At 40.3% G+C, this 72,089-nt stretch overlaps 1 protein-coding gene and 1 non-coding gene across 2 annotated transcripts; one reads left to right on the top strand and one right to left on the bottom strand.

Moving 5' to 3' along the window:
* Positions 1-30,267: 30,267 nt before the first annotated feature.
* Positions 30,268-31,214, bottom strand: LOC141643861 (uncharacterized). Its single transcript, XM_074453187.1, has 3 exons — positions 31,010-31,214; positions 30,669-30,754; positions 30,268-30,588 (listed from the first exon to the last, which is right to left on the bottom strand). The coding sequence occupies exons 1-3, from the start codon at positions 31,212-31,214 to the stop codon at positions 30,268-30,270; spliced, it is 612 nt and encodes a 203-aa protein (XP_074309288.1).
* A 24,051-nt stretch (positions 31,215-55,265) lies between these two features.
* LOC141620870 (small nucleolar RNA R71) lies at positions 55,266-55,372 on the top strand. Its single transcript, XR_012532055.1, has one exon. It is a non-coding gene; the product is annotated as a small nucleolar RNA R71 (small nucleolar RNA).
* The last annotated feature ends 16,717 nt before the right edge of the window (positions 55,373-72,089 follow it).

Raw genomic sequence — 72,089 nt, 5'->3', positions numbered from 1 at the left:
GTGTTGGAATGGGAAATTGATCCTCTCCATTTCCTCTCACAATCTCTTTAAATAATAATTTTATTTTTCACTTCTATTTTTCCTTTATTTTTTTTACGTAAATTTAAAACCGTTAGATGTTGTCAAAATATAATCCAAACTATTTATAAAACAAAGCGTCTTGCTTGTGACGGGCTAATCCCGTCACAAGCTGAAAACCTCTCACAAAAAGGGAGAGGGGACAAGGTGGGGCACCCCTCATGTGCTTCCCCACTCACCTCTCATGGATATTTTGTGAAAGGAAATAGTATCCGTCACAAGCTTGTGACGGATATCGCCGTCTTCAATGAGATTTTGTGTTTATAAAAACTTGCCACTCTATTCTTTTTAGAAAATGGAGAGATAGACTAAATCTATACGTGTGCGGTGACGTTTAGCCGTTTAGGTACTGAAATAGCTCAACTGAGGTTTTTGGTCCACGTAGTTGAGTCAAGCACATGAATTTATGAAGGCCTAACGAAACAAACATAAATTCTCATTATAGACGGACACTATCCGTCTATACGTATAGACGGATATTATTTCCTCTCACAAAATACCCATTTGCTATAAAGTGGGAAGCATATGGGGGTGCCCCACCTTATCCCCCCTACCCATTTTATTAGAGGTCTTTATCCGTCTGTTCGCCCCACCCGTCTATACCAAGACCTATTGCGAAACAAACTACGGACTATTATGCATTCATATTTCAAAGAGTCATACACATCAATCAATCGCGTCATTTTTATGTTTTAATATGGAAGCGATATATATTTACATGTGATCTTGTTTGATTCTAAGTTTGGAAAATATCAAAATTTATATTTTTAAATAATATTTTTTGTTTTTTTATATATGACTTTCTTACCTTTCGAAACACTTTCTTCTCTCTTCAATATCTCTTAAAATGTAAGACTAAATATTATTATATGTATATTCATATAAAAGAGTTTTTCGTAAGGAATTTAATAATACCATTTTTATATTTTTTGAACAAATATATTTTTGTAAATATTAAAGTCAAATGTCTACCTCGTAAATGCAAAACGTCATTTACGCTATATAATGTCACTATAAAATATAAAATGGTCATCTTTGACCCCCTACATAGGCTAGGTAGCACCAAAACGGACACGAATACGGACACGCGACACGGCATCCCATGAAATTTAGGACACGGGACACAGCATTTAAATTTAATAAAATATATATTTTATAATTATTTATGTGTGATTTTATTTTTGAAAAAGTATTGAATATTAAATTTAAATAAGTGAAGATAAAACTTAACGTTAATTATAACCCATTCTTATTTCCAAAACTAAAAACCAACTTATAATCAATCTATTTCGACATCTCATTACTAGTCAAAAGAACATCATTTGCCCCAATTCAACTTATTTCCCCACCAAATCCAAACATATAACAATTCACGCCATTTACCTTAAATTCAACTTGATTTCGTTTGAAGGTGTGTCCAAATACCATAGACACGTGTCGGACATGTGCCCAAATAAAAGATGAAAGTTAGACACAACTTTACTAGTGTCGTGTCCGACACGAATGTCCAACACGGAAAGGTCGATTAGGAGGAGTGTCCGTGTTACATAAGATACGATGCTCGAACGCCTAACCACCGCTTTAATTTGCTCATTTACTCATTTACGTAGTGGATAAGAGCTACACTATGCGTGTATGATGACGTATGTAAAGGGAAATTGCACGTAGGAATTTTGGATCAATAAATTATGTACGAGAATGAGCTTTGTTATTGATTAAGAGCTACACTTAATTGAAATCAAAAGAACATAAAGCAGTATAAGTAAACATCTATAAATCTTATCTTTATTAATTCAGAAGACAATGTTGAATAGAGAAAGTGCCACTCCATTTGTACAACCTTTTTTTTTTGGAAATTCAGGTTATGGTGGGTCCCGTTGGTGTGCAAAGAATTTATTTCTTTAAATCGTCTGCCAATACAACCATGCGACAATTATGTCTTAAAAAATAATTTATGAAATAATTACATACAATCGCAATAAATGAAATTAATTGCATATAATCGGAATGAATTACAAATCGGAATAAATAAAATAAATTACATATAATCGGAATGAATTACATAATTAATAATAAAATTACATAATTAATAATAAAATTACATAGTTACGAGAATAAATTACATTTAACTACGGGAATGAATTACATATAATGGTGATGGGGCATATTCTGCACCCGCTGACCAGTCAACATATTGAGCAGGGTCAAAGATATCCACAGCAAGTCAACGGCTTAGACAGCCTAACCGACGCAGCCTGTCGGCCTGTCTCTTGTACCTCGGCTAGGACAACTAGCCAGCCGGGGCACACATCCGCGAACTCATATCCAAGACCCCTCGGCGGTGAGTCAACAGGGCCCGCCGGCCTGCCATGGGTCCCTCGGCCGAGGGGTAGATCAGTCTTTCCACCTGCTAGCCACTTGGCCACATGGCCACTACATGACAAAAGGTGAAAGTCTATAAATACTCCTCAACTCTCATTGAGGAGGAGATCGATAATATAACCTAAGAATCACTATTCATCTGGTAATATCTTCCTTATCTCTCTACAATATATACTTCACCAAGTAACAACAACTTCTCTCTAAGTTTACTGACTTGAGCGTCGGAGTGAGTTCGCTCGGTCCAAAGCCGAGCCCTCAGTTTGTTCATCGTTTCAGGAGACCGCAAGGAGGATTCAACCAAAGACGTCATTCTACAAGCACGGGTGGTAACAAATAACTGCTCTGGAATTACACCCGGAACAATTGGCGCCGTCTGTGGGAAAGGATACTAGAAGCTAGTCACATTCATTCCCAAACAAAACAAAAACCCACCCAAAAAGCTAAGAAGATGTCAAAACAACAAGAGGTATTCGTAACTGACGGTGATAACCGGAGTCGAGCTAGCTAGGGCCGCAGGGGCGGAGCACATCATTTTGAAAACAGATTCACTTTTGGTGGCTAATCAAATCAGAGGAGAGTACGAGACTCGAGACGACGGAATGGTAAGATACCTGGAAAGGGTAAAAGCTGACACCTCAAAGTTGAAATCTTTTGGATGCAATGCATTCCAGTGTCCGAGAACAACCGAGCCGACGCTCTCTCAAAACTTGCCGGTTCAACCATCAAGAATGTCACCCCGAACCGTCTTTGGTGGACATCGGGAATGCCAAGAGCATTGCGAGGCCGTCGGCATGGTGGGTAACATAGAGACCGAGACAACGTGGATGACTCCGATAATGAAATACAAATTGACAAGTGAACTACGGAGGACCGCATGGTCTCTCGCGAGAAAATAAAGAGGATCGCAAAGAAGGTACTTGGTGTTTGAAGGGGAATTGTACAGAGGTCCGTGACGAGGCCACTCTTAAAGTGCGTCGGTCCAGCCGACGCGGAGCTAATCTTGAGAGATTCACGAAGGCGTCTGCGGCCATCACATGGGGGCAAGAACGCTAGCCCACAAAGCTCTCCGAGCCGGCTACTTATGGCCCACCATGCTTGCGGATTCCAGAGCCAAAACCAAAAAGTGCAACAATTGTCAAATGCATGCTCCGGTGATACATGCGCCATCCCGAGACTGCGGCGGTACTTAATCCCCTTCCTTTCGCACGGTGGGGGATGGATCTACTAGGGCCATTTCCAACGGCATCCGGCGGAAGAAAGTTCTTGATTGTCGCCGTTGACTAATTCACCAAATGGGTTGAAGCGTAGCGATGCACTGCAAAGACGACGGCAACCGTAAGAAAGGTAATCCGGGAAAATGTCATAACTCGTTTTGGGTTACCCCAAGTCATGGTATTCGACCACGGCCGAGAGTTTTGGAGTGACACAATAATGAGCCGGGCCGGAAGAACTCGGTATCAAATTTGCATACTCCTCCGTCTGTCACCCACAGAGCAATGGACAAAGCGGAGGCGGCAATAAAACAATCCTCAACGGTTTGAAGAAGACGTTGAAGACCTAAAGGGAAGATGGGCCGATGAACTACCCGGCGTCTTGTGGTCCCTGCGAACCACGGAGAAAGAAGCAACGGGGTACAGTCCGTTCCACTTAGTCTACGGGTCCGGCGTTACGCAATTGAAGCAACGGTGCCGACATTCGAACGGCCACCTTTAACCCGGTTGAAAATGAGGAAGGCTTAAGAACCTCCCTAGACCTAGTTGAAGAAAGCCGAGATACAAAGACGCCTCAACTTGGCGGTATACCAAAACCGAATGAGAAGAGCTTACAACCGAAGAGTCCACAAAAGAGACTTGAAAGTAGGGGATCTAGTCCTAAGAAAGTCGGCCGCCACCAACAAAGGAAACATTCATGGTAAACTAACGGCCAACTGGGAGGGTCCCTACAAAGTGGTTGAAGAAATGAGGCCGGGTACATACCGGCTGACCGACATGGAGGGTGTGCCTCTGATGAGCCATTGGAACACTGACAATCTCAGGAAATACTTTGTGTAGCGGCGGAGGTGTCCAAAACAAGTGTTGGCACCCCAACGCATGTTTACATCTAATGAAGAATCACCCAATTTTATCATCAAAGTGTTTATCCCCTCCGCAGTCATATCGAGGTAGACGCCACGGCCCAAGCCGTGCAGTCACCCCAAGAACGCTGTCGCGCCGTAACTCCTAGTCGCCTCGGCCCGCCGAAGGCCTGGCAGGGGACACAACGGTCGATACGCCAAAGAATGCTATCGCGCCGTAACCCCTAGTCGCCTCGGCCCGCCGAAGGCCTGGCAGGGGACACAACGGTCGATACGCGAAAAGAATCTTTGTCGCGCCGTAACCCCTAGTCGCCTCGGCCCGCCGAAGGCCTGGCAGGGGACACAACGGTCGATACGCCAAAGAACGCTGTCGCGCCGTAACCCCTAGTCGCCTCGGTCAACCGAAGGCCTGGCAGGGGACACAACGGTCGACACGCTAACATGTTCACAACGGCGGTTGGGAAACGCAAATCCGACGCCTCGGCTAGACCGAGAGTGAAAGAGGAAGCGACCAACACGCTAACATGTTCGAGAAAAAGACGTTAAACGCAGTTGAGATACGCATTCTAGCTGCCTCGGCTAAGCTGAAGGTAAAAATGAAAAAGCGCTCAATTAATAACGCAAGAAGACAAGAAAAGACCTCGGCCAAGCCAGAGGCAAAACAAGCAAACTTTCATTAACGATAACAGATTACAAACAAGAAGAATGCAGACGACGGCCGTCCCCATAGGGATAAGCCAAAATGCAACCTACCAAAGTTTTACATAAACAGGGAAAAGAAAAGCAAAATGTTACAGACATGATAATTTGAAGCGCCAAAAGATGGCAGGGAGGAAAGGCTCAATAGTTAGCCCCCGAACAGCTACAGCTATCCGAGATGCCGGGTGAGTCTGGTGACGACCGCCCGTCTCCCTATGCTAGTTCTTTGCCCTCCATCGGTAGCAGCAAAGATCATCATCGCCAGCTAAAGATCGTCTTCGGTGGCGGCCCAGGAGGAAGGCTCGTCATGTTCACGTGCCTTTAGCCTCTCAGCCTCCTCATGGGCCTCCTTCACCTTTGCATCATAGGCCGCCTTGGCCTCGGCTATCTGAGCCGCCTTCGCCGCCTCCGCCTTTTCCGCAGCCGCTTTTTCCGCGGCTTCGGCCATCTCATCCGAAGTGTTCAAATTTTGCCCACGGGAAGGAGCCTTCAGAATGAGCTTCTTGATTGCCTCCCTAGTCGCTTCCTCGGCCTGATCCCGGAATTGAGCGCACATGTTAGGCATGATCTCGGTTTGAAGCACCTCAATATCTTTCTCCCTTTGGGCAAGGATATCCCTTGTATCCCTATGTGCCTCCGACTGGGACAAATACAGATCTTTCCATTCGTCCCTCTTGGCAACAACGGCGTCGTAGCCACCCTTATACCTGTCCCGCTCCTCCAGCAACTAGGCAGAGGTGGCATCAGCAGCCTCAACTTTGGCCCTCTCGGCCGAGGCGCTTCTCGGCTTCCTCCGCACGCTCCGAGCAGCTAGGAGGTCAAGCTTAGCCTTCCGCTTCTCCCTTTGCAGCAGAAAGATCAAGCTTAAGCCGTTGGATCGGTGGCCCGGCTGGGCCATGGCATTCTTGCTCCATAATGTAGGAGCGGCCGGTTGAGTCCACTTCGCCAGCCTCTTGGATATTCTTGTACCCTCTGCCACAAGCTCGGCGAGGGGAACCTTCTGGAGTACGGAGTCAACGGTGACATTCCTATCACCCGCCTTCTCAGGCTGCTTCTCTAATTGCCGCTCAGTTAGAACGGCGGCTGCCGACGGCGGATCTACAAAAAATTCACACAGCGCATCCATGTCAACATTCATTGACACACCAGAGAGTCTGTCATCGGGAATGCATAACAAACCAGCTAAGTCTAAACCACAGGTTAGGTCCGTACCAGTCCGGACCCTCTTAGACGGAGGACCGGGTGAATCTTTCTTTTCCCCGGCAACGGTAGAAGCCGGCAGTGGCTCTCTTCTCTTCTTCGGAGGAGGAGGGCCCTTCGCAACGGTCACCACCTCCTCGGAGATATCGATGACCTCCACATGCTCCTTCTGGGCCGTTGGGGTCGAAGAAGGAGTTGGGATTGACGCCGCCGCCAACCACGGACGCGCCTTTGGTTTTCTTCGCACGCCTCCGAGAACCCGTGCTTGAGCCGCCGCCGGATCCCAAAGTGCCTTCACCGCTTATCCATAAGTTCGTTGGGAGCGGTCTACGATCACGCGCGTCACCTGAGGGTGCCGCTCAACGACGTTCCCGTCCTTATCAAGCCCTAATCTCTTCAAGGTCCTCTCGATGATCCTGGCCAAACCGGTGCAAGAAACCAGACAAGAGTTAAATAAAAGAAGTAAAACAAAGCTCTAAAAACAGGAGCGTAACAGGCAAAGATGGGCCTCACACCGACCCTACTCACCCTGGTTGAGGGCCGGTATGAGGCCGACGCGGCAAAGCAGCTCATCCTGAAGAATAACCGAGTCGGGGCACCCATCCCTTCTCGGCATCAAACAGTGCACGCCGCTCCTCGTCCGCACCAAGAGGAACCCTACTGGCATCCATCTTGAGCTTACTCTGGGAGACCCAATTTTCACGCTCCCTCTTACTCTCACACCGTAAGTTGACTTGGTGCTGGAAGGACCGGGGCAGCGGATAGTCATCCGGCATTTCGACATACACCCACCGCCCCTTCCAGTCCTTGCAGGAAGAAAGCTTATCAACAGAGAGGACGCCCGGCTCCATCTGCACGCTGTACTACCCCACCTTACCGGGGGTCGATGTCCGAAGATGATGAAGCCGGCGGAATAAGTTAACTGTAGGTACCTCCCCCTTGAAAAGACAGAGCCACACGAAGCCAACTATCGTCCTAATGGCCAACGGATGCAGTTGAGCCACGGCGACGTTCATAGCTTTGATGATGGCCGTGACGTATTTATTCAAAGGAAACTGGAGCCCATACTCCAGATGCCTGATATATACGCCAATATGACCCGGAGGAGGGCAACATACCGCCTGACCCTCCCCAGGGATAACAATTTTGTACCCCTCACCGAAGTAGAAATGACCCTCGAAAAGAGTTCCACCGGAACAACTGGCGAATTTATTGGTCCAGGCACGGTCAGGACCAGTCATGCACGCCTCGCCGTGATCCAAGATATGCGGCCTCTCTTCACCAGAAGGAATCCTTTCCTCACAGTCATCATCAACATTATCGTTCTCCCAATCCTCCAAAGCTTTTGGATCGACTTCGGGAGACGGAGACCTAGGGCCCCCAGACCTTATCGGGATGGCATCTAGCATCTCCTCCTCATCAAGACGCGGCGGGGAACCCCCCGGCGCACGGTTACTAGGACCGGCATCAGCAGAAGACATGATTCACAACGAAAACTTAATGAAAAAAAATTAAAAATTTGATTGTTTACCTTTAAGAAAAATGCTACGCCGGAGTAACAAGTCTGAAAGCTAGAGAGAAGTTTCGTCAAAGAAGGCTAGAAAGAAGAAAATTTTATAGAAAATGAAATTGGTGGCCAATTTCAGGGACTAACTGCCCTATTTATAGGGAAAAGCCCATGAAGAAGGACCAATCAGGGCACAGCCCATGAAACGTCAGCCAATCAGCAAACAGACACGTGTCAGGCATGCAGCCACGGAATGTCAATCGTTGCAACAGTTGAACGTCAATCAATGCAACAGTGACCATGCGTCTTCAACACGCCCCTTCAAATCTCTCTGCCTATTCATCTTCCTCAACAAATTCTTAAGTATCATTCTCCAGGCCACATGATCAACCAAGCTTGTCGACCGGCCGGGGGGGCAATCGAAACAACCAAGCACTCTCCACCCTGGTCTCAGCCAGCGTCATTGCATTTTCCACATCGGATGTCCATTACACAACCATGTGGAGGGGGGATATGGTACGGCCTAAGCAGAGCCACGCCGAGGTAGAAGAAGCCGGGGCAGAAAATTTTTGTCCAAAGCAGAATATACGCTCAACATACATCGGAGCCCATACCACGGCATAGACTACGCTGGGGGCAAATTGATGGGGCATATTCTGCACCCGCTGACCAGTCAACATATTGAGCAGGGTCAAAGATATCCACAGCAAGTCAACGGCTTAGACAGCCTAACCGACGCAGCCTGTCGGCCTGTCTCTTGTACCTCGGCTAGGACAACTAGCCAGCCGGGGCACACATCCGCGAACTCATATCCAAGACCCCTCGGCGGTGAGTCAACAGGGTCCGCCGGCCTGCCATGGGTCCCTCGGCCGAGGAGTAGATCAGTCTTTCCACCTGCTAGCCACTTGGCCACTACGTGACAAAAGGTGAAAGTCTATAAATACTCCTCAACTCTCATTGAGGAGGAGATCGATAATATAACCTAAGAATCACTATTCATCTGGTAATATCTTCCTTATCTCTCTACAATATATATTTCACCAAGTAACAACAACTTCTCTCTAAGTTTACTGACTTGAGCGTCGGAGTGAGTTCGCTCGGTCCAAAGCCGAGCCCTCAGTTTGTTCATCGTTTCAGGAGACCGCAAGGAGGATTCAACCAAAGACGTCATTCTACAAGCACGGGTGGTAACAAATAACTGCTCTGGAATTACACCCGGAACAAATGGGAATATATTATAAAAATTAATGAAATTAATTATTACAAACAATGCGAATAAATTAAATTAAATAACTTAAATAATTTTTAAAACTAGATAGTACGATATTGTTGAGCGCTTAATGAGAGATTTATGTGCCGAATATGGTGAAACTCTTACTGATGTTAATCCGTCTGTAACTGGAAATAAACATTCACCCGGTAGTTGTGGTTTTAACGAATCCTATTTACGTGGAGAATGTTCATTTCCAGTTAGATCAATGATCTACATTAAACATGTAGATCACTGATATAGAACTATTAGATAATTACAATAGAAATGTAAAAATAAAATATTCATAAAAAAACATTCATACCGTCCTAAATACAAACCCGTGCAATTCTGCACGGGTTTAAAACTAGTATTATTAAAAGGGTAAACCTTAAAAATCACGTAGACAATGTCACCTCGCATTACCAAAATTCCACGTCATCAATCCTCCATGTAGTATGACGTGTTTACTTAAGAGGGTAATTCATATTCGTATAATGATCCATTTAAAATGATACCTAAATTAAAAAATATTTACATAAAAAATAAATTAGCATAACAAACATTAAATTTTGGCCTTTTTAATTTGTAGATAAATTAAAAAAACAATTAAAAATCAAAATTCATACTAAATTTTAAATTTCGACGTTTATTGTTAGAGTATTTTAAGCAACAAATAAATGTCACATAATATCTATAAATATTATTAGAAGGGTAAACCTTAAAAGACACGTAGACAATGTCACCTCGCATTACCAAAATTCCACGTCACCAATCCTCCATGTAGTATGACGTGTTTAATTAAGAGGGTAATTCATGTTCGTATAATGATCCATTTAAAATGATACCTAAATTAAAAATTATTTACATAAAAAATAAATTAGCATAACAAACATTAAATTTTGGCCTTTTAAATTTCTAGATAAATTAAAAAACAATTAAAAATCAAAATTCATACTAAATTTTAAATTTCGACATTTATTGTTAGAGTATTTTAAGCAACAAATAAATGTCACACAATACTTTTTGTTATTAATTATTGATTAATTTCAAAAATTTATTCGAGGGAAGAGGAGTGATTTTGTGAATTAAAAGGGAGATACAAAAAATTATGATAACTACAAATTATAATGATGGTGAGAGAAACCCAAAAAACTATCCTATTAAATAAAAAAAAATTAAAGGTTAAATAAATAAGTAGATTAATAACCAAATTTATGAGAGGAAAATAAAGAGTTTGTATTAATTTATTTTTTGTGTTTGCAATTAATATTTTTTTTAATTTTTAAAAATAGAATAGGTTAAACGACAAATAAAAATTTACATCATGTACTCTAATTTTAAACTGTTTATGTGTGCAATTCCCTCTTAAGTCTCACTGTTATAAATTTGCTCGATTATATTATATTATATATATATATATATATATATGTATATATATATGTATATATATATATATATATATATATATATATATATAGGAATGAGATCATGTGAGGATACACTATCTTTTTGAGGATTGAGGATTTCGTTACAATATCACAGGTTGTTCAATACAATATCACAGGTTATTCAATACAATATCACGAAAAAAAAAAACACCTGTGCAAAAAAAAAAATTATAATTTTTTTTTTCAAAAAAAAAAAAAAATTTTTGGCAAAGGTCAAATTTTTCGTGATATTGTATTGAAGAACATGTGATATTGTATTCACTAATCCTCAATCCTCAAATATTTAGGAGTTCTCATAGGATATATATATATATATATATATATATATATATATATATATATATATATATATATATATATATATATATATATATATATATATATATATATATATATATATATATATATATATATATATATATATATATATATATATATAAAGAGAGAGAGAGAGAGAGAGAGAGAGAGAGAGAGAGCGAGAGAGAGAGAGAGAGAGAGAGAGAGAGAGAGAGAGAGAGAGAGAGAGAGAGAGAGGAGATCTAGTGAGTCCACCTTTTTTCATTGAATCCATAAGTCCTCTTTAAGACCATTGAAAAGATGGGATGAAGGGTTGAAATTGAAAGGAAAAAAGGGAGGATTAATGCTAATTAAAAACTAATTCACTATATATCAATTTTTTCCCCATCCACTTCTCTCTCATCTCACAAATATCATTACTCTCCCCTCTCTAAAAAACACAAATAATTCAAAACCCCAAATAATTCAAAACCCCAAAACATAAAATTTTTTACCCTATCTCAATATCACCGTCACCACCCACCGCCACCTCCCTTTCCAGATCCACCACAACCACCCCACATGCCGCCACCACCAACTCGCACTACTGCCGCCACCACCATTCTACTGCCGCCGCCACCACCCACCAACTAGCAACACTGCCACCACCATCATCACCAACAATCCAAAAAAAAAACGCAACCCCCTTTTCAGATCCACCACAACCACCACCACTGCCTCACGACCACCCCACCAGAACCACCTCACGACAACCACCACTACCTCACGACCATCCCACGACAACCACAACTGCCTCTCTTTCTCCCTGTTTGTCCAGATCCGAGCCCCACACCTCCACCAGCCCAACCACCTCCCTTCCTTTAACCAACCGACCACCCCTACCCACCATTCTCGCAAGTCACAACCCGACACCACCATATCTCCACTCTTTTTTGCAGATCTGGGCCGCACTCACCATGCACCACCACGCCGCACTCACCACACTCCCTCACGCCGCCCTTACGCCTGCCGAGTGCCGCCTCCCTCCTCCTCATCTCTCTCTCTTTTTTTTTTTTTTTTTTTTTTTTTTTTTTTTTTTTTTTGTGCAGATTTATCATTTTGTTTGTTTTGAGTTTCGTGTTTTTGTTTGTTTTGAGCAATATCGTTTGTTTCCTCTGATTTTTTTTATTTATATTTCGTTTTTTTTTTTTAAAAAAAAATTGTTGTTTGTTGTTTTTATTTTTTCACAAATCCCGTGTAAATCTAAAAAAAACACTTTATTTTATTAAAGTTATATTCATTTTTCAGATTTACACTCGTGTTTTATTAAATTTACATTCGTAGATCTAATAAATATATAGTAGATTTTTGAAAAAAAATCGTATTATCATGATTTTTAATCTTAGATCTAATAAATTTATTTATTATACTCATATTTCTTTACATTTACACTCGTATTTCTTTAAAGTTACACTCGTATTTCTTTACATTTACACTCATATTTTTTACATTTACACACATATTTCTTTACATTTAAACTCGTATATCAGTACATTTACACTCGCTAAAATTATATAGATTTGCACTCATATTTTTTGTGGATATGAGTTGGTGGTGGAGGACGACGGTGGTGGTGTTTTTTGGTAGTTGGACCAAAGTTTTACTCGTAAAGGAACAAAGTTACACTTATAAAGGACAAAAGTCACACTCAAAGGACCAAATTTACACTCGCAGATCTTCAAATTTACACTCGCAGACCTTCAAATTTACACTCGCAGACCTTCAAATTTACACTTAAAATACTGCATTTACACTCGTAAAACACCACATTTACACTCGGTAACATGTTAAGATTTTATAAATTCAAATTGCCTAAAAAATCAAATCTACACTCGTAAAATGTTAAAATTATATAAATTCAAAATTTTCGTCACAAAAAATCAAATTTACACTCTTAAAATATTACATTTACACTCGTAAAACATCAAATTTACACTCGTTAAATGTTAAAATTATAAAAATTCAAAATTTCCGTAAAAAAAAAAATCAAATTTACACTTTTAAAATATTAGATTTACACTCGTAAAACATCAAAGTTACACTCGTAAAATGTTCAAACTATATAAATTCAAAATTTCCGTCACAAAAAATTTAAAATTACACTCTTAAAATATTATATTTACACTCGTAAAACATCAAATTTATACTTGTAAAATGTTAAAATTATATAAATTCAAAATTTCCGTTACAAAAAATCAAATTTACACTCTTAAAATATTACATTTACACCCGTAAAACATCAAATTTACACTTGTAAAATGTTAAAATTATATAAATTCAAAATTTCCGTCACAAAAAATCAAATTTACACTCTTAAAATATTACATTTATACTCGTAAAATGTTAGAGTTACAATTGTAAAACTCATACAACATTACATTTACACTCCTGAAATCTGAAACTCAAAACTGATTAATTAGGGCTAGAGAGAGAATGAAAAATTAATTAGTGTATAGAAATTTGATTAGTGATAATTTTTTTTGGTTATTTTCAATCTCAATACAACCATCCACATTTTTTTCCTTTTCTTTTTAATAGCCCTTAATCAATATCATCTCAACCATCCATTGAGTCCGTCCAATGGCTCTTAGAGGGACTTAGGGACTCAATGGCATATGGTAGACTCAATAGAACTCCACTATATATATATATATAATCTATAAATAAAAGGCAAGGCAAAGTATGTACCATCTTTTAGTTTCGTAAGATAACTACATAAACAACTCTCATGCAAAGTGAATTTTGTAAAAAAAAAAAAGAGAACTAATAGGAAAAAAAATTAAAACAAACCTTTTACATTTCATTTCTCCTTATTCTATATTTATGTCTATAATAAATTTGCTAATAAATAAAAAAGATGCTTAAAAGTCATAAAATTTTGCTACATATTTATGAATATATTAAATTTGATTATAATTAAAAAAAAAGACGTTCAAAAGTCATACAACGCATCCTTAACTGGCTATAAATATTTAATGGAAGACAACATTTGTGAGCCAAAATTCAAGTCAATATTTTTTTTCCTTCATCACCAAGAGAATTGTATGCGTCAATAATCTTTCTTATCATTGTGTCAAGGTAAATGTATTAATGTTTTAAATTAATAATTTATTTAATTATTTTTAAGTTCCATTGGTTATGAAGTACTCATCACACATTTAGACTTCACATATATGTTGTTTTGCTCTTATTTAGGGGCTATTAAGATTTGTTGAGTTGTGTTATTCAAAGGTAAATATACTTACATCTTTATGATTCAATGCCCTCTTTCTTTCGTTATTTAAAGGAGAACTTAAATTAATAACGATAAGGTTAATATTACATAAATCAAATTCCACCATTTTGTTTGTTATTAATCACTCAATGGATTTTTTTTGTAGGGTTGGTTCATTGGAGAAAGAAAACTATATGAAGAAGGAAAATACTAGAATTGTTCTCTTGTATTATTTTATTTTTTTTCTTACCCCTTGGTGGATGAATAAAAAGGATCATGAATTTCTTGCAAAAAAAATACTAGAATTGCTTAAATAAATACTCCCTCCATTCCATTCAATACAATATTATAAACTAACTATAAGATTGACAACATGAATGTAAATGACTAATTGTTTTTAATTTCATAAAAAAATTTAGTATTTCAGAAACTTTCAAATGTAATTTTTATTTTGGTCTGTGTTGTTTTTTTTATTCATCATTTTCCCTTTGAAATAGCTCTAATAGTGTGATATTTGAGTTGCAAGGATCTCAATCTTATTAACAAGTTGGACAACGTAAATTCTATTGACATGGATAATGACTAAATGTATATTATGATCTAATATTGATGCGCACGTGTCATATTATCTAATGTATATGTCTTATAACACATAATGATATTGCAATGAGATTTGTAGTAGACTACTACTCAATTTATCATTTTTGCAAAAAATTAAAACTTAGAATTTTTGACAAATTGATATAAATGATATATTAAGACTAGCATTTACTAAACTTTGTAACTATGCTACTATAAAAAAAATATGATTTATGAGAATTAAAATATTGGGAAGATAAAAAAAACTCTAATCCTATATGTTTTATGCTCCTTATATTGAGAAATTTATCATTCTCAAAAAAAAAAAAAAAAAAAAAAATTCAGCATAATGCATTAATTTGTCCTTTCGTCTTCACTAACTTCATTTACCTAGATAAAAAAGGGACGTTCAAACTTTTACATAGAAAATTTAGTATACAATCTATCTATACAATCTACTTAAAAGGCAACCTTAAACATTTTTTTTGCCACATGACAACTACTTTAAATTATTAAAAAACTACATTACAATACTTATTAATAATTAATTTTGTTCATGTTCATGGACCCATGTTGCTGAGGATTTTGAAGCCGAATAATTATAATTGTAGGATCAATAATGTAAAGTTTCAATGGCTATTGACACGTTCTTATTCAAGCCAAGTTAAAATAACTTTCATCTCAAACGCGTTTCAATATAAATAGTTTATAAGAGAGAAAGCAAAATAATTAAAAGATGAGATGTGATGGCCAAGTACAATATGTGTAGTTTCAGCAATTTTAGTAACATAAACATCATTTGAACCAACTTTAACATCTTATTTAATTTACAATATCTATTTGATTAGGGCATGTTGCTCGGATGTTGATCAATTGGTTGGGTTACTCATGAATTTGTTGAATGTGTTTTCACATGAGTGTCACGAATTACTGGACTCATTGAAGGTATTTTTTTTTAAAACACATGCTATTAGTATATTAATCAAAATAGTAACTAAAGTAGAACATATAGCTTTCAAAATAAACCAAAGTAGTCAAAGAAATAAGGCATTAACTAACTAACTTTTATGTATTTTAAGACTATATCTTTTTAAACGGATCAACTAATTGCTCAGACAAATCTTAACAATACGATAAAATAATAAAGGTAAAACGGATAAACCCGTGAATTTCACGCGTCACAAACCTAGTCACTTTATTTCTAAAAGGTCGTTGGATTCACTCTCTATTAATGATACGTGTTTACCAACGGAAAACGAAAAAGGGATATATCCGACAAACTAGACCTATAGCTTGACGAATTACGAGACCAAGCCAAGACCTATTGACTCGAACTCAAAGAATTATGTTAGAGTCGCGTCCAACAATAACTCGAAAATTCTGAAATTGCACGCAACAATTACGAGAAGTTTGATGTGATTTTTTTGTGAAAACTTTTGATGATTTTCATTCCAACGAAATTGACTTAAATAGCCCTAAAGAGACGACCGAAGAGTCCCTTATAATCCTATAGTTATTAGCTAATTTAAGAATGTTAATTAGCTAAATTACTCCAACCATTACGACCATTTATTTTACCACATAACTATAGCTAATAAACTGCCTCCACCTAATTAATAAACTTACGTCACTTTATTCTACCCATGACATCATGCAAACACAACGAGAAAACGAACCCATGAACGCGTCCCTTCCTTCATTAGAAATGACCAACAAGCTACGACCATCGATGTCCGCATCATCTCCCCCTCCTTTAAAAGGAATTGACCTCAATTCGGTGAGGCCGTCGTCATCAAGGTAAGGTGATAAGTCCCCTACATTAAAAGTAGCGTGAACTCCATAATCCACGGGAAGCTCGATTTTATAAGCGTTATCATTGATACGCTTGATCACCTTATATGGTCCCTCGGCTCGCGGCATTAATTTATTCTTCCGTTTGCTCGGGAATCGTTCCTTGCGTAAATTGACCCACACCAAATCACCTTCTTTAAATATTCGAGGATGACGATGCTTGTTCGTTTTCCTTTTATAGGCTGCATTGATCGTTTCGATGCGCTCGCGTATTTGTTGATGGAGTTTGACCATGGACTTTAACTTAACTTCATCATCCTTATGAACGAGATCCTCCTTGGGAAGCGGAATTAAGTCTAGTGGCAGATAAGGATTAACTCCATACACGGCTTCAACGGAGTTCGTCCAGTGGCGTATGTTGGGGACCGATTGAATGCAAATTCAGCATGCCCGAGCTTGAGGTCCCAATCTTTTTGGGTACGACCGACCAACCCACGTAATAATGCTCCCAAAGTCCGATTCGTCACTTCTGTCTGACCATCCGTTTGGGAGTGGTGTGATGTACTAAAAAGCAATTTGGGTCCCACCTTCCTCCATAGCGTATTCCAAAAGTAACTGAGAAACTTGGAGTCACGATCCGACACAATGGTTTTGAGAATCTTATGAAGACGGACTATTTCACGGTGATACAAGTCAGCCACATGACTCGCATCGTCGGCCTTGCTACATGCCACAAAATGAGCCATTTTTGAAAACCTATCCATGACCACCATTATGGCATCCTTTCCTCGCTGGGTCCGAGGTAGAGCTACAGTAAAATCGATGGAGACATCCTCCCATGGGCGCATCAGAACGGGTAGAGGAGAATATAAACCGGGCTTGAATGCACTCTTGACCATTCGACAAGTTACACACTTTCCAAGAAGGTTTGTTACGTCACTCAACATTTTGGGCCAAAAGAAATGTTCGCGTAATACCTCCAACATTTTAGTTACACCGAAATGACCTGCCAATCCCCCACTGTAAGCTTCTCGGACCAAGAATTCTTGAATGGGATGCTTCGGGACGCAAAGTCGATTTCCCTTGAAGAGGAAACCATTCTGAACCATATACTCTCCAAACGCACCAGTGGAGCATTTTTTGAATAACTCACTGAAGTCCCCATCATCTTTATAATAGTCTTTAAGAGTCTCGAATCCCAGAAGTCAAATTTCTAAAGTAGTAAGCAAAGCATACCTGCGTGAAAGTGCATCTGCAACGATGTTACTGCTGCCATTTTTGTATCGCGCCGAAAAATTAAACGACTGCAGAAATTCGACCCATTTGGCGTGCCTTGGGCTCAATTTTTGTGGACCATTAATGTACTTGAGCGACTCAAGATCGGAATGCAACACGAAATGGTTGGGACGGAGGTAGTGGCTCCAATGCCATAATGCCCGAACAATTGCGTAAAATTCCTTGTCGTAAGTACAATAGTTCAAGCGTGCCCTATTTAATTTCTCGGAGAAGTATGCTATTGGCCTCTTCCCTTGTATTAACACCGCGCCAATCCCGACACCACTAGAATCACACTCAACTTCAAAAGCTTGAGAAAAATCGGGTAGAGCCAAAATAGGTGTAGAACATAATTTCTCCTTTATTAGCTCAAAAGCAGCTTCAGCCTCTTTACTCCACACAAACACCCCCTTTTTCATACAATTAGTAATAGGGCTCACAATGGAACTGAAATTACAAATGAAACGCCGGTAAAATGAAGCCAAACCGTGAAAAGAGCGAACTTCACTAACCGTTTTCGGAGTGGGCCAAGTCTTAATTGCTTCGATCTTAGCCGGGTCGACGGAGACTCCTTCTTTCGAGACTATATTTCCCAAGAATACCACACTGTCCACGAGGAAAGCACACTTCTCCTTTTTTCCGTATAATTTTTAGGCACGTAAGAATTCGAAAACCTCTTTTAAATGCCGAACATGATCCTCCTCTATTTTGCTATAAACCAAAATATCATCTAGATAAACACTACTACAAACCGGCCCAAAAATGGTTTAAGTACCTCATTCATCAAGCGCATAAAAGTACTCAGAGCATTTGTAAGTCCGAAAGGCACCACAATCCATTCATAAAGGCCGTGCTTCATCTTAAAAGCCGTCTTCCACTCATCTCCTTCCCTCATCCGAATTTGATGGTAACCACTCCATAAATCAATTTTTGAAAATACAACCGAGCCGTGAAGTTCATCCAACATATCGTCTAACCTTGGGATGGGAAAACGATATTTAATAGTGATGTTATTTACAGCCCTACTGTCGACACACATCCGCCACGAACCATCTTTTTTTGGGACAAGTATTACGGGCACAGCGCAAGGACTTATGCTTTCCCGAACGAAACCACGGGCTACTAACTCATCAATTTGCCTCTGTAGCTCTTTGGTTTCTTTCGGGTTATAACGATATGCAGCCTTATTGGGTAAAGGGGCACCCGGAATAAGGTCAATTTGATGTTCAATACCTCGAATAGGAGGTAGTCCAGGCGGTAAATCATCTGGGAAAACGTCTTGAAATTCGCGCAGCAAATTGTCTATGGGACTATACGTTAAATCCCTCTGATTATGCCTTATTTCTTCCTGAGCCACAAACAAATAAACCTGCTCACCATTGTTAATTGCATACTTGATTTCCGGTTCCTTGATCAACATGGTTGTCTTCCTCCTTTTGGTGCTCATAGCTCGAATTTCCTTCGCTGACATGGGTTTTAGCACAATTTTCTTCCCCTTATCCCAAAACTCGTACTCATTACTTCGTCTATGGTCCACTACGTCCTTATCAAATTGCCAAGGACGGCCTAATAAGATGTGAAAAGCATCCATTGGGATTACGTCACACAAAATCTCGTCATGATAGGAACCCATAGCCAACCTGACAAGCACCTGTTTCGACACCTTCATGTTATAACCATCATCGAGCCAATGTAATGAATATGGTTTAGGATGAGCTGTGGTGGTTAACCCGAGCTTGGACACTACTTCACTAGATGCCACATTGGTGCAACTACCGCCGTCGATTATCACACTGCACCATTTATCTCCGACTTGGCATTTGGTGTGAAATAATTGGTCTCGTTGTTTTGTAACTTCCGGGACTGATTGAGTTTGTAGAGTACGCAGTACTAGGACCGTGTCATAATTCGGAGCGATGTAATCCTCTACCTCCCCTTCTTCACTGTCTCCTTCATCAAAATTAAAAATATCACCCAACCGATCCCTCTCCTCCTCGTCCAACAATTCATCCCGAACAGCCACGGCTTCCCTCAAAGTCACCACTCGTTTATTGGACATGAGCTTTGATAGTGTCCAAACCCCTGACATTTGAAACACCTCACCTTGGCAAGACTGGTCTCTTTAGACGAACTAGGAGATTTTGAGGTCGTCATATTTTCATTGGAATTAGCATTTTTGGCTGGAATGCTACTGGTTGTGGGGGTAGAAAATTTCAGGGGTGATTCGGTTTTGGACCACGTTTTAGGCTTCGCATAATCGGTTCTCGGCCCATCCCCGTATTTTGCTTTACCCTGGGACTCAAGTTTCAAGCAAAGCCCGCAAAGGGTGTCGAAGTCAAAATAGGGATACAATTCCACGGTTTTAGCAAAATATTAAAATTCAATCCCCGCAAAAACCTAGCTATCTTTTGCTCCTCTATTTCCTCTAGTTCCCCCATTAAAGCCACTCAATCCCCGTATTTTGCTTTACCCTGCGCTTCAAAGATTCCCACGATGCAATTTTGTCCTTCCCAGCCCGTGTTCTCTTAGCGTTCAGCCCCTCGAACCATAAAGATGCTCCTTTGCTCAATCGCAAAATCGCATACCGACATCTCTTCTTGTCATTGATGTCTTTGAAATCGAAGAACCGCTCGATCTTTCGTTCCCAATCCAAATAGTTTTTGGGATCAGTACCCCCTGTAAATTCTGGAAGTTCGGAGATTTTGAACTCGTCTTGCTTCGCCTTCCCACCGGTTCGACTCCCGATAGGTCTATTACGCAACAAGTCTTGAAGCTTGTCATAAAGCTCGTCGTCGAATCGTTCAACAGCCATTTCTTTTCTAGTGAGTTTTTTTTTTTTTTTTTTTTTTTTTTTTTTTTTTTTTTTTTTTTAATTTCAATCGAACGAAAAATAGGATCGTCTCGATTAATGGAAATCAAGAGCCGAAGCTCTGATACCACTTATGATACGTGTTTAGCAACGAAAAACGAAAAAGGGATATATCCGACAAACTAGACCTATAGCTTGACGAATTACGAGACCAAGCCAAGACCCATTGAATCGAACTCAAAGAATTATGTTAGAGTCGCGTCCAACAATAACTCGAAAATTCTGAAATTGCACGCAACAATTACGAGAAGTTTGATGTGATTTTTTTGTGAAAACTTTTAATGATTTTCATTCCAACGAAATTGGCTTAAATAGCCCTAAAGAGAGGACCGAAGAGTCCCTTATAATCCTAGAGTTATTAGCTAATTTAAGAATGTTAATTAGCTAAATTACTCCAACCATTACAACCATTTATTTTACCACATAACTATAGCTAATAAACTGCCTCCACCTAATTAATAAACTTACGTCACTTTATTCTACCCATGACACCATGCAAACACAACGAGAAACCGAACCCATGAACGGGTTGTAACACCTCCATACTCCAAGTGCCTTACCAGGACCACCCAGGTATAAGGATGCTACCATCTCGGTTACCCGAGGCAATGATAATCAAATAAACAATAATGAAACAACGTTTAAATATAAATACTTTAGCGAAAGGTTACAATCTCAAAACCAAAACCAAAAGTACGAATACATGTCTCAAACCAACTATCTAACCAGCTAACTGAAATGTTTATTAAACTACTAGCTACAGCGGAAGACTTCTATCATCAGATTGTGGCACATCCCAGCTATCCCAGTAACTCGACTCATACCTGCTCAATAACTGCTCACCATCTCCGAATGGATCACCACAGTTTTTAAAACATTAACCGGGGTTAGTACTAATCACAAAATTTATATAATCAACATTACAGTAAACAACACAGCTCAAACAGTCATACACAATCACCCACTCCAATCAATCTCCGTCACCGACTGTCCATCTGGACACCCGCCGATGGGGGACCGCACCGTACCCACCAAATCCCCGCTCATCATACCGAGCGATAACCCTGTCCCCATTAATGTGCACATCCCCTTCCGTGGCGGGTTCCACGAAGGGCGAAACTAGGGCGTGAAGCCACTCCTGCAAGTGACTCCACTCAGCCGAGAACGCATCTCGAGAACCAGAGACAAACAATCAGCAATCACAATACAATATCAACAACCGTCTGAATCAATCAACAATCACTAACTACAGCACAATCACCACACATTATGTAATTAATACTGAGTAGGGAAACCCTACCTGGAAAGCACAACACAATCAGACGATCTCACAGCTGATATCAAAACGCTTCCTCTACGAATCCTCCTCCTAACATACAAACATATAATCACTACCAATCATACACAACAACACAACCCCCAAATCCCCAAATTAGGGTTTAACCAACTTTAATGAAATGCTATAAGGTCTTACCCTCGACGCAAGGATCACAACGGTATAAAGAAAGGTAAAATCCGACCTTCCAAGCTCCGGGATTTGCCAACAATGCGATTAAAGCGAATGACGTAGTTTGATTTCTCTTCTCACAGTGATTAGGTTTTAAAAAGTGTTTTAAGAACAATGACGGAAGTAATATATACTCTAATCGCATTATTAACAAAACCCGAGAAATCATCCCCCGTAAACCGGCTACTCGATCGAGTAGCTAAGGTACTCGATCGAGTGCCCCCTTACACGATCGAGTATCCACGTTACTCGATCGAGTACCCAACAGGTCAGAAACTATTTTAAACTGCAACTCACCCTTACTCAACAGAGTAAGGCCTACTCGATAGAGTACCCAGAGACTCATAAATACGTAGTATTACAGTCTTCCCTCCTTAAAAAGAACTTCGTCCCCGAAGTTCAAACCACAATAAAACAAAGACTCACACTACGACACTTCCGACTCAACAACCAAAGCAAACTCAACGTAAAACATGTTACTAACCCAAACTCAACTCGACTCAACGACAACAACTATACCGACATAACATAAAAAGGGTATAAAAACTCTTAAAAACTCTTTACGATCATCTCCTACTCCCTAAAAGAAACAAGGTTACGTCCCCGTAACCATACATACCTGATAAAAAAGGAAAGGGTAACGCTCTCTCATGGCATCCTCTGCCTCCTATGTAGCTTCCTCAGTCTCGTGGTTAGACCAAAGGATCTTAAGCAAAACTGTCTCACCACTCATAGTCTTCCTAACCTTCCGGTCAAGAATCTGCTTAGGTACCTCAAGATATGATAAGGACTCATCTAGCTCTAAGCTCTCTGCCTCTAACACATGTGACGGGTCACTCACATACTTCCGCAGCTGCGATACATGAAACACATTATGCACTCTCTCTAACGCAATTTGGTAAAGCCAGGCGATATGCAACCTCCCCAACTCGCTCTAAGATCTCATAAGGCCCGATGAACTTCTGACTCAGCTTGCCTTTCTTCCCAAACCTCATAACCCCACGCATAGGAGACACTTTCAGAAGAACCTTGTCCCCAACCTGAAACTCTATATCCCGGCGATGTAGATCCGCATAAATCTTTTGCCTATCCCGTTTGCTCTCATCCGTTCCCTCGATCATCTTTATCTGTTCAACCATCTCATGTACCATCTCTGGTCCTAGAACCACTTTGCCTCAAAGATCGTCATCCCAACAAATCGGACTCCTACATCTCCTCCCATATAAAGCCTCAAACGGTGCCATGCCAATACTAGTGTGATAGCTGTTGTTGTAAGAAAACTCTATCAAATCCAACCTCTGTTCCCAGCTACCACCAAAGTCCATCACACAAGCTCGTAACATATCCTCAAGAGTTTTGATTGTTCTCTCATCCGACTGTCTGTCGCAGGATGAAAAGTCGTACTCATCTTCAAAGTTGTTCCCAAAGATTCCTGCAACTCTTTCCAAAACCTTGAGATAAATCTCGCATCTCTGTCAGACACTATGTCCTTAGGGACTCCATGTAACTTTAGCACATTCTTCCGATAAGCCATAGCTAATTGTGCTTTAGTCCATATATCTTTCATTGGCACAAAGTGAGCTGACTTGGTCAGTCGATCCACTATCACCCATATCATGTTGTTACCCTGTTGACCTTTGGCAAACCCACGATAAAATCCATAGAAATGGATTCCCACTTCCACTCAGGTACCTCTAAAGACTGAATCTTACCTTGTGGTCGTCGCTGTTCCCCTTTAACTCTCTGGCATGTCAAACAACGGGCCACAAACTCAGCTGTTTCTTTCTTCATCCCAGGCCACCAAAACATGTTCTTCAAATCCTTGTATAGCTTTTCACCACCTAGATGTACTGAATACGGTGTACAATGTGCCTCTGTCATGATTGTCTTTTTCAGCTCCTCATCATTAGGGACACACCACCTACCATCGAACCTCAAACTACCATCTGTATGAAGAGAAAAACGAGACATTGTCCCTTTCTCCACTCCAGCTCTCCACTCAACCATCTTAGGATCTAAAGCCTGTTTACCTCGAATATCATCATAAAGATCAGGCTGTACTGTCAAAACTCCCACAACATCCCCTCTTTGCATCATATGTATCCCAAACTTCCCCACCTCATCTCTCAACCTCATCAAAGACAAGGCTGTACACAGGGAATGCACACTCTTCCTACTCAAAGCATCTGCAACAACATTGGCTTTCCCTTCATGGTAGATAATATCCATGTCATAATCGCCAATCAGCTCCATCCACTTCCTCTGTCTCATGTTCAACTCCTTTTGAGTGAAGATGTACTTGAGACTCTTGTGATCCGAAAATACCTTAAAGGTCGCCCCATAAAGGTAATGTCTCCAAATATTGAGAGCAAACACCACTGCACCCAACTCTAGATCATGTGTAGGGTAGTTCTCCTCATACGACTTCAATTGCCTAGAAGCATAGGCAATCACCTTACCGTTCTGCATCAACACACATCCCAACCCATTCTTTGAGGCATCTGTATAAACCTCAAAGTTCTCGATCCTTTCAGGCAATGCTAAGATAGGAGCTGTGGTCAAACGCTCCTTTAATGTTTGGAACGCCTTCTCACAACTCTCATCCCAGCGAAACCTGTTCTCTTTCCTCATCAAAGCTGTCATAGGTCTAGCTATCTTGGAGAAATCTTTCACGAACCGTCTGTAGTATCCAGCTAAACCCAAGAAACTCCTGATCTCAACAACATTCTTTGGTGCTTCCCACTTTGTCACTGCCTCAATCTTTGCCGGATCCACAACTACTCCCTCCTTAGAGATCACATGCCCTTAAAAGCAACTTTCTCTAACCGAACTCACACTTGGACAGCTTAGCATATAACTCATGCTCCCTCAAGGTCTGCAACACAATCCTCAGATGCTCCTCATGCTCCTCCTTAGTCTTAGAGTAGACTAAGATGTCATCGATAAACACCACCATAAACTTGTCTAAAAACTGCCTGAAGATTCTGTTCATCAAGTCCATAAACACAGCCGGTGAATTAGATAACCCAAACGGCATCACCACATACTCATAATGGCCATACCTCGACGTGAAAGTTGTCTTCGGTATGTCCACCTCTCTAATCTTCACCTGATGGTACCCCGATCTCAAATCAATCTTAGAAAAGACTGATGCACCACTCAACTGATCAAATAGGTCATCTATCCTTGGCAAAGGATACTTGTTCTTCACCGTCACTCGGTTCAGCTCCCTGTAATCTATGCACAACCTCAAACTCCCATCTTTCTTCTTCGCGAAAAGAACTGGTGCTCCCCACGGCGATACACTAGGTCTAATGTATCCCTTCTCTATCAGATCATCTAACTGTTTCCCGAGCTCCTCCATTTCCTTAGGACCCATCCGGTACGGTGCCCCCGTCCTCGGTTTCAACTCAACGGTGAAATCTATCTCCCTCTTCGGTGGCAACCCCGGAATCTCCTCTGGAAAAACATCTGCAAACTCTCCCACCACTGGTATCTGATCAACTGTCGGACTCTCTATCCGGTCATCTCTCACATGGCACAAGATCAAAGGACATCCCTTCCTCAGATAAGACTTTAAGGTGACGGCTGCAATCAACTTAACTTTGGGTTTGACTAGAAACCCACGATAAGACACACTAACACCCCTAGGCCCTCTCAAAGACACTTTCTTTTGATGACAGTCTATCTTAGCTTTATACTTTCCCAACCAATCCATCCCAACTATCATCTCAAAACCGTCAAAAGGAAAATCTAGCAAGTCTAGAGGTAGATCAACTTGCCCAACTATCATGGACACATCTATAAACAACCTCCCACATGATACAGACTCACCCGAAGGTATAAAAACTTTCTCACTTACAGACTCATATACCCTCAAACCCAACCGTTTAACATGACTCGAAGATACAAACGACTGAGACGCCCCCGAATCAAACAAAACAAAGGTATGAACACCGTTAACAAGAAAAGTACCAGTGATAACATGTGCATCCTCCTCAGTTGCTTTCTTGTCCATCATGAACAGCTTTCCACTTGTCTTCTGTCCACCTCCCTGGATAGTACTGGCTGATGTGGTCGGCTTAGCACCCGACCCCTGGTTGTTGTTGTTGTTGTTGTTGTTGTTGTTGTTGTTGTTGTTGTTGTTGTTGTTGTTATTCGTAGCTGGTTTCTGATAAGAATTACTGCCATTGCGGTTACCTCCACCCTGATAGCTCTGACTTCCCCGGTTAGACCATGACCCACACGGTCTATTGCTCGCATAACTCTGTGCAGGTCCCTGAGAATAGCTCCCCCGAGCTGATCCCTGAAAAGCTCCAGGCATACTAGTGCACTCATGTCTCTTGTGGCCTACACCGCCACAACCATAGCAGGTCATCCCCCAACTACCACTACCACTCACACGGCCACGCCCAAAGGAAGCCCCAGCACTGAACCCTGGCCCAGAAGAAAACTCTCTAGCTTGGGTGTGGTTGCCTTTCTTATGACTAGATTGGCCACCACCCTCACTCTCAGCCTTTCTTTTCTCACTCACTCTCTCCCGAGCCATCTCCACCAACCTCTCGCCTCTCCCGGCCCCTCTCATAAGCTTCCTTAACATCGGTAAGGACTCCCACGGGTAACTTATCCATAATCTTGGGTGTTAACCCTCTCTCAAACCTCAGCGCCAGGTTCTCCTCACTCAAACCCATATCCTCAGCATACCCAGACTTCTCATTAAACTGCTTGTAGTACTCAAAGAATCGACATATCGATGTCATCTTAAACCCATCAAACTCCTCTCTCAGCTTACTCCTCACATGCTCCGGTACAAACTCTTTCCTCATAGCCCTCCGAAACTCTTCCCAAGGTATAGCAGGTAAGCCCTGGTTCGCATACATCTCCCTAGCACCCACCTTCACCGTATCCCACCACTTGCCAGCTGCTTCCCTCAGGTAGAACGCAGCTTGTTCTACTCTCATCTCATCAGGACAAAGTGGACCAGGTCTAGTATGTTCTCCATCTCACGATGCCAGTTGTCAAGAAGGTTTGGTTCCCCGGTTCCCGTGTACTCTTTTGGGTTGAACCTCGCTATGTAGAGGCTGATCTTAGAGTGATCAACCTCCTTTTCCTTTCCCACTTTATTTAAGGCCTCTGAAAGAGCATCTTGATGCTCCAACATCTTAACGACATCATCTATGTTCATGGTCTCAGCTCTCGCATAATAAGCGTTTCTTTTGGGCGGCATCTTGAAACTATATAAGAAAGGGTAGACATAAACATACGCACTAAAACCTCAAAACACGAAAGCGGACTGCCCAGAACACACTCGATCGAGTGCCTAAACCTACTCGATCGAGTAAGAGGCTACTCGATCGAGTGCCCACATACTCGATCGAGTGCCTCGACATCAGACCCCAAACAAACCTTCTGATCTCTAACATACTCGACCGAGTAGCCAGGCTACTCGATCGAGTGACCCCCTACTCGATCGAGTGCCCAAGGTACTCGATCGAGTGCCCAAAAACACGATTCTGGTTTCAAAAACGTCAAATACCCACTCGATCGAGTCAGACCCACTCGATCGAGTCATGCTAACTCGAATATGCTACCCGCATGTTATATCATATCCCAACATATTCTATGCAACTTTATAACTCGACATATAAATAGCTAAGCATGCATTTCTACCAAGCTTTTCATACGATCAACAAAACGATTATATCATGTTATCAAACGCCACATAGTAAACATCCAACATGCTTCATGTCCAACAACAGTTCTATATACTTCATCAACCTTTCATTCACAAACTCAACCTCCTACTCCAAACATCCAACAATTACAACATACTTCATCACATCCACACACAAGCTAACAAACAACACATACGACCTTGACATACACCCCCCATGTGACCGGTTCAAAATTGTAGGGCGATTTCGCGACTTTAGGACGTCTCCCAAGCCTTTGCATTAGCTCCTACAACCTTTACCCCGGGTTCATTTTAATTGACTCCCTATATTCATTGGATTCATTGGTTACAGGTTTCAGGATCGTCGCTTTGATACCATTTTGTAACACCCCCATATTCCAAGTGCCTTACCAGGACCACCCAGGTATAAGGATGCTACCATCTCGGTTACCCGAGGCAATGATAATCAAATAAACAATAATGAAACAACATTTAAATATAAATACTTTAGCGAAAGGTTACAATCTCAAAACCAAAACCAAAAGTACGAATACATGTCTCAAACCAACTATCTAATCAGCTAACTGAAATGTTTATTAAACTACTAGCTACAGTGGAAGACTTCTATCATCAGATTGTGGCACATCCCAGCTATCCCAAAGAACTCGACTCATACCGCTCAATAATCGCTCACCATCCCCGAATGGATCACCACGATTTTTAAAACATTAACCGGGGTTAGTACTAATCACACAATTTATATAATCAACAAGACAAGAAAACAACACACTCAAACAAATCACACACAATCACCCACTCCAATCAATCTCCGTCACCCATCGTCCCGGACTGGACCCCGCCCGATGGGGGACCGCACCGTACCCACCAAATCCTCGCTCATCATACCGAGCGATAACCCTGTCCCATTAATGTGCACATCCCCTTCCGTGGCGGGTTCCACGAAGGGTGAAACTAGGGCGTGAAGCCACTCCCGCAAGTGACTCCACTCAGCCGAGAACGCATCTCGAGAACCAGAGACAAACAATCAGCTATCACAATACAACATCAACAACCGTCTGAATCAATCAACAATCACTAACTACAGCACAATCACCACATATTATGTAATTAATACTGAGTAGGGAAACCCTACATGGAAAGCACAACACAATCAGACGATCTCACAGCTGATATCAAAACGCTTCCTCTACGAATCCTCCTCCTAACATACAAACATATAATCACTACCAATCATACACAACAACACAACCCCCAAATCCCCAAATTAGGGTTTAACCAACTTTAATGAAATGCTATAAAAACGGTATATAGGTCTTACCCTCGACGCAAGGATCACAACGGTATAAAGAAAGGTAAAATCCGACCTTCCAAGCTCCGGGATTTGCCAACAATGCGATTAAAGCGAATGACGTAGTTTGATTTCTCATCTCACAATGATTAGGTTTTAAAAAGTGTTTTAAGAACAATGACGGAAGTAATATATACTCTAATCGCATTATTAACAAAACCCGAGAAATCATCCCCCGTAAACCGGCTACTCGATCGAGTAGCTAAGGTACTTGATCGAGTGCCCCCTTACTCGATCGAGTATCCACGTTACTCGATCGAGTACCCAACAGGTCAGAAACTATTTTAAACTGCAACTCACCCTTACTCGACAAAGTAAGGCCTACTCGATAGAGTAGCCAGAGACTCATAAATACGTAGTATTACACGGGTCCCTTCTTTCATTAGAAATGACCAACAAGTTACGACCATCGATGTCCGCATCAATTAAGACCACCCCTAAGCAAATGTCACCTTAACTAGGTCACTACTCCATTTTACTCTTAATCTCACCTTATTTATCTTGACCTACTTTTACACTCCCAAGCAGAAAGTCGCGACCTAGGTCACCCATCCAATCATTTTCCACTTTCCAACATTTTCAATCATTTCCCACTTTTCACCATTTCCAATCATTTCCCACATTCTCTACCCCACCAAAACATCTCTCTTACTTTTCCTATTATTAATTTTTACCAAACAAATTATAAAAATGTTAATGTTAATTTTGTATTTTTGTTAAATATGTTAATTAATTATTTATTATTCCAATATTATAAGTATTTTAGTTATATTTAGTACACTTGGAAAAAAAATAACACCGTTAAAAATAAAAGCAAGTAAGATAATTTTATTACCATAAATAAAGTTAATTGAAAACATAATATAACATATTAAAAATCCGCATACATAAGAAAAAAAATTAAGAACCATGAAAATAAAATACATTCCAAAGTAGTACTAGTTACGGAAGTTTTGCAAAATATGCTCAACGAGATCATTTCTCAAAGCGATATGAGTGGCACGTTCACGAATCTAACCATAAATTTCTACGACATTATCTTTAGTTGGCCTTCTACGACGATGATATTCATACTGATCGGCATCAGTACCTAAAGTCGGATTATCTTCTATGAACTCCGCTATTATGTGTTCATAGTTAAGATAAGTTTCTCGTTCATCTTCCACTATCATATTATGCATAATAATACAAGCCATAAGAACCTTCCCCATCATAGTTCGATTATCCCAAAGAAGACAAGGGTGTTTGATAAACGCAAATCGATTTTGTAAGACGCCGAAAACATGCTCAACATCTTTTCGACAAGTCTCTTGTTGAGCTGCAAATAACTTATGCTTTTGAATTTGAGGCGCATTAATTGTTTTAACAAATGTTGCCAAAGATAATATCCCATGTTATATTCCGTGCCATTTACCGTGTAATTAACGGTTGGGGCGGATTCTTCTAAAACTTCATTAAATAGTGGAGAACGTTGAAGAACGTTAATATCATTAAGCGACCCTGAAGTACCAAAGAAGGCATGCCATATCCATAAATCGTACGATGCGACAGCTTCCAAAACGACTGTTGGCTTTCCACTTCTCCAGGAATATTGTCCTGCCCATCCCGATGGACAGTTTTTCCACTCCTAGTGCATGCAGTCAATGCTACCCAACATGACGAGAAGTCCACGAACCTCCCCCATATGAAGTAACCTTGCTAAATCTTAATGATTGGGTTTACGTAGATACTAGTTCCCAAAGTTTAGTATCACACCTTCGACGAACGATTTAAGAGAGTCTCTTATGAATGTATCGCTCATACATAAATATTCATCTACTGAATCAGTAGACGTACCATATGCTAGAACTCTTAAAGCCGTTGTGAAACTCTGCAATGTTGAGAAACTAAGTCTTCTATTACCCCCAGGTCGTTGTTGAAAAAAGTGATCGTTAGCGGATAGAGCATTAACTATACGCATGAATAAATGCTTGTGCATGCGAAATCTTCAGCGGAAAAGCTCCTCGGGATAGACCTGATCCATAAAGTAGTTGTTATATAATTTGTTATGACGCTCTTCACGGTTCCTCTCAATGTTTCTCCTACAACGTCTAGGAGGAGGAATTGGTCGTTGTATATTTCTATTGACACGCTCACGAATACATTGGACTACAAGGTTTTGTAGAGCCTCAGATATTTCATCCATTTTGGCTTCCCATTCGTAATCGGAAGGCTTATGTTGATCAATAATATTATCGTTGAAAGAGTTTGAACAGGAACTTGACTCAGACATTTTTTTTGGTAATAATATTTCATTTTATAATTTTCTTTTTGTAATTTTTTTATAGAATGAAAGAAGAAATATGTGAGAATGATTTTTTCTTACAACTATACGAGGTATATATAAGTGATTTTCTCCAACGGCTATATTCAATCTAACGGCTATATTTAATCCAACGACTATATATTAATCTAACGGCTATAATTGTTCCAACGACTATATTGTGATGTAACAGCTATATTCCAATCTAACGGCTATATTCCGATGTAACGGCTATATTCCGATGTAACGGCTATATTCCAATCTCAATTTCCATGTCCTAAAAATTCCGTCTTCATTTCCGTATTAATAAAAAACTCCGTGTCTAGCTAACTCTGTCTTTATTTTGAATAAAAAAAAAACAAAAAGTTTCAGTCTTAATTTCTCTAGAACTTACCAAACTCATTCATTTTTTCACTTTTCAATTACATAGATTTTCAATTACACAGATCTTCAAAAAAACAAACTATTCTCTAGAAATTACACAGATCTTCAATTACGCAGCATATATTGGAATTTTTTTTCCAAACTCGAACAACAATGGCTATCAACTACTCCCATCCCCAATTCCGATTCCAAAAAACTAAAATCCTCACTATCGACGGCGGCGATACCTCCGCCTTAATCGCCGGCTCATTCTTAGTCCACCTCGAACATACTCTCCAAATCAAAACTAACGACTCCACCGCTCGTATTGCCGACTTTTTTTTACCTTATCTCTGGTACCGGCGTCGGCGACGTCCTCGCCATCCTACTCTCCGCTGCTGACTCGTTTAATAAGCAATTTATTTATTTATTTAATGTAGGTGGTCGTGTTGGATGATTCATGGCGGTCGCAGCATATATTGGAGATGATTCTGGTAATTCTTTGTTCATCTTCAATTTTTAATCCGTAAATTATCCTGGATAAGTTATTTTTTTTAATCCGTAAAAATGATTCATCTTCAATTTTTAATTCGTAAAAATGATTCTGGTCGCAGCATATACTCCCTGCTGCTGACTCGTTTAACAAACTCATTTTTTTATCCGAAAATTATTCTGTTGCTGTTGGATGATTCATGCCGATGTTGCTGTTTATGGATCTGATTTTGCTCTTATTTTTTAATACGAATTTGTGGGACAAATTGCTAACAATAAAACATAATATTATTAATTAGTTTAAGTCGATGTATTAAAGATCAGACATATATTTTTGGATAAGTTTATTCTTCATCTCTTCATCATCTGGAATTAGATGTTGTTTTGCTAGCAATGTGTTTAAAATCTTCATCTCCGACTTCATCTTTATGTCTCCTCTTGTCATTTCTGCTATTTGTAAATCTGTTTCTATTCGCCTTTGCCGTAACTGAATTTGTGCTTTGTTATCGTTACTAATTCCGTTAAGAAGCGATTTATCTTCTTCGTTGAACGTACTCTCTGTTGTCGTCGTCGTTGTCTTTGTTTTGCCCTTACGCCTCTTCGCTGCTTCGCGTCCCTCGGGAGGATTGTTAATGTCTTCAACACTAGTTGGAGTGTCGACATTAACACTAGAAGTGGTCGGGATGTTAACACTATAAGGACTAGAATCCACATCCGACCTCGTCCTTTTAGAACTTGATCCACTTACTTCAGTGATTACACCCTTTTTTTTTTTTTTTTGGTAAAGACCATTTAGGGTGCTTACTCATAATATTATGATAAAACATTGAAATTAACAAAAGTATTACCATTGTTTTCAAGGCGATACAATTTTTGAGCCGCCTCAATGTCGTCTTCTATATTTGCCCCGCTTACGGGTGGTCGACTAATGACTTTGCTATAACAACCGACCCATTTGTTGACATTTAAATTTAGTCGTTTCCAATGACTTTTCATACCTTCAATAGTCCTTGGATGAAATTCGTAGTGACTTTTATTTTCTAGCCGAGCTTGTTCGTATAATTCTAATACATTTGACCATCTTACTATATTGATTTTATTTTTTCCAAGGATTGAATCTTCGCTACAAATACACCAAGCGGACATAAGAGCTTCATCTTCCTTCTCATTCCATTTGTCAATTTTATTTGTGTTGGATTTATTTTTTATGGAAGATGATGGTTTATATGTTTTGGTTGCACAATAATTTTCAATATTTGTTGTGTTGGATTGATTTTTTTCGGAAGATGATGGTATATTTGTTTTACTCGCACATTAAAGGGAGGCATTTTGAACAAATTCTTGTGTCGGGAGTTGAGATAACCACATTGGATTGCCAAAAATATCTAGTTTTTGAGAAAATTGGGTACCCGATAATAATTCCGAAAAGTAGGAATATAATTATTTTGAGTAGTTTTATTTAAATCGAAAATTGGATCTTCTTCGGAGGAAATATCGTTTATATTGTAACTTGAAAAATCAATATTATTTAAATCCATTTTGTTATTTTTGTAGTAATGTGAAGATATTATTTGAAGCAAGATTTTGGTGACTTCATGTTAATTTTGAGTTCCTTTAATAGACCATTAAAAAAAATTAACTTTTTTTTATTATCAGTTTTTTAATAATTATAAATCAAAAAATAAATGTTACATTTAATTGTTTTACTAACTAAGTATTTATTTTGGTTTATTTGGCATGTGAGACTTGGGAGTTCCAAAAGAAATGAAGAAGCAAAGTGGATGGTTGTTGGTAGTTGGATGATGCGTGAAGTGAAGAAGAAAGTTGTCTAACATTCATTTCATTTTTTTCTCTTCATTTGTGTTGTCGATATTTGTGCCCAACAAATACTTCATTGACATGTGGAAGGTCACAAGGCAACCCGCCCAAGTCATGGAATGACCTTTTTACATATAAGGTCTTCTTAATTTTTTCATTAATCCATGATTAAGGAGACCCACCCCCCAAGTAGTGACATAGTTGGTGACCTTGCTTGGGGGTGGTCTAAGAGTTCGGTACCAAAGTCGGAAAAAGGGGACGAGTATTCTTAAACAGGTACAACAATTTGGGTTTAGTAAAAGTATATAGGAATCATAATGGATGGAGGTTTTAATTCCCGATCTATTTAGGGGATGTTTGGTTCAAGCATTGTAGGTATAAGGTATGAGTTTGGAATGAGTTAAACTCATACCTTGTGTTTGGTTCACTGTTTTTATAATTTGATACTCATACATCAAACCCATGAGGGATGGGTTTCTCATACCCAAGGGGGAGGTGGGTATGAGAATGATACCTTGGTATCATATCAAAGAAGAGTATTGGACAAAATTAACATTAAGAAAATTTATTTTTTCCTCACAAAACTAAATATATCCATATAATTATTTTTTTTTCCTGAATTCTTTCTTTTCTATGAAAAATATAAACGATGATTTTTCTTGAACATTTTTAATAATATTGAATAAAAGTATTAAGATATCAAAAAAAGATTAAAATATGTATAAAAAACTATATTCAAGTTTTTAACTAATTAATTTATGAAAATTTAAAGGAGAAAATTAATACATAAGTAAATGGTACAATCAATACTATAGATATACAAAAAAAGTTCATTCTTCATTCTGGAGTTGAACCAAACACAAGGTATCAGGAATGGAGTTCCAAACCCATACCACCCTAGTTTAATTCCTGATTCTACATAAATGTCTCACTTTATGCGAACCAAACGTCCCCTTACTGTATCCACTATTTATTTTACTATATGTCCATTTGATAATTATAATGTACTCCCTCCCATTCTACATAAATGTCTCACTTTCCATAATTGTCTATTCATAATAGTGTTTCACTTTCCTTTTTAGTAATGTTTTATACTTATTTTAATTACCTCACCCACAACAATACCCCACCTCACCCCACAACAATAGTTATTTTAATCATCTCACCTCACAACAATACTTATTTTAATCACCCCACGCACCCACAATAATACCCCACAATACCTTCACTCTCTTCAATTACCTTACCCCACAACAATCCTTTACCTTATTTAATTTCATTCCTTAATTCTTGTGTCAACTCCCAATAGTGACAATTATCGGGAGAAAAAAAAATACTTGTGTCCTCCAGGAGTATCGTCCTCCTTACACCTAAAATTAATCCACCAAATAAAATATTATAAAAGGTTAGGTGTAACTTGTAAGGAGTACGGTTGATAGAGTCAAACTTGTCGATTCAATAAGGCATTCTTCGGCATAATTTGGTTTTATTTAAGGGTCTTTTGTCGGTATAATGAACAAGTTATCCCGTTCCATTGGTTGTTGTATTTAACGTGTTTTGATGCATATATGGAGCATGGTTTTGAGAAGAGAGTTCGGAGTCCCGAGCAAGTACCTCTAACAACACCCCGGAACAAGCAATCAAATGAAGACGGACTCCAAACGAGCTAGCATAGAAGTTGTCACTCCTTGATGAACGAGTACGAAGGACAAGTGGTGAAAGAAGCTAAATGAGAAGAAGAATTTTGGAGCGGAGACCAGCCTAGGACGCAGCCTACGACTGTTGACGCAACCTGCGCCGTTTGACGCAGGCCTGCGGTATGTGACGCAACTTGCGTTCTCCTCAGCCTTCGAAAGTTGATCACCCGTCTTAAGCCATCCCGTGGAAGCCCAAATGAGGTTTAACCTAGAAGGGAGTACATCCATATATATAGTTTCATTGTTTGAAGACCTAGTTTATGATATCATTATTGAATAATCACAAACTTGTATGTTGAGTAAGAACTTGGTATTTGGAGAGCAAAGTTGTAATCTTTTGATTGGTTTTATGTCAATCTTTCCAACAATCTTAGATTCATCTATGGTTATGGAAGGCTAGACCTTTTGCTTGGTATAATTTGGTAGACACTACTTTCCTTAAGCTTTGTAAGAATCTCTCAATCTTTCCTCAATAATTATTGCATATTCCTTGAAATTCATGTTTTATGTTGGATGTTATTATGTTAGGTGATGAGTCATAACGATATACATATTTATGCATCACCTTAATTACATTTGATACGATTTTCGTGCTATCTAGTTTATATTAATTACATGCCTTTTATGTTAAAATGTCGATACTTCCGCTGTTTGATGTTTAATGCAGGAAAGATGCATTTGAGGAGCAAATGAATGAAATGGACATCGCGGAGTGGGCATGAAGGAATACACGAAGTATGGCACGGGAATTCATAAGAATGAAAGAAGAGAAGTTAAGAAGACAACACGAAGAAAAGAGTTGAACCAGGATGGTTCTCGATCAACTACACCTAGGCTCGATCGAGGAAGTTGGTTACTCGATCGAGTGCACATAGGCTCGATCGAGGAACCACTTGTTTCCAGCATTTTCCGCAATATCCTTAAGTCAGTTATGTTTTACTATAAATACCCAATTCGTACCCTAAATTTATTTACGTCTTATTTTACATAGCTACGCTTTATATTACCCTAGAAACTCTCAAATACTCTTAATTTTAGTTTTATTATTGTTCGGATCTTCTTAGCTTGTTCTTCATTATTATTATGGTATTGTTTATAATCCTTCCTCAATTATTAATAATTCAATTGCTTGTTCATCTTTTATGCTTTTAATTATGTTTTCCTTTATAATTATTATTTTTGTTCCCTCTATTATGCGTAACTAAACCTCTTATCTAGGGAGAATGAGGATTTAGGTTATTAGAAGGGGGTTATATTGATGAATTGATAGTTAAATTGCTCTTTGTTGTTGTTCAGTTTGTTGGTTTGAATATAGTTTATTAGCTTCTGCAAGGTAATTAATTAGTATTGCATAAACTAGGATTTTTACTGATCGAGTTAAGACTAGTAAAGGCTACAGTAAATGAATAGAATTAACTAATGATAGCAATCACATGTTAAGTTAGATCTAAAGGACATATTAGAACGACTGATCATATGACCTTAAACAACATAATTAGCTCTATCAATGAATTAAACCTTACCCCGTATAACTACCTAGTGAACCTAATCCCTAGACTCTTCATTATTTTGAATTTGTCTTTATTTACATCGCAATTAGTTATTAGAAATCAAACAATCAACCCCATAAAATTGTTACCTTTAAGACGAACTTAAAAATATAAACAAACTAGATTAATTAACTCGCTGATGAGTAGTATTTTAGTCAATTCTTACCCCTAATTTATACCTTATTCCAACTCGATTTTTTATACTTGAATGATTCAAAAGCTCGTTTTACTAGCTAATTAATAATAATTAGTCTTTTTAGCTAGACTTGATAAGTAGTCGGTTGTTAGTATAATAATGTTAGTATCACTATTATTTTATTAATATAATTTGTAGTCGAGACGGGATAATAAGGCAGAGACTCGAGCTTCAAATGGAAGGCCAAAGTAAGCTAAGAAAGGATTGAAGCTAGCAAGGCATCAAAGAAGGAAGATGAGGCCTAAGAGGGTTCTGAGCCTATCCAAGAGGGTTCTGAACCGGTCCAAAAGGGTTCTGAGCCGGTCCAAGAGGGTTCTGAGCCGGTCAAACAGGGTTCTGAGCTGGTCCACTGGCCAGTAACCCTCCCAAGGCCAAATCCAAGGAAAAATGGAAGAAAACATCAGATGGTTCTGAGCCGGTCTAGGATAGGCGGCCGGTACATCGGCCTAGAACCAATGCTAATCAAGACTCAAGCTAAACTTTAAAGAAAACTTCCAGATGGTTCTGAGCCGGTCCAGGACAGGCGGTCGGTCCACCGGCTCAGACCCCTTCCTCTGCATTTTTTTGTCTTTCTCTCCTTCGTTTGACCTAATTATTAGAACACTATATATACTCCATCATATTTTGTATTAGACACATAATCCTAGACCAAGAATTTTTTATGCTCTTTAATTAATCATTCCTTAATCAAATTGTAATCTTTCTTTAATTAGACTTTAATTACCCCTCAAATTAGTGTAGGTCTACTTCTAGTCTTAGTTCATTGGGTTGTATCTTGAAGATTAGAAGAAATTCATCTTCTTTTATCATCCAAGTTTGTTACTTTCCTCTTTGTTGGTACAATTTCTCTCTATTTACATCTTATTTTCATTTGTTTACATTTCTTATCTTAGTTAATTACTCTTTGTTCAAGTCACCATGTTGTTTGTCATTGTTTGCATATTGTTTTCCCTTATTGTTGAATTCATACCCATGGACATGTGTGAGTAGTCTTATCTAGGGTATATGGGGAACTTGGGTAATTAAAGAGGATGAATTTGGGTTGTTAACACATTAGTGTGGGTGATTATGTAGTTTCTACTCTCATGTATATGAAGTGTTCGATGAAATGATTGAATGAAAGCTTGAATTTTTCATTAGCATGTTTAACTTATCTTGGTGCATTTTACTATTGGATGTCTTTAGAAGTGTTTATTGATGTGTGCATTTTATATAGACTTTTTGTACCGTATTTGCACGCATCTCTATGCATATTACGTAGTATTAAGCTACAAATGTCCCCCGAATTGTCTACTTTGGTTTGTCTTGTATTACTTGCAGGTATGGACCGGAAAGAAGCACAATCAAGCTTAATACATGTCTCTATGCATGCATTTAGGATATAAGTTGAGTCGGAGCTTGGAGACTACCATTTTGAGATGCGCATAGAAGTAAGGAAGCTAGGCGAGCAAAGGAAGAGCTTCAAATTACTAGTGCCTACTTTGAAGAGCCATATCTCGAGTTCTACAACTTATTTTCAAGTTATTCCAATTGGAAATGAATGCTTGTCCTATTAGATTTCCAACGCCATCGGAAACACTCTGTTTTCCCAAGTAACGAAGAAATGGAGGCCGTTTGAAGTTCAGTGCGCGAAGTAGGAAATGTGCGCTGGAAGTCACTCGATCGAGTACTATCTTGCTCGATCGAGCACCTATTGTCTTCGATCGAATGATACCTTTTTGATAGTGTTCGATCGAGTACCTAATGTCCTCGATCGAGAGGTTTGTGCTAGGAGTTACTCGATTGAGATGTTCTAAAGTCCTTGATCGAGTACTTTTCTATTAGACGCAAGATTTCCGTATCTTGTTATGTATCTTAGCCCAAATAATTATCTTTCCTATAAATAAGGAGGACGTCATTAGGTTTAAACTCTCTCTTTTTCTTTCTTTTTGGATCCTCTTTCAGACGGTTGCTTTGTTCTGCTATTTTTCCGGATTTCCTTCTCTGTAATTCTCCCTCTCTTTTATGTTATTTCTCTTTTACTCATTTCTTCATCATGGTTGTTCTTGCTTTATTTTTCGTTCTTGTTTTATTTACTATTAAGCTTTTTTTTATGACGAGGAGATTGAATCCCCCTAGGCCCATGCATTCCCGCACCACCACATGGATCATGTAAGCCACCCCTTCGGGGGCTGCAGTGGTCAAGTGATCATCGCCCCAGCTGGTAGTCGAACCCGGGACCTCTCAACTCCTGCACTTATGCAAGTTTCAAGCTTCAAAGTTTAACCCGGCTTAGCTAATCCCTTAATGCTAGGATTAGGGGAGTCATATCTTGGTAGTATAGCAATGATGCGATAGTTGCTTTAGGAGATTTAATGTGAGAATTGTTTTCTTAACAATATAATTATAATCGTTTAGTTGAATGCATGCAACTGAATTAGTTAATTTGGTTAAGTTCAGACCTAGATCGGAAGATTGGAATGAATAGACCTGTTATGAGCAATAAACTACACTAGTGAGGGCGGAAGCTAAGCTAGTAGTATTTTAGGGCGGATAGTGGACCGGAAGGACCTTTTCTTTACCCTTCTCACATCAGACCGACTGACCTCATCTCTAGCTGATTTGTGTAATACCATGGTAACCCGACATCCGGGCATCTCTCTCTCTCTTTATTTTCTCTCAACCCTTGCTTTTATTAGTTTAGTTTATTCAACTCAACCCCCCCATCTTGTGACCTTAGACAGACCGAATAACGAGTAGATAGTGTCCGCCTCCCTGTGGATACGATACCCGACTTACCTCTGCTGCATTAGTAGAGCCAGTTGGTTTTATTTTTGATAGGGTTGCGATAGCCGTGTCATTTATTGAGATGCTTAAATGAAAGTTGGAGCCTTTCTTAGACATATTTGATCCATCTTGGTGCCTATGTTATTAGATAGTCTTTATGGCTTGTTTGTAGCAAGCTCACCTTAATCAAGTGACAAATTATTGAGGAACTTAAGGTGACTAACAAATTAATCCTAAATCCTTGACCACTATCATCACTAATCTCTTGTTGGACCTTGTTTCTCCCCTTAATTACCCTTTGTGAACCCAAAAACCTTAGCTTTACTTCATTAATTAGAAACAATCTCATTCAGTTTAATTTTATATCTTATTTGCATCTTAGTTTATAATCAACCAATATTACTTTTGTTTGACTTAAATAGGATTTAAACCGACTAAGTATACACCCCCGCCATCTTTGTGTTCGACCCCGATTAAATACTACTTTTTAATTGGGTTTTATAAATTGAGCTTGATACCGGAAATGACGACAAATTCCTAGGTATCACTCGCCTCCCTGTGGATTCGATCCTTTCTTGCCACTAGCTACTAGTTAGTAGTAATTTAGGATTTATTTTGATAGGCCAACGACTGAAAATAACCTTATCAAATTTGGCGTCGTTGTCAAGGAGGCAAAAATTTTTCTAGTTGTTTTTGTTTATTTTTCTCTTTTGTCTCAGGGAGCATCAGTTCCTTTAGACAGTTTGATATTTTCTTGTTGTTTTCGTATATGCCCAGGTCTCACAGGTCGAAAGATTGTACTTTTGATCCCGAGCCAGAGAAGACTTTTCGCTATAGACGAAAATTTCAAAGAGAAATAAGTCAGGTGGAAGACTTGAGTACACTTGGCTACGAGCGGTTTACTTTCGCAGAAGATTCGTCCTTTAAAGAGGACACACTTGTTTCTACACCCATTACTCCTACAACATTGAAGATGCCGACCTTGGCACGTCATTCCGAACCCACCGTTGATTCCATTCCTAAAGGTTTTAAGCTCCTTACCACTGATAAAGGGACTTTTGAGATCAAACCATCTTATATAAGCCTAGTAGAGAGAAATTTATTTGGAGGAAAAGCTGGAGAGGACCCCACCAAGCACATGGAGAAATTTGTCACAGATTGTTGTTCTATTCCTTTGACAGCTGTGGTGACTCAAGTTCAAGTCAAACAAAATCTTTTCCCTTTCTCTCTGAGAAATGATGCAGCATAGTGGCTACATGACTTGGATATAGAGACCGACGCAATCACTAACTGGACTTCATTAACTCTTGTATTCTACAAGAGGTATTTTCCACTGTAGAAGACTAATGATCTTAGAAGCCAGATCACGAGTTTTAAGCAAGGTCCTACCGAATACTTTAATGAAGCCTGGGCTCGTTTTAAAAGGCTAGTTCGATCCGTCCCTCATCCTGGCTTCCAGATTTGGTTCCTTTGCAACCAGTTTTACAATGGGTTGTATGATGATCACAAAGCATTGCTTGATTCAGCTGCCAATGGGAGATTACAAGATAATACTAATGACGGTAATGCTTGGAAGTTGATTGATCAGATAGCTACTCACACTGCTGAGTATGGTAACCCCAGAGGTAGTAAGAGAGGAAGTGGTTCAGATAATGTTATTGCGGCACAATTAGAGGCCTTAACGGCTCAAATAGCTGAATTAAAGACATTTTAGTCTTTGGGTAATAACCAAGAAATAGTTCATATGGTTCAACAAGAGGTGTCCTGTGAGAGACGTGGGATATATAGATGGCCACACTACGACCAAGTGTATGAGTAAAATTGAACAAGTTCATGCCTTCCAATCTTTCAAGCAAGGTACTCCCTATTCTAACTTCTTCCCTGAAAGGAGTCAAATTTTTTTTGCTCAAGCCCCGCCGCAGAATGCTTATATTATTCCTTCAAATCGTGGTAATAAACCACAAGGGTACTTTTTTCGGCAAAATCAAGGAGGTTTTCAACAGATGCAACCTCCTCCTCAAGCTCCAAGTAATGAGATGGCAGAGATGAAAGCTCTTTTGCAACAAAGTTTGGTGATTCAACAAAAGCAAACGGCTCAGATTTCCGAACTAATAGCTCACAAAAAGATGTTGGATACTCAAGTTGCTCAAATGGCGGCTCAAAATCCTTCAAAACAGTCCAACAATCTTCCTCCTCAAGGTAAGAAAGCACATGAGCAAGTTAATGCTATTTCTTTGAGGAGCGGTACTACTTATCAAAGTCCGGGCGTGCCCATTATTGAAGATGAGGTTCCTTTCATGGATCCTAAGGGATTGGGTAATCTCAAGTTGAGTGATGATGAGAAAGAACTGAACAAAGATTAAACACGGGATAAGAAGAAAAGCAAAACAACGATGAACAACTTGATTCCTCGACCGAGTAAGCACGGGCTCGATCGAGGAACCACTGTGCTTGATCGAGTACAACACGGGCTCGATCGAGGCACCCCCACAGTTGACAAATTTTCGCGTGTTTTAGCTACGACATTGGAAGAAAATAGGATCTTCGATCGAGTGACTATTGGACTCGATCGAGGATCCCCTATAACTGACGATAATTCTTCCAAACCGACTTCTAAAGCAAAAGAAGCCGAGCCAATTATAATTCAACTACCTTTTCCTCAATGATTGCAGAAATCTAAGCTCGAACAATAGTTTGGGAGGTTCATGGAGGTAGTGAATAATCTTCAAGTAAGTGTGCCATTTACTGAATTGGTCACTCAAGTGCCGGCGTATGCTAAGTTTTTGAAAGAAATCTTGTCAAAGACGCGGTCTTTTGATGAAGTTGAAACGGTAGCATTCACACAAGAGTGCGCGGCCGCATTATAAGCTAACTCACCACCGAAGCTAAAGGGTCCAGGGAGTTTTTCTATTCCATGTGATATTGGTAGTATAGCTATTGATAAAGCCCTTTGCGATTTAAGGGATAGTGTTAGTGTCATGTCGTATTCTATATGCAAAAAGTTAAATATGAGTCAACTACGTGTCACTAATATAACCTTGCAAATGGCTGATAGATCTTTAAAGAAGCCTATTGGTATCTTAGAGGATGTGCCAGTTAGAGTAGGGAAGTATTTCATTCCAGTTGACTTTATCGTTACGGATATTGATGAGGACTCTCAAGTCCCTATTATTCTAGGTAGACCGTTCCTTCACACTGCAAGAGCACTCATAGATGTTAGGGATGGTAGTTTGACACTAAGAGTTGGGGATGACACTGTTAAATTTGTTCTTGATAACGCTCTAAAGCGTCCTCACTCAGTAGCTCCATGTTATATGCTTAATATTGTTGATCCAGTTATTCATGATTCCTTTACTTTATGTTTGGACAAGAATCCGTCTGACACCCCTGCTGTTGCGTCATATCCATGAGTAAGGAAGTGGATAGATACAGAAGTTAATTTATGGAAATGAGCCTCATCCTGAGCCGGTTTATAGCTATGGTGATAGTGTTGACTTGGAGGCCGAGTTTGATGCTTTGGAAGCAGAGACATTCAAAGAGGCGCCCGTCGGAATTTATGAGATGAAGCAAGCTCCTATGACGGATGAAGTACCTCATCTCCTTCCAAATGATGATGACTTAAAGAGCGATGAACATACTTGCTCATATTTTATATTAGACTTTGAGTTTGATGAGCCAGAACTTTATTCATTGCTTATTTTCTTTGTTTGGACCATTTATTGGTGCTACTTATGTCTGTGTGTAGCACATGGGCTACATTTTGATTTACTATTACATGTTTTAAGTTGTATTGATTATGCCTTGCATGACATTTATTTTTAGTGCAGGAAAAGTCTGCTGGATGGATACTCGATCGAGTCCAGCCAAGCTCGATCGAGTCCAGGCAGGCTCGATCGAGTACCCAAGCTTTTTGGGTTTATTTCGTTGCTGGCTTGGATATGAATTTCGCGGTTGGTCTTTCTCCCCTATTTTTGCAGCTGGTTTGGGAGAACTCCTACGCTCTTACCCGGTATTCTATTCCCTTGTAACTATTTTTATTGTATTATCTCTATGTCTTTTCCATTCCTTTTGTTAGATGTGTCCTTCAGGTTGCTGGAAATTTTTGTGTAATTGTTATGCTGTAGGCGTCATAATGAGGACACTGTGACATTTAGGTTTGGGGGAGGAGTCTTTAATTATGTTGTGAGATTTATTTATGTCGTGTGCATTTATATCCATAATCCATAACTCCATAATCCATAAAAATTTTAAAAAAATTCAAAATATAAAAATATGGTTTTACTTTGTTTTAGATCGAGTCTTGGTGAATTTAAATAATAATGATGTTTGACACGTCTGTCGTGTACCTGTTAAAAATAAACTAACTAAACTAACTATATAGTTAGGGAAGTCAGGTCGATCTCCACAGGGAGGCAAGATATCTGTAGTGGTCCGTCTATTTGGTCACAAATGGGGGGGTTGTTTGAATTGTTATCTAAACTACGAGTTTTAAAGGAAAGAGAAATAAAGGGCAAGAGCAATAAAGGCAAGGAATAAGATTTAAACTATCAGAAAGAGAGGGACATGTCAGGACTTCGGTTCACTACGGTAGTCTAGTGACTCAGCTGTAAATGACTTAGACGAATTAATGTAAGACGGATGCTGAAAGGTCTTTTCGGTCCACTTTCTATCCTAAAAAAACCACTAACTTAACTTTCATTCTCGTCAGGGTAGTCTACTGTTCATAGCAGGCCTATTTAGTCCAATCTTTCGATCTAGGATTAATTTTAGCCAGATTAAAGGTTAACTCAGAAGTGTGCACTCAACTAAGTCAAATAAATACAATTAAATTGCTATGGTGACAGAGTCTTGTAATCAATTCATCTGTTTCATTTACTACATCGTCACATTCCTACCGCAGATCCCCTAATCCCAACATGAAAGGGGTTTAGCTACTCATGTCACTAATTAAACTAACAGCAGATAAATCCCCAGCAGTAAACATTATGAAATAACAATAAAATTGCATAAAAGAGAAATTAGGGCAGAAGAATAAATGGAGTAAACAAGAAATTAAAGCAACAGAAGATTAATTATTATTAAGAAAAGAGAAGAGGATTACAATCTTGCGAATCCGGCGTAAAGAACAATCGAATCCGAGCAAAATAACCCAAGAAATAAAGTAACAGTCAAGAAGAATGTTTTACGCAGTAAGGTTTTGATAAAAGCTAATTAGTGAATAAAAACTGATGCTAATGACCTAACTAAAGCTTGCTTAAATAGCAAAGTAATTAAGTTTAGCGAAAAAAAACATAACACGGGCTGTTTAGAAGCCCATAATAGCAAAACCACTCGATCGAGTGGATTAAAACTACTCGATCGAGCAAATCTTCAACAGCATCTACTCGATCGAGTAGAAAGTTACTCGATCGAGTAACCTGTCTTTCTGCAAGCTAAGGATCGAGTGGAAAACCACTCGATCGCAAAAGCTAAATTAGGTGCATATTCCACTTATTATCCTTTAATATATTAGTTGACACTCTCATTTACAAAAGATTCCACCATTTTTAACTTTTGTTTCATTCTTCATTTTGTGATAAACACCATAATCCAATACAACAAAGTTAAACCCCTAAACACTACTCGGAATATTAATCCACTGAACTAACTAATTATGGACAGAAATCATAATTAGAACGGGACAATACTCATGTCTTTATCGACTAAACTAGCTAATAGAAGGCGAGAATAAAACGAACAATGCACGGAAAACCGCGAAACAAGCAACGGGCCGACCCGGGCCAGCCATGGGCCAGCCGTGGCCTGCCGGGCTGCTGCTCGGCAGCCGCCGCCACCATTACTCCTCTTTTTTTCCATTTTTATTCATTATAAGACCGTCTGAAACATAATTAATCGTTCCCAATACTAACTTGTTAACTAAAACTAACAAAAATACATGGATTAAACATGCATGCATCAAATTTAATCATGTGAAAATTATTACTCAAACAAAAATCACAAAACATACAAAAACAACAAAGATTGTGACGATAATTCGTCGAGTAACTCGAAATATGTTACCTTAAGCTAGAAAAATGAGAAATTAGCACCTTAAAACCCAACCCTAATATGCAACTAGCCGCTATCTTTGATAAAATACGAGTCCCCAAACTCGTCCTCCAATTCTTCACCTAAATAAACAATTAAAACACAATAATAAGTACATAAAACCGAAATTACCGAAAATTCATCTTAAAACAACTTCAAGAAAACTGAAATTAAATTATACCAAGTTGTAGATCTCGACGAGGGGATTCCGGAAATGTAAATTTCGTGAAAAACCGATAAGAAATGAAGAAATTAGGGCGATTTTAGCTTGAAAATGAACAAAAATGGTGTTTTGGTGTTGTTGGAAGGTTGAAGATGAACATAAGAATAAGAAAATCAGAAAAAATGAAGGGGAAGGGGGGGTTGGTCCGCGGGAAAGGAGAGAAAGAAAGGAAAGAGCGGGTTTGAGTCGGGATTTTTCGAGTCGGTTTTGACTCGTTTCGATAATAATTAAAACCGTAAGTCAAATGCAAATTCCGACAAGACCAAAGTTTTTAAACACGAGATTACAAGAAAATTGAATATTCATACGACCCATTTCCAAATTCGTTTACCCAACGTTCAAAAGAATTGTCATTTTCCCCCCGATACGCCCTTATTTCGAAATAAAAGATTTTACACGGTTTAAACTATTTTTAAACATTTCAAAACTATCAAAATAAATACTTTTTTTCAAAATATAATAAAATTATATTTCTTTGAATTATTTTTACTTTAAACACATTAATGTCAAATTTTACTTGATTAATTAATTATTTCCGAAATATATTAACGGTCCGAAATTTACGGAGCGTTACAATCCTGGGACGTAAAAACCACTCGATCGAGTGGTAAAACTGCTCGATCGAGTACTTTGTCTTCATTTCAGCTCAAGTCCGCGCCTAAACGCCTCGTAATCCATGCCATGACGCTTCCAAACGTAGTATCTCACTCAGGAAAATCCCGTCTCCTCTAAATGCATGCAAAAAGGACGAAAAAGAGTACGATTCCACTACTTTCGCGTTCATTTCTACAAAATGGGCAAAACGAACCAAAGTAGCCAATTCGGGGCAAAATACTATAAAAACAGTATAAAAACCGTGTAGAAATACGTGTTGAAATAGGCTAAAAAGACTATATAAAAAGCACGTATCAAATCTCCCCAAACCGAACCTTTACTCGTCCTCGAGTAAACTAAAATGCAACTGATGGAACGGAAATGATAACTCAGAGCTAGCTTAACTTGTCTACTTGAACCAATTTAATGCAACAAAAACTAACAGTTATAGCTAAGCAGTCAATACGCAAACGAGTTATAAGCTGTTCAGAATCATAGCCAACCTATCGACCTTGCAAGACCAACAAAATCGGACTCTCTCGTGGTCACTCTTCTCTCATGAAGCAAAGGGTGAATAATATGTAAAAGAGAGAAGAAAAGGCAGTCACTCACCTAACTGCGACCTACATAGCATGCATGCAACAAAAATGAAAGACAATTCAAGTACTAATGCACACACTTCAACCAATAATGTCCGTCACAGCCGAGGGCTTACAAATAAATTGGGAATAGTGAGGTTCAGGTGAGAAAGGGCAAAACATGTTATGGAAATATGGAGGTAAAAGCGTCAAGCTAGTTCCTAACAGGACCATAATAAAAACCATCCGAATCTCAACTGACTGAAAAACTAAGTACAAGTGCCCTTCATTTGGCACAAAGCTCACTAAACTCACACACAAACTCCTCAAAAAATATAGAATAAGAATGGAGGAGTCAGACGGTCACAAACTTCTCTTTTTTAAACACCGTCTGAAATAACTAACTGAGACAAATCAATTCTTTTTTTTTCAAACTCTCTCTTTCTTTTTCTTCCTAATTCACGTTTCAGCTTTTTTTTTTCTTCTTTTTCTCACGTTTTCTCTTTTTTTTTTCTTTTTCAATTCTTTTTCCTCCTTCCTTAATTTTCCAACAACTCCCAACAAAGAAAAACGGGCCAAAATGCAGATGAAAACTCATACCCAAAAGATCATACTAACTAGCTTGACTAGACAGGCTTAATTTGGAATGTAGCTAATGGGTCAAGGAGGAAAATTTGGCTAATGTGGAGCTAAATGGGTGAAAAATATAAGGAAAGGGAAATTTGCAAGCACCTCCCTGCATGTGATACCAACCACAAACCCGAATATGTGCATTTGACGAGAAATTGAATGTCATAAAAGTGCAAAAAAGATGAACATGTTATGCAAGGAGTACTACTCTCAATTCCTAATGAACTGGTCATGAATGTCACCAGTTATAAGGCTCTAAAACTCAGAATTTTCAAGTAGTTTGACAATTTATCATGTCAAGTCTAAACAATCAGCTATATTTGAACAGAAACTCGTAGACTATGCGTATGACAAAGCTAATAACTATCAATAAAGTGCAAGGCTCAAGCAAAAAGACAAGTTAAGTGCATTATCATCACGGAAATCTACCGTTCCGACTCAACCTATATGCAAAAGTAAACGTGAATTTTTTGATTTTTTTTGAAATTTTCTAATTTTAATTTTTTTTTGGATTTTTGATTTTTGATGAAATAAACAACAATGCAAAGCTGAAAAATAAACGTGAATGCAAAAACAGATGCAAATGCAGACTTAAAAGGATGCAATACCCTCCCCAAACTAAAACGGACAACGCCCTCGTTGTCCTCCAGCATACACCAGCAGATATATACGGGGAAATGGGAATATACAACCAAAAGAAAATAAAAACAATAAAAATAAAGGAGACAAAAATAAAGAGTAGAAGATACATACAAAAGACGAACTTTCCCAAACCAGCCAGAAAACTGGGGAAGTGAGTAGACCAGTAGCTACTCGTCGTCGTCGTCACCGTCGTCGTCCACCACCGTGTACTCCGGGTCTCTCTCCTCCTCTCTCCTCCTCCGCTCCTCAGCTCGAGCTCTCTCCACTGCCACCTCTGGGTCCTCGTCCTCCTCCTCCTCGGACACCGGGTACCCCTCAGGTGGGTACCGGAAGAAGGAAGGGTGTGGCCAACCCTCTGGGATCGGTCGGTGCCGCCGCAAGTGGTACCCGTACAGAGGGTGCAAGGCTAGAGCCAAGTCCCTCTCCATACGAGCCTGACGCTCTGCAACCTCAAGCAACAAACCGTAAACGGCGCCCCTTGGTCCAGGACCGCGGGCGCCACAAAGGGAGGAGGTGGTACGAAAGTAGCCGGTATGTCCGGCTGGGTCTGTGTCTGGTCAGTGGGAGTGGGAGTAGGAGTAGGAGTGGTAGTAGTAGTAGGAGTAGGGGTCGGAGTGGGAGTGGCCGTGGAAGGCTGGGTGCTCCCTGAAGGTGTAGACCCCTCTCCGGTCTCAAGACGCCGCTTCTTGGCGGCGGGTGCATCAGGAGGTGGTCGGCGTGGAAGGTGAAGGTCAGGCAGTGGTGGCAGGCGGGCGTCCCTAGCAACAGTAGGAAGGGGCTCTAGACGGGGGAGAGTCTCACAAGGTAAGTCTACAGACAGGAAGCCGTCTATCTTCCATGTCTGGTAGTCTGGGGTAAGCCAATGCTGAGAAAGCATGGCATCCAGACTCAGTAGCCTCTCTCCCTGGAGGTAATGCAGATCACGAGGCCAAACGGGGATGAGGGAACGGGCAAGAATGGCGGCGATGCCACCGCAGGCAATGGTTCCCGTCTCCTTCTTCCCCTGGCTCTGAAGGTACTGGGCGGTCAAGTAAGCTATGTTGAGGGTAAAGGGACCCTCACAGTCGATGTTCAAGTAACCGCCCAGGATGGAGAGCTCGGTGTTTGTGATGTTGTTCGGCTCCTTTCGGCCGAAAATAGTGCTCCCCATCAGTCTAAGGAAACAACGGACAGTAGGGAGGTGGACCTGTTGGAGCTTTCGCTCCTGAAAAGTGGTGTGGGCCAGGGTCCTCCAAAGCTGACGGAAGACCCTCATTGGGGCGGAAACCGCGCCCGTAGAGGTAAGGCCAAGTAACCTACCAAACTCCCTAAGGTCTTCGGAAAGGTCCGGTTAAACAACTGGAAGGAAACTGAAGAACTAGAGGGGTCAACATCGTGTGCCCCTGAGGAGAACGTAAAGGAGCTGAGAAACTCGAGGCTCAGCTCCAGAAAAGTGCGGCCGCTCATAGTGATGAGCCCGACCATCCCCGTGGCCCGTAGTAAGTCACAAACCGACCCGTAAATGCCGAGTCTCACTAGCGCCGTTTTCTCTAGAAAACGGGAAGGAACATGCACACAGCTTAGCAGGTTATAAAATTTCGTACGATGTAAAGCGTTAACAAAATGTACCTGCGGATAATCTGGGTGAGAGTCGAGAGAAGTGTGCCCTCGTGATCGTTGTGAAGTAGAAGCATCACCAAGCGTAAGCGAGTGGAAGTAGAGGTGGTGGTGCGTAACGAGATCGTCTACGACCTGACCTCGGAACCCGAAGTAGTAGCCCGTGCAGTGACGGAGTGAGGGACCAGGGCTGCTCTGAAAGCAGCTGCGGCTGCTGGCGAGTCCACCACAGGAGTAAAAGCAGTGGCTGGTGTAGAAGTAGGGGCTGCTATGGCCACCATTGAAGAGGAACTAGCAGCAGTGCTAGCAGTGGTGGTGACCGTAGAGGAAGTGGCAGCCTGAACTGAGCTAGTAGCAGAGCTAGCTGGAGCAAAAACTGTACCCGCAGCTGAAACTAGAAACACTGGGGCTGCGGTAGTCACTAAAGTGGAGACAGTGGCAGCAGCAGGGGCCACTGTCTCAGACAGAGACGGACTAGAGGTGGAGCTGGTAGAAGGTAACAAACTAGACTCCATCCTGTAACAAGGGTAGGGGGCATGATAAGACAAAAAGTGGCTAACAGTGGCTTAAACAGAAGGAAAACCAACATGCATAGCCTGAAAACTCCCCTACCAGTCGAGAAATTTCGACCTACAGCATATAATTCCCAACAATTCCCCAAAAAAAATTTCGAATAGCAGCGTGTAAATGGCGATAAGGCGGGCATAACAGTCAATAACAACAACATGTAAGAAACAACTGAACTTAATTAGGTTATGAAAGCATGTAAACCCGTCTGACAGTCGAAAAAATTCAACTGAAACAGCCCTAATCGCGAAATTTCGCACAAAATTCGAATTGAAGCATGTTAAGCATGGACAGGGGTGTGATAACAGTCTAAAACAGCAGCAATTAAGCGACAAGGAGGCTAATTTAGACAAATTACAGCAATGAGAACCATAATGACAGTCGAAAAGTTCGACTGTCCTGAACCCATATCGCAAAAATCGTGTAAAATTTGAATTAAACATGCAACAATAGTGAGGAAGGGGAAATGATCATCAAGCAAGATAAGTAGGGGCAAACAAAGACAATTAAAGTCGAAAAATTCGGCTAAACCAAAGTTTCGAACCCTAATTCCAAAATTCCTCATAAAAATTCGAAAAAACGAAATTAAAATGCAATGAGGAAGTAGAAATCACTTACTTGATGATAGAAATCCTACAAAAGGGCAATTAATCTTCAAAGAACAAGCAAAACAAGAGATTTTTCGAGCTAAAAACCGCAAACCTTAATCCCTTTTTAGAACCGTGAAAACGAGCACAATCAAGGGGGAAATTAAGGGGCTTTGAAAGATTAAAAGGCAAGCAAGAGATTGTAGGAGGCGGATTTGGGCAAGAAAATGGGGATTTGAGGGAGTTTGTGTCGCAATTAGGGATGAGATAGACGAAAATTAGGGAAAAATGAAGATAGAAATAAAAGGGATGAGTTTAAAAGAAAACTCCCTGCGTCCTGTTCATTTCACTCGATCGAGTGGTTTTAAACCACTCGATCGAGCACTTTGATGCTCCAGCTACTCGATCGAGTAGAAATCTACTCGATCGAGAACTCCCATTTATTGCTTTACTCGATCGACCAGAGGACGCACTCGATCGACCAATTTTTCACTTGATCGAGTACAAAAAGTACTCGATCGAGCTCTTTTCTCGCGTAAGCTCTTGAATTTCGTCTATTCTTCCCTTGGAATGCGTAAAACTTCCCCAAACCTGTATAAAAATACGTGCAAAAATATCCCAACATACCAAATACGCATATAAACAGTCTATAGTCTAATTCTCCTAATAAAAGCAATAAAACAAATTCAGCGGAAAATTCAAAAATTATCTATTACAAAGTGTTACACGGGGCATTTCCCGCTCAATTCCCAATGCAATTCTGTAGCCCCTTGAAGGGCTCCTGACTGGAGGACGTCATCTCAGCAACGTTGATTGCCCTTCTCAACTTCCATGAGCTTGAATATTCATTTGAAACAGTAGGAGGGGAGTAGTTCACATCCACATAAGCGCGGACTTTCCTCGTCCTTGCTCCTCTATCACCATCTTTAGCATCCTTATCTCTAATTTGATTGACAGCAGTTGCACAACATCCTTTGACAGCTCCTTCATTGCTTTCATCTGTACCTGCAGCAAGGAAAACAGACGAACTTTCCTCCTTTTTGCTCTCAGTCTGAGGCGGAGGGGTAACAATTGCAGCACAATACTCCAAATTTTCAACTGGAGTGTCAATAATAGGGTCAATAGAGGAGAGAGCATTGCAAGGCTGAGCTTGCATGAGAGCCCTCCGAGACTTAGACTGATGAAAAATCAGCTCCTCATCCCCTACCTGAAAGGTCAAAGTCTTCCCCCCGACGTCAATAACTGCACGAGCAGTAGACAAAAATGGTCTCCCTAAAATAATAGGGGTGTGTGCATCTTCGGAGATGTCTAAGACAATGAAATCAACGGGAATAAAGAACCTCCCGATCCTCACAGGTACGTCTTCTACTATACCTAGTGGCCGTGATATACTACGGTCGGCCATCTGGACTGTCATTATAACAACCCGACCCACCACTGTTGTAACACAACCCAATAAGAAGGGTGTGCACTTTTGGGCCAGTTATTTGTCATCACTTAAGCCCAAAAGCACAAGGCCTTGTTATTAAGTGGTGGGTGGAATCCCTTATAAACATATCATAACCTCCTCAATTCCCCGATGTGGGACAATCTTACTCTCAATAACTTGGGGTGTTACAGTCATATTGGTGCAACTCAGCTTTGTCAAACCAAGTCTCTTAGCCAGAGACAGCGGTAATACACTCACGCTAGCGCCTAAATCGCATAGCGCATTATCAATCAAATAGTTACCGATATGACACGGAATTGAAAAACTACCCGGGTCTGACTGCTTAGGAGGTAACTTATTTTGAAATAGGGCTGACCCCACCTCAGTCAAAGCTACGGTCTCACTATCACTAATACTCCTCTTACGCGATAAAATTTCTTTCATAAACTTGAGATAAGAGGGTACCTTTGTCAGCAACTCAGTGAACGGCACAGTGACTTCCAAGCTTTTCAGAAGTTCGACAAATTTGCCGAATTGTTGATTGGCCTTAGTATTCTGCAACCGCCTCGGGAAGGGAACCGTGATAGGTATCTCGAGTCCCTTGTTTCTCTCTTCCAATGTATCTTCCGGAGCAAGTTCTGTATCCTTTGAACGCTTCTTACCTCTCGAACGAGGTCTTTCCAGTGATTTATCGCTTAAACGAGCACTAGCAGGCTCTCGAATAAGCTTCCCGTCATCAAGACTACTCGTTCGACCAATATACCCATTCGATCGAGTAGAATCTTCAATAATATCACTCGATCGAGTGAAATTTTCACTCGATCGAGCAACTCCATTTTGCTCTTCACTCGATCGAGTAGATAAACTACTCGATCGACCAGTACTATTTCCTTGATCACTCGATCGAGTGGAAAAACCACTCGATCGAGCACTTTCTTGCCCAAATCTGCTCGATCGACCACCTGAAACCAGTCGATCGAGCACTTGCTTTGCCGTGAGCTCACTTTCTTCGACAGAACACTGTTCACCATCAGTTTCAGCATTCCTCGGGTCTGATTTTTGTATTTCCGGTCCCTCATAAGAACGACCGCTTCTCAGATTTATCAAGTTTACCGTCTCATGTGGATTCTTCTCATTTTGAGTCGGTAATTGACCCTGCTTCCTTGTAGATTGTATCATAGCTAGTTGGGCAACTTGAGTTTCAAGTGCCTTTATGGACGCATCTTTCTGTTGATCACTCAGCTGAAATTGCTTTGTAAAAGCTTGCAACATAGACTTAAGCTCACCAATTTCACTCACCCCACCGGAAGATGATGCACCGTGGTTAGGAGGAGCAAAGGAAGGAGGCTTCTGAAAGCCTTGTTGATTCTTGTGTGGAGGAACATAAGGCTGCTGCTGGTGCGGAGGAGGTGTAGGATTGAGCACATTTTGACTAGTCCACCTCAAATTGGGATGGACTGCCCCTTAATTATTGTAATAGGAACCTCCTCCTTGCCTATATTGCTGAAAGGCAAGGACTTGTTCCTTCTCTACAAGACAGCCAATAGCAGTGTGGCCATCATTACTCCCACATCTCTCACAAGAAACGGTCTCTCCTCTAGTAAGAACATGGACCGTCTGAGGCTCCCCAGCAGCTTGTAACTCCAACTTGTCAAATCTAGCATTCATGGTCTCCAGCTGAGCCAAAACCTGCTTGTCAACTGCATGAACTGTTCTAATCCCATCCCTCGGGTTTGCATACTTAGCACTGTGGTTCGCCATCTCTTCAATAAGGGACCATCCCTTATCATCATCTGTATTCTCCTGGAATCTTCCACTGGATGCCGCATCAAGTATGGCTCTTTGGTCGTCATACAGCCCATTGTAGAACTGATTAGCTAGAAACCATGGGTCAAAACCATGGTGAGGAATAGACCTCACCAACTTCTTGAATTGCGACCATGCCTCATAGAAACTTTCATCGGGAGCCTGTCTGAAACTAGTAATCTTGGCCCTCAGCAGATTGGTGCGTTGTGGAGGGAAGTATCTCTTGTAAAATGCAAGAGCAAGAGACTCCCAATCTGTAACCCTAGAAGCTGTGCGGTCCAAGTCAGTCAGCCACTCCCTGGCTGAATCAGCTAAAGAGAAAGGAAATAGAACTTCCTTAATCTTGTCCTGAGTTACCCCCTTAGTGGCGGGGATAGTAGAACAGTAATCGGTAAAGGTCTCCATGTGCTTCCTCGGGTCTTCACCAGCCACACCTCTATAGATATTCCTCTCCACCAGATTGATATAAGAAGAAAGGATGTCGAATGTATTCCCATCATCAGTCTAGAGATTGAAACCCTTCGGAATAGAGGATGCTTTAGGCACTGAATGACTGGAAAGCTTAGGCATCTTTACTGTAGAAATTGGACTGTCTTCGAAAAGAGAGTGATGTAGCTCTGGCTCGAAAGTACTTAAGTCTTCCTTTCGTGATTTCCTTTGCAGACGGAGTCTATGCCTGAATAATATCTCTGGCTCTGAATCAGCTGAAACTAATTCAAACCTGTCTGACCTGGGCATAAACAACACTGAAAGAAAATGAATAAGAACTGCCTCAAGGAATAAGAATTCCCTGAGATGGATAAAATAAACGGAATGAAAACAAATAGGGCAATTGCCTCCCCGGCAACGGCGCCAAAATTTGACACGTCTGTCGTGTACCTGTCAAAAATAAACTAACTAAACTAACTATATAGCTAGGGAAGTCAGGTCGATCTCCATAGGGAGGCAAGATATCTGTAGTGGTCCGTCTATTTGGTCACAAATGGGGGGGTGGGGGAGGGGGGGGGGGGGGTTGTTTGAATTGTTATCTAAACTACGAGTTTTAAAGGAAAGAGAAATAAAGGGCAAGAGCAATAAAGGCAAGGAATAAGATTTAAACTATCAGAAAGAGAGGGACATGTCAGGACTTCGGTTCACTACGGTAGTCCAGTGACTCAGCTGTAAATGACTCAGACGAATTAATGTAAGACGGATGCTGAAAGGTCCTTTCGGTCCACTTTCTATCCTAAAAAAACCACTAACTTAACTTTCATTTTCGTCAGGGTAGTCTACTGTTCATAGCAGGCCTATTTAGTCCAATCTTTCGATCTAAGATTAATTTTAGCCAGATTAAAGGTTAACTCAGAAGTGTGCACTCAACTAAGTCAAATAAATACAATTAAATTGCTATGGTGACAGAGTCTTGTAATCAAATCATCTGTTTCATTTACTACATCGTCACATTCCTACCGTAGATCCCCTAATCCCAACATGAAAGGGGTTTAGCTACTCTTGTCACTAATTAAACTAACAGCAGATAAATTCCCAGCAGTAAACATTATGAAATAACAATAAAATTGCATAAAAGAGAAATTAGGGCAGAAGAATAAATGGAGTAAACAAGAAATTAAAGCAACAGAAGATTAATTATTATTAAGAAAAGAGAAGAGGATTACAATCTTGCGAATCTGGCGTAAAGAACAATCGAATCCGAGCAAAATAACCCAAGAAATAAAGTAACAGTCAAGAAGAATGTTTTACGCAGTAAGGTTTTGATAAAAGCTAAGTAGTGAAATAAAAACTGATGCTAATGACCTAACTAAAGCTTGCTTAAATAGCAAAGTAATTAAGTTTAGCGAAAAAAAACATAACACGGGCTGTTTAGAAGCCCATAATAGCAAAACCACTCGATCGAGTGGATTAAAACCACTCGATCGAGCAAATCTTCAACAGCATCTACTCGATCGAGTAGAAAGTTACTCGATCGAGTAACCTGTCTTTCTGCAAGCTAAGGATCGAGTGGAAAACCACTCGACCGACCATCCTGGGACGTAAAAACCACTCGATTGAGTGGTAAAACTGCTCGATCGAGTACTTTGTCTTCATTTCAGCTCAAGTCCGCGCCTAAATGCCTCGTAATCCGTGCCATGACGCTTCCAAACGTAGTATCTCACTCTGGAAAATCCCGTCTCCTCTAAATGCATGCAAAAAGGACGAAAAAGAGTACGATTCCACTACTTTCGCGTTCATTTCTACAAAATGGGCAAAACGAACCAAAGTAGCCAATCCGGGGCAAAATACTATAAAAAAACAGTATAAAAAATGCGTAGAAATACGTGCTGAAATAGGCTAAAAAGACTAATAAAAAGCACGTATCAATGTTAAATTGAATTGTTTTTGCATTTGAATCCCAATATAGTTGTCCATGTACTTCGTTTTGACCCGTTATTTATGAAAACAAAGCCCCTACCTTATCGGGACAGCCGCAATTGCTTGTTTATCATGTCTATTTTGCTATTATGGTTGGGTTGGGACTTTTCGTCATGTGGGTAATACAAAGTACTTTTTAGCAATTGCGTTGTATCCTTGTATTGGAAAAAGAAAAATATGAAGCAAAAAAAAAAGAAAAGAAATAAAAAAAGAAGAAAGAAAAATCGAAAAAGAAAAGAAAAAGAGAATTGAAAAAAAAGGAAAAAAAATTGATTGCTTCATTTGGTTTTGTCAAGGATCAAAAGGATGGTCGTTAGAGTCTAATACATATTTGGAGAGTACTTGATGAGTGTCTATTTTGTACCACTTTCCCCTTTCTTCCCTTTGCATTTTGTCCCTAATTTAGACGGTTTTGACCTCTTTAGCTTGCATTTTATAACCTTAGTCCCATTCTAGGAGTTTTATGTCTCTTCTCATAAACACCCACCAAGCCACCACTAGGGTTTTATTCGTAAACCCTAAATTGCGCTCATGATACCCAAAATAAACATACAAACAACATACGATATATGTTTAAAACATAAAAACATATACAAACATGCAAAAACATAATTAACATGATAATAAACAACCAAACATGTACCAATCATACAAAACAATCATTAAATCATATTAATTACATCAATTGGCATAAACACACTTAAAAGAGAAACACCTAGTTACCTTATTAGCAATTAATGAAAACCTCCATGAAAGATACGATCATCAAAACTTGTCTCCAACACGTGCCAACGTAGAATCAACTTTAAGGATACACGAATCCCAATCCATGAAAGTACCATAAAAGACTCTTCTTCTTCTTCTTCTTCTTCTTCTTCTTCTTCTTCTTCTTCTTCTTCTTCTTCTTCTTCTTCTTCTTCTTCTTCTTCTTCTTCTTCTTCTTCTTCTTCTTCTTCTTCTTCTTCTTCTTCTTCTTCTTCTTCTTCTTCTTCTTCTTCTTCTTCTTCTTATTCTTCTTCTTCTTCTTTACCCATTAAATAAGAGACCTTAAAGGTAGGTCCAAAGGTCCATACAAATAATTCCCATAAAATTATTTGGAGATGAATATGATGTAGAGGTAAGAGCAAGGTGTAACACCCCCATACTCTAAGTGCCTTACCAGGACCACTTAAGGCACGGGAGTGCTAACATCTCGGTTATCCGAGGCAATACATATCAAATAGACAATAACGAAATGTACTAAATTAAGTAAAAGAGTTTAACTCATTACAAGTCCCAAAATCCAAACTGTAAAATCAATACAAAAGTTCCAAAACCAAACGATATAAAGTAAGCTAAGTTCATGACACAGCAGAAGACTCAAGTGACTCATGTGATGACTCCATCCCAGCTATCCCTCGTGCAATCCATCTCATACCTGCTCAATAACTGCTCACCATCCCCGAATGGATCACCATAGTTTTTAAAACAATTAAATGGGGTCAGTATTGATTACACAAACGATACAATAAAAGCAATACAATAATCCAATCCAACCAACCCAATGTCCATCATATCACCACACACCTGACTACACACTAAAGTGTGTAGTCCTACCAGAATACTCATCGCAACAAGTATTCCACACCGTCAGTGGGGGACCGCAGCCGTTCCCACCTAAGCCCCGCTCATATAATCCGAGCGATAAACCCAAGTTCCTAAACGTGCACATCCCTTTTGTGGCGGATTCTATAGAAGGCGAACCAAGGACGTGAAGCCACTCCCGCAAGTGACTTCACTCAGTCAAGGATGCACCTCGCAAACCACATACATTTATAAAACCAACTATACAATCAACAGTCACCAAAACCAATACCGATATGATATACATAAACAACAGCAATCAATTATCACCGATGCCAAGTAAACAATACTAAGTAGGGAAACCCTACCTGGAATAGCAATCACAAGACCGTCACAACAGTTAATCAGTAATGTTCCTCAATGAATCCTCCTCCTATAACACATATGCATACAATTATCACCTAATCAATACAATCCTCCCCAAACCCCCAAATCTACCCAATTAGGGTTTTAAACAAACTTATCTAATCATTATAAAAATTATACAAACATCTTACCCTTGGCGCGATGAACTCAACGGTGTAAGGGACAAGACAATCCGACGATCATAGCCTTAGGATTTGCTAATAACGCGATGAGTGCGAACTACGTAACTCCTTTTTATTTTTTCTTGAAAGGTTTTAGAAAGCAAAAGTGATTAAGAATAATGACGGAAGTCTTTTATATTAATCTCGTGTTATTAAAAAACTCGGCTAAAACAACCCATAACATGCACTTACTCGATCGAGTGCCCCTTACTCGATCGAGTGCCATACGTACTCCATCGAGTACCCATCAAGTCAGCTACTATTTTGCGTAAAAAGATACTTACTCGACAGAATAAGCCTACTCGATAGAGTACCCATAGACATAGAAAACCGTAGTATTACAGTCTTCCCTTCTTAAAAAGAATTTCGTCCCCAAAGTTCAACCCATACACAAAAAAAAAACACATTATCTCAACTACGACACAACAACATAACCAAAACTCAAGACAAAACTCCCAACCAAGACTCAAACCGACTCAAAACAACTAGAAACTTTTACTAAAACCAACATAAACCATACCAAAACCTTATGCGACCATCTCCTACCCCCTTAAAATAAACATGGTTACGTCCCCGTAACCACACATACCTGATCAAAAAGAGACGAATACCGCTCCGTCATGGCCTCTTCCGCCTCCCAAGTAGCCTCCTCTACCTCATGGTTAGACCAAAGAACCTTACGCAACACTGTTTCCCCATGTCTAGTTTTCCGAACCTTGCGATCAAGAATCTGTTTTGGCAACTCAAGATAAGACAAAGACTCATCCAACTCTATGTTCTCCACCTCTAGCACATGTAAAGGGTCACTCACATATTTCCGTAACCGAGACACATGAAAAACATTAACCCTCTATCCAAACCTGCTCGCAACGCTAACCGGTAAGCAACCTCACCCACACGATCCAAAATCTCATATGGTCCGATAAACTTCTGGCTCAGCTTCCCTTTCTTACCAAACCTCATGACCCCACGCATAGGAGACACTTTCAAAAGAACCTTGTCCCCAACCTGAAACTCTATGTCACGACGATGTAAATCTGCATAACTCTGTTGTCGATTCTAGGCCGCTTTTATCTTTTATCTGATCAGCTTAACCTGTTCTATCATCTCCTGTACCATCTGTGGTCCTAAAACCACTGCCTTAGCTCTATCATCCCAGCAAATCGGACTCCTACACCTCCTCCCATAAAAAGTCTCAAACGGTGCCATCCCAATACTCGTGTGATAGCTGTTGTTATAAGAGAACTCAATAAGATCCTACCTATCCTCCCAGCTACCACCAAACTCCATCACACAAGCTCACAGCATATCCTTCAAAGTTATGATGGCCCTCTCTGTCTATCCATCTGTCGCAGGATGAAATGCAGTACTTATCTTCAAAGTGGTTCCCATCAACTCCTGCAACTCTTTCCAAAACCGTGATATGAACCTCGCATCTCTATGTGACACTATATCCTTAGGCACCCCATGCAAACGAAGCACATGCTCCTATAAGCCAAAGCTAACTGTATCTTGGTCCAATTATCTTTCATCGGCACAAAGTGAGCTGACTTGGTCAAACGATCAACTATTACCCATATCATGTTGTTACCCTATTGACTCCTCGGCAAACCCAGTATAAAATCCACAGATATGGACTCCCATTTCTACTCAGGTACCTCAAGGGACTGAAGCTTACCTTGTGGTCATCGCTGCTCTCCCTTAACCCTCTGACATGTCAAACATCGAGCCAGAACCTCAGCTGTTTCCTTCTTCATCCCAGGCCACCAGAAAGTCTTCTTCAAATCTTTATATAACTTGTCATCGCCTAGATGTACCGAATATAGTGTGCAATGAGCCTCTGTCATGATCACCTTTTTCAATTCCTCATCATTAAGAACACACCATCTCCCATTGAATCTCACACTGCCATCTGTATGAATAGAGAACCGAGACACTGTCCCTTTCTCTACTCCAGCTCTCCACTCCTCGATCTTAGGATCCAAAACCTGCTTCCTGCGAATATCCTCATAAAGATCTGGCTCCACTGTCAAATCCCCTCTAGCATCCCCTTTCTGTATCATATGTATCCCCATCTTCCCCACCTCATCTCTCAACCTCATCAAAGACATAGCTGTGCATAGAGAATGCACACGCTTCCTACTCAACGCATCTACAACCACGTTTGCCTTCCCTTCATGGTATATGATATCCATGTCATAATCCCCAATAAGCTCCATCTACATCCTCTATCTTATGTTCAGCTCCTTTTGAGTGAATATGTACTTGAGACTCTTGTGATCTGAAAACACCTTTAAGGTCGCCCCATAAAGATAGTGCCTCCAAATCTTAAGAGCAAACACAACTGCACCCAACTCTAGATCATGTGTCGGATAGTTGTCCTCATAATGCTTTAATTGCCAGAAGCATAGGCAATTACTTTCCCGTTCTGCATCAACACATATCCCAAACCATTCTTTGAAGCATTTATATATACCTCAAAGTTCTCACACCCTTCAGGTAATGCTAAGACTGAAGCTGTGGTCAAACGCTCCTTTAATGTTTGGAACGCCGTCTCACAACTTTCATCCCAATGAAACCTGTTCTCTTTCCTCATCAATGCTGTCATAGGTCTAGCTATCTTAGAAAAGTCTTTCACAAACCGACGGTAGTACCCTGCCAAACCCAAGAAACTCCTAATCTCTGCCACATTCTTCGGTGCTTCCCACCGACTGACCACCTCTATCTTTGTCGGATCCACAACAACACCCTTCTTTGAAATCAATGCCCCAGAAAAGCAACTTCCTCGAGTAAAAACTCACACTTAGAGAACTTTGGATACAGCTGATTGTCACGCAAAGTCTGCAACACCAACCTCAAATGCTCATCATGCTCCTTCTTAGTCTTAGAATAGACTAAGATATCATCGATGAAGACCACCACAAATCGATCCAAAAACTGACTGAAGACCCGGTTCATCAAATCCATAAACACTTCAGGTGCATTAGATAACTCAAACGATATCACAACATACTCATAGTGACCATACCTCGATATAAAAGCTGTCTTCGGTATGTCCTCATCCCGAATCTTCACCTGATGGTAACCCGACCTCAAATCAATCTTAGAAAAGATCGCTGCCCCATTCAACCGATCAAACAAATCATCTATCCTTGGCAAGGGATACTTATTCTTCACTGTAACCCGGTTCAACTCTCTATAATCAATGCACAACCCTAAACTCCCATCTTTCTGTTCTACAAACAAAACTGGTGCTCCCCATGGTGATATACTAGGTCTAATGTATCCCTTATCAATCAAATCATCTAACTATTTCTTCAGCTCCTCTAAATCCTTAGGACCCATGCGGTACGGGGCCTTAGAGATTGGTCCCGTCCCTTGTTTTAACTATACACTGAAATCTATCTCCCTCTTTGGTGGTAAACCTGGTATCTCCTCCGGAAAGACATCTGGAAACTCTCCCACCACTGGGAACAAGTGTCGAACTCACCATACTATGGTCTCTCACATGGCATAAGATCAACGGATACCCCTTCCCCAGATAAGACTTCAATGTCACCGCTGCAATCAGCTTGACTTTGGGTTTGACAACAAACCCACAATAAGACACACTAACTCCCTTAGGACCTCTCAAAGAGACTCTCTTTTGGTGACAGTCTATCCTAGCCTTGTGTTTTGTATGGATTTTGTGCAAGGCAAAATCAGGTAAGGGTAGGTCTAGGCAGGGTTAACTAGCTCAAACTTATCCGTTAATATGTAGGGCAGGGTACAAAACTAGAATAGTAAGACAAGATAACCGAAATGATAATAAGACAAGGAGTTTTGTACGTGGAAAACCCTTAAATGGGAAAAAACCACGGGCACCAAGCCAGAAGAGGATTTCACTATAATATTCAGTAATTTGCACAAATGACTATAATTTAGCTTGAATATTGTATATGAGTATTGCTAGAGTATTGTGTTGTGTCTTGCAAATGATCTAAGTGCTCCTTATATAGTTCAATGCTGAACGGCTGCCGGATCTCCTTCATCAATGTTGAATATCCCGCCTTAATTGCTTGATTTAATGCGCATTATTACTCCCTTTATTGTCGTCCTTTATTACCAAATCTTCTCCGTTAATGCTCTAATTATCATCCGTATTTTGTCAATAATATAGTCATCTGGTCAAATATCGTCCTGATATTTTGACTGTTGTTCTCTCCATGGCTGGCGCCTGTCTTCATATAACTTGGTAGCCTGTCGTCCCGAAACCCTGATAGCCAGGCCAGGGTAGAATGTCATCCCGAAGTATCTGCGGATTTCTAGGTCTAACAATTGCCCCTTATCTCCTTATCTTCGCTGGGTCAGGCCAGAAAGAAGGAGATAACTACTAACTTTGGAAAATTGCTTACAACGGCTGGATTATGATTTATTGGATTCTGTAACAGCTAATCGGCGGTTTGTTGACGCGTGTTGCAATTACTGCAACTTCTTCAATAATTACTCTGCAAGTTGCGGTTGAAAACCCTCAATTTACCGAGTATAAATACTCTTTGCTTCATTGAATTAAACTCCACCAAAATCCATTTTATTCTCTTCTAATAATCTTCATCTTCAAGTTCTTTTAATTTCCAGATTTCTTCAATCTCTAACACACCTTTACCAAGCCTTCAAAAAATGGTTGCAAAAAATAAATCTTCCAGGGGAGTAATGTCTCCTGGAACTCCATTCGTTCCAAATCCTAAAGAAATCATCTCTGAAAATTTACCAGCATCTTCTACTGCTCAACCTCTTGCGGTTGAAAAACCAATTGGTCCTCCTCTTGAAAAGGTTTCAATTTTTCACAGAGAATTCGAATTTAAACCCAAAAAAGCTCTAAAAGATGATCAGTCTCTTTCAAACCGTCTGAAACCTGAATTCGAAAAAGTCTTAAAAGATAAGGGAATCATTCCTGCTGATTCCGAAGTCTGGATCCCTGAAAGTTCCCCTACAGGGCTGACTGGGCATGTCCTGGTTGGTTCTGTATTCATGACTGGGCCTTCAGGGCTGGTTGCAAGCTTCCTTTCTCTCCACTTATGGTGGATGTTATTAAAGAAATCGATGTGCCTTCCTACCAACTGATGCCTATGGTGTGGAAGGTAGTCTGCTCTGTTAAATAACTCTGCAAAAAACACAATATATCCTTCTCCTTCGAGGACTTGAACGCTTGTTATGCTGTCAAGACCAACAGTCCTGGCCGTATCAGTTTCAAGGTTAGGCCTTCTACTACTCCTCTTCTCAGTAATCTAGATAGTGGTCATGACAAGAACCGGGCTGCTGGGTACATGTTCATCAGGACCAATTCTATGGGCCCTGATCTAGCGTACTTGAACTATGATGCCTGTGTTAGTGGTGAGTACCCTGACTTTTCCTTTTATCCTGCATATTTATTCGTTAGTTTAAAAAATAAATAAGTTTAAATAATTTTTACCTCCTTTTGTTCGTAGTTGATGATTGGTCAAATGAAATTGAATATCCTACTGCAAGTATTTCTGCTTTCCTTGTAATTCCTCAATTGGAGAGGACTTGACCCCTCTGTTGTGGGGCTGGTCATATTCCTCATTACCTGAAGTCTGAAGGTGCTGCTAGAGTGCCCAAACCTTCAAAAGTTGCCAGTGCTTCTACTTCAGGCAGTAAGTCTATTTTGTTCTCTTTTTTGTTTTGCTTTTCTTTCTATTTTGGCTTTTTCATGACAGCCTGTCTTTATTGCTAATATAGTATCTCATGTTATAGCCACTAGATCATCCACTCGCCTTGCCAGATTTGGTATGGCCGACCTTTCTGCCAGGCTGACCAAGGTCAAGGAGGAGAGTTCCCAGGGAGGTGGCGATACTGGGCCTTTCATTGATTTAACCGAGCTGCCTGCCACTTCCAAGGTTTTTGCTGCTCCTGTTGCCCCTGCTGAAACAAGTTCAGCAGCCCAGAAGAGAAAAGTGGAGGAAGTTGATCTGTCTGCCCCAGTTAGGGATGTGCGAGCCAGAGTGGATAATTTGGAGGCTGCCAGGGTAAAAATTAGTGATTATACCACTTCCAAATCAGATGTTATGCTCATCCTTGATCCTATTGAGACTGCTACTCAGGCGGTTGCTTCAGTAAATCCCTTTTGGCAGGTGCCTTGGCCGCTGTGAGAGAGGTATAACATTTATTTTTTGTAATATGTATATATCTTTTATTTAGAGGTTTTTATTATTATGACATAATATTCATACTATTCTTTTTTCTGTTCAGGGTGCTGCAGCTTGTCTCCATAATGCTTATCAGGCTACTTCTTTGGTGGCCAGGATTGATCTTATGAGATCTGATTATGATAAGCTGAAGTCTGAACTGGATTTTGCGCGGGCTGATCTGGCTGTAGGGGCCGTTAATTTGGCGAAGGTGCAGGATGAGAGGGATGCTGCCAAGGCTGAAGCAAGTTCAATCAAATAGCTTCTGCAAGAGGCACTGGACAGGAATGAGGAGCTTACCCTGGAGAGGGATGACTTGGAGTTCAAGCTTGATGATGCTTCCCCGTACTTCTATATCAAGGGGAAAGTGGCTGCTATGTCGGAGCCTGTGGAGGCCATGACAAACTGGAACCTTGAAGCTGAGATGGCCTTCGCTCCTTCTAAGTATCCCGACCTGCATAATATGGGTAATGAACAGGAGGTCGACTCTCCAGGGGAGCAGTATGTGGATGCTGAGGCTGATCAAGCCAAAAGTGGAAGTGCTGATACTATCTCTAAAGGGGAGCACTAATTTCATATTTCTTTGATGGTATTGGCCCATCTAGGGGGGATGTCCCTGGACAAACAATTTTATTTTCTCGTGTTTGGTAGGCCAAGGAGGTTATCCCTGGCCTTGACGAATATTTTGGTGCCTTTGTCCCTGGGGGTAAGGGCTTTATTAATATGATGGTAGTGGCCTTCCTTGGCTCATTTTACTTATTTCCTGGTGTTTTGTTGCTTTTGATTTTCTTTAAACCTATGAACCTTGTTTCTCCAGTCTTGTCAACTTGTTAAATTTTTGATCTTGTTAACCTGTCTTGCGATTAAAGCCATTGTAAGTCATTCAGCCACATATAGTTTTTGCCATAGTGGTTGAAGGGGTGGGAAAACCGGCCTGTCAGGAGGACTTATGTCCCATGCCTGACCGGAGGGCTTGGTACTCGGCCTGTCAGGAGGGCATTTAGACTAATGGTCGGGATAAAACACCCTTGCACCGTCTGCTGTGTCCAGCCGGTTGTAGATGTGTGCATCAAATCAATCAGGTCAGGCAATTATTTCATGCCTGATTGGTCCTGTTATTTACTGTATCCAGTGATGGTTACCAACTTCGTTAGGCACAGTGAAATGCAAAAGATTTAAAAAGTACGTAAATAAGAGGTCTAATGTATAGTAGAGTAGCCCTCAATCCTGAATATTCATGCATATAAACATTTATCATGTATAGTTGTTCAGGATTCAAAAATAATAGAAATTGGGTTAGTTGCATACATAGACATGGATTGCACATAGGACATGTGAAGCACGTAATTTTTCAAATAGCACGTCAGGTTAAAACACTGATAGTAAAGATATAGTTTTTACCTGGTTCAGGGCTGACATAAAATTTTATACATGGAATAATTTCAAATGTGTTACATTCCAAGATCTTGGGATTATTTCTCCTTCTAATGTTTGGAGCCTGTATGCTCCTTGTCCGACGATTGAGTCAATTAAGTAAGGGCCTTCCCACGTAGGGGCTAACTTGTCTGCTGATTTTTCTTTTTTATTTGGAAAAACTTTTCGTAGGACAAGGTCTCCTTCTCTGAAGACTATAATCCTGACATTTTTATTCTAAGTTCTGGCTACTGCTTGTTGATATGATGCCATCCTGATTTTGGCTGTGTCTCTTAGTTCTTCCGTCAGGACTAGGTTGTCTTGCATCAGGCTGCTGTTTGCTTCTACATTGTTTAGGCTATTTCTTGATGTTGGCACTTGAACTTCTGCAGGGATGACAGCTTCACAGCCATAGACCAAAGAATAGGGTGTTTGGCCTGTTGATGTCTTTGGAGTTGTCCTGTCTGCCCATAACACTAATGGAAGTTCATCAGCCCATCTGCCTTGTCTACTCTTCAGTTTTTTCTTTAAGTAGCTGTTAGGCCTGGAAATCCGCAGAAGCCTTTGATCAATATCTCATCTCAACCTGACCATCAGGCTGTCAGGCTATCAGGGCACACGAAGATAGGCGCCAGGCCATGGAGATGACAACAGTCAAAATATCAGGACGATATTAGACCATAAACGCGTATTATAAAAGGATTATATACGCAACATTGAATGAGAAGATCTCGCAGTAAAGGCAATAATCAAGGGAGGAATATTAGCAATTATTACAGGCAATATCGGAGAATAATCCGCATTCAATACATTATCAGGCAGCCGTTCAAGATTAGAGCTTATATAAGGAAGACTTTGAAGACATTGGGATCATCTCATTCTTGCACAAGAAGAAGTATACATTTACATACGCGATACTTAGAGAAATATAAGCATTGTCATTGTCATACAATAATTCTCCCAAATTACATAGTGAAATCCTCTCCTGGCTTGGTGCCCGTGGTTTTTTCCCGTTCAAGGGTTTTCCACGTACAAAATTCTTTGTCTGCCGATAGTTATTGTTATTATATTTACAGCTTTATATTTGGCCCTGACGACCTGACCAATAGACCATTTAGAGCTAGTTAACCTTACACAACTCTACCCTGACCTGATTTCGCCTTGCGCAAAATCCACACAAAACAATTGGCGCCCACCGTGGGGCATCTAGCTCTTTAAATCATTTTTTCTTATCCTTCAAAAATTCAAAAATCCTACAAAAATGGCCCAACCTACCGTTGAAGAACAATTGAATGCAGCTCTCCAGCAAATCGCTGAGTTGAAAAGTCTGAAAGAAAAAGTAGCCCAAACTGAAGTAGAAATCCTGCATTTAAGAGAATCTGAGTCAGCTCTAAAACAAAAATTAGAAAAAACTCAAGGACCAGGCTCTAGATTCCAACCAGGAATCCCCATTTGCATCAATCATCAAAAATATCGATTTTTCCAGTTTTGGGATCCCAAGTGTTTCTAAATTTATTAATGTTGATGGTGATGGTGAACCAAAGAATGACAAGGAGAAACCTGATGAATCTGCAGCAGCCATCATGATGACAGTGGTTCAGGAGATCAAGAAACTCAATGAAAAATTCGATAAGATACCCGGAGTACCTGCCAACATGGAAGAAGCTGCCCCTGACAGCTATGCTGATTCGCCTTTCATAGAGGAAATAACAAAAGTAGACCTACCAAAGAAGTTCGTAGTTCCATCCATGAGGGTCTATGATGGAACCACGGATCCACAAAATCACGTGGCCCTTTATAAACAAAAAATGCTGACTGCATCTATCCCCAACGAATTTAGACAAGTCTGCATGTGTAAGGGATTTGGAACGACCCTGACTGGCCCTGCTCTGCAATGGTACATCAAACTTCCAACTGGGAGCATCCCTTCCTTCGCCAACCTGGTCAACAGTTTCTACCAGCAGTTCGCAAGTAGCAGGGAGTTGGAGAAACGATCCAGTGACCTTTATCGAGTTACACAGAAGTCTGATGAAACTCTCAGGACATTCCGTGCAATATTTAACAAGGAAAAAGTATCCATACCCAGGTGTGACATTGGAACAGCAGTGGAGGCATTTAGACAGGGGTTACTACCATATAGTGACTTATACGGCGAGCTCACTAAGTATCCCTGCCACACCTTCGAGGACGTTCAGGCCAAGACTCTTGCCTTCATCAGGCTAGAGGAAGATAAAAGCTATAAACTTGGATCACCCAGTAGACCAAAGGATCATGAAAAGAGCAGTATGAAGAACAACAAAGGAAACAACTATAGGATTACTCCATATTCCAGGCCAGATCAGTCAGAAGTTAACCTGGCTCATGAGTATCAAGGTAAGGTTAAAGTTTATCCACCTATTTCCGAACATAACTTCAGTGTTGATATTGCAGGATTAATCCAGAGGCTTGACAACATGGGATCAGCTGTCAGATGGCCCAGGAATTCAAAAAATCCCAACCCCAGGAGAGACAATTCTAAATGGTGCGAATTTCACATGGATATTGGACACACCACGGATGATTGTTTCACCCTGAGGAAGGAAGTGGCCTACCTGCTAAAGTCTGGATACTTGAAAGACCTAATCAAGACAAAAGGCAGGAACGCAAACCAGGGTAAAGAGAATCAGGAGCATAAGCAGTATCGTAGTCTCCCTCCACCACCACCAGTTTATGAAGTAAAATTCATATCTGGCGGTTCAGAGATTTGTGGCCTGACAAGTTCAGCAGCAAAGAAGATAGCCAGGACACCAAGGACCATGTCACCCTTCAAGCCGGATCATATCCCAACAATCACTTTCAATGATTGTGACGTGGTGGGCATCTCTGATGTTCATCATGACGGCCTGGTAATTTCTATGCAGATTGGAACCGCCACAGTAAGAAGGATCCTGGTAGACGGGGGCAGCTCGGTGAATTTGATCATGCTTGACGTACTGAAAGCCATAAAGATCAACGAGGACCAAATCACCAAGAAATCCAACGTCCTAGTGGGATTCAGTGGCGAAACCAGGAGCACCATAGGAGAAATCCACCTCCCAACCTACGTGGAAGGAGTCTCTTCTTATGAGAAATTTGGAGTCCTTGACTGCCTGTCATCCTACAACGCGATCTTGGGTAGGCCTTGGATTCATAATGTCAAGGCCGTACCGTCAACCTATCACCAGTGTATCAAGATACCAACAGACTGGGGCATAGCCACAATCAAAGGGGATCACAAGACAGCCCAGGAATGCTACACAGCAGCATTGAAGCCTTCCAAGGCAGGTAAGTCCCTTGCATAGCAATTACAGTACCCTGTCAGGAGCACTTATGTAGCGCCTCCCAGAATGGAAACAGATCAAGTAATCCTGGACCCTGAGTATCCTGACAGGTATGTTTTAGTAGGATCTGATGCACCAGATAGTGTCAGGCCTGAACTGGTAAAGTTCCTTAAAAATAAATCATCTTGGTTTGCTTGGTCACATTTTGATATAACTGGAATTAGCGCTGATATAATTACACATAAACTCAATGTTGACCCATCTTTTAAGCCTGTCATGCAATGAGAAAAGGCGTAAATTTGCAAATTGAAAGAAATACCATTATTAACGAGGAAGTAGAAAAACTCTTGGATATGAGGATGATCAGGGAAGTAATGTACCCTGAGTGGCTGGCTAACGTAGTTGTTGTGCAGAAAAAGAATGGAAAGTGGAGAGTCTCTGTAGACTACACCGACCTGAACAAAGCCTGTCCTAAAGATCCATTTCCCCTACCACATATTGATGCCATGGTAGACGCCACAGCAGGCCATGAGATGCTGACTTTCATGGATGCTTCCAGTGGATTCAATCAAATAAAGATGCACCCTGCTGACCATGAGAGTACTGCATTCATTACAGACCGAGGCATATACTGTTACACTGCCATGCCTTTCGGCCTGAAGAATGCAGGGGCAACGTACCAGCGCCTAGTCAACATGATGTTTAAAGACCAAATAGGTGACATCATGGAAGTATACATAGATGACATGGTGGTGAAATCCAAAAATGCAGAAGATCATGTGAATCATCTAGAAATAGCATTCGAGATATTGGAAAAATACAACATGAAGCTAAACCCTGCAAAATGCCACTTTGGAGTCTCCGCAGGCAAATTCTTTGGATATATGGTCACAAAAAGGGGCATAGAAGCCTGCCCTGAACAGATAAAGGCTATCCTGGAGCTACAGTCACCCAAGTCTGTCAAGGATATCCAGATATTGACAGGCCGAGTAGCTGCCCTGAATCGTTTCATATCAAGATCCTCCGAGAGATGCAAAACATTCTATAACCTCCTCAGGAAGAATAAACAGTTCCAATGGACGGATGAACATGAAATAGCTTTTCAAGATCTGAAATCCTACTTATCATCTCCACCCTTACTGGCTAAGCCAGAGAAGGGAGAGCCTTTGTCAGCGCAGTCCTAGTAAAAGAACAGGATGGTCAGCAACATCCAGTCTACTATGTAAGTAAAAGCCTGCTAGATGCTGAGTTGAGGTATGGATTGCTTGAAAAATATGTCTTAGCTTTAATTATGTCATGTACTAAACTGCGACCTTATTTTGAAAGTCACCCCATTATAGTCAGGACCAATTTACCTATAAAATCTGTCCTACGAAAGCCTGAACTATCAGGCAGGGTGGCCAAATGGTCAGTACAAATTAGCACATACGACATCTCCTTTGAACCCAGGGCAGCG

This window comes from Silene latifolia, chromosome 1, assembly GCF_048544455.1.
Source record: "Silene latifolia isolate original U9 population chromosome 1, ASM4854445v1, whole genome shotgun sequence".
NCBI classification, from domain to species: domain Eukaryota; kingdom Viridiplantae; phylum Streptophyta; class Magnoliopsida; order Caryophyllales; family Caryophyllaceae; genus Silene; species Silene latifolia.
Note: the sequence above shows the minus strand (reverse complement) of the source record. Positions and strands in the feature narration are given on the sequence as shown.

Bases quoted from the DNA above. Each gene is read 5' to 3' on its own strand.
- LOC141643861 (XM_074453187.1), bottom strand. From the start codon at position 31,214: ATGCGTATAGTTAATGCTCTATCCGCTAACGATCACTTTTTTCAACAA. The intron at 30,755-31,009 runs GTGTGATACTAA...TTGGTACTTCAG, and splicing joins TCTTAAATCGTTCGTCGAAG to GGTCGCTTAATGATATTAAC. The intron at 30,589-30,668 runs GTAAATGGCACG...CAAATTCAAAAG, and splicing joins CCCCAACCGTTAATTACACG to CATAAGTTATTTGCAGCTCA.